This window comes from Rutilus rutilus, assembly GCF_951802725.1.
Source record: "Rutilus rutilus genome assembly, chromosome: 7".
NCBI classification, from domain to species: domain Eukaryota; kingdom Metazoa; phylum Chordata; class Actinopteri; order Cypriniformes; family Leuciscidae; genus Rutilus; species Rutilus rutilus.
Window position 1 is genome coordinate 16,097,425 of NC_140221.1, and position 66,398 is coordinate 16,163,822.

The 66,398-nt window shown below is 39.0% G+C and overlaps 6 protein-coding genes and 2 long non-coding RNA genes across 10 annotated transcripts; 4 read left to right on the top strand and 4 right to left on the bottom strand.

The window, feature by feature from the left end:
- The first annotated feature begins 5,615 nt into the window (after positions 1-5,615).
- mymk (myomaker, myoblast fusion factor) lies at positions 5,616-11,428 on the top strand. Its single transcript, XM_084414004.1, has 6 exons — positions 5,616-5,819; positions 6,919-7,033; positions 7,261-7,409; positions 8,762-8,878; positions 8,996-9,136; positions 10,325-11,428. The coding sequence occupies exons 1-6, from the start codon at positions 5,685-5,687 to the stop codon at positions 10,442-10,444; spliced, it is 777 nt and encodes a 258-aa protein (XP_084270130.1). The 5' UTR covers positions 5,616-5,684; the 3' UTR covers positions 10,445-11,428.
- Positions 11,429-14,566: 3,138 nt separating this feature from the next.
- On the bottom strand, positions 14,567-15,595 carry LOC311294494 (uncharacterized protein). The gene is made up of 3 exons (XM_084415403.1): positions 15,465-15,595; positions 15,187-15,310; positions 14,567-14,828 (listed from the first exon to the last, which is right to left on the bottom strand). Exons 1-3 carry the CDS (start codon positions 15,548-15,550, stop codon positions 14,673-14,675), a joined length of 366 nt encoding a protein of 121 aa, XP_084271529.1. The 5' UTR covers positions 15,551-15,595; the 3' UTR covers positions 14,567-14,672.
- A 3,191-nt stretch (positions 15,596-18,786) lies between these two features.
- Positions 18,787-24,345, bottom strand: LOC311293742 (tetratricopeptide repeat protein 16-like; the record flags this gene model as incomplete). Its single annotated transcript, XM_084414232.1, has 8 exons — positions 24,261-24,345; positions 24,020-24,163; positions 23,641-23,741; positions 21,897-22,026; positions 21,596-21,810; positions 19,406-19,683; positions 19,104-19,245; positions 18,787-19,009 (listed from the first exon to the last, which is right to left on the bottom strand). Exons 1-8 carry the CDS (start codon positions 24,327-24,329, stop codon positions 18,787-18,789), a joined length of 1,302 nt encoding a protein of 433 aa, XP_084270358.1. The 5' UTR covers positions 24,330-24,345.
- Positions 24,346-24,436: 91 nt separating this feature from the next.
- LOC311292965 lies at positions 24,437-25,181 on the bottom strand. Its single transcript, XR_014627861.1, has 3 exons — positions 25,044-25,181; positions 24,846-24,905; positions 24,437-24,497 (listed from the first exon to the last, which is right to left on the bottom strand). It is a non-coding gene; the product is annotated as an uncharacterized lncRNA (long non-coding RNA).
- Positions 25,182-25,501: 320 nt separating this feature from the next.
- On the top strand, positions 25,502-38,113 carry slc2a8 (solute carrier family 2 member 8). 2 transcript variants are annotated; one of them, XM_084414641.1, is made up of 11 exons: positions 25,502-25,578; positions 25,651-25,738; positions 26,105-26,267; positions 26,533-26,739; positions 27,071-27,170; positions 27,682-27,893; positions 29,515-29,664; positions 29,738-29,846; positions 29,936-30,112; positions 32,046-32,191; positions 32,268-33,319. In XM_084414641.1, the coding sequence occupies exons 2-11, from the start codon at positions 25,659-25,661 to the stop codon at positions 32,412-32,414; spliced, it is 1,491 nt and encodes a 496-aa protein (XP_084270767.1). In that variant the 5' UTR covers positions 25,502-25,578; positions 25,651-25,658; the 3' UTR covers positions 32,415-33,319. The 2 variants fall into 2 exon arrangements, 1 of the variants encoding a protein (XP_084270767.1); XR_014628005.1 differs by lacking the exon at positions 32,268-33,319 and adding exons at positions 35,395-35,475; positions 37,435-38,113 and having other exon boundaries at positions 25,507-25,738.
- Positions 33,559-35,349, top strand: LOC311294025. The gene is made up of 2 exons (XR_014628006.1): positions 33,559-33,701; positions 35,309-35,349. It is a non-coding gene; the product is annotated as an uncharacterized lncRNA (long non-coding RNA).
- Positions 38,114-39,286: 1,173 nt separating the features above from the next.
- lcn15 (lipocalin 15) lies at positions 39,287-43,297 on the top strand. Of its 2 annotated transcripts, none has more exons than XM_084414642.1 (7): positions 39,287-39,457; positions 40,427-40,566; positions 40,699-40,775; positions 41,399-41,509; positions 41,591-41,692; positions 41,972-41,996; positions 42,842-43,297. In XM_084414642.1, exons 1-7 carry the CDS (start codon positions 39,356-39,358, stop codon positions 42,984-42,986), a joined length of 702 nt encoding a protein of 233 aa, XP_084270768.1. In that variant the 5' UTR covers positions 39,287-39,355; the 3' UTR covers positions 42,987-43,297. The 2 variants fall into 2 exon arrangements, with proteins under 2 accessions (XP_084270768.1, XP_084270769.1); XM_084414643.1 differs by having other exon boundaries at positions 42,681-43,278.
- Positions 43,298-61,641: 18,344 nt separating this feature from the next.
- nrarpb (NOTCH regulated ankyrin repeat protein b) lies at positions 61,642-62,422 on the bottom strand. Its single transcript, XM_084414028.1, has one exon. The coding sequence runs from the start codon at positions 62,277-62,279 to the stop codon at positions 61,944-61,946; it is 336 nt and encodes a 111-aa protein (XP_084270154.1). The 5' UTR covers positions 62,280-62,422; the 3' UTR covers positions 61,642-61,943.
- Positions 62,423-66,398: the final 3,976 nt, after the last annotated feature.

The following is a 66,398-nucleotide window of genomic DNA, read 5'->3' on the forward strand; positions in this document are numbered from 1 at the left end:
CATCCTCCCCACACACAATTTGTCTATTCCAGATCATCCTCTCATGTCTCCTGCTGTACCGTAAGTTTTACTTACAAGCCCACCACTGCCGAGACACCCATCACTTCCACAGGCCATAGTGTAAAAACACTTAATGGTAATCCTGATAATTATCCTAATGACAACAATGAGTAAAATGACAAAAATGGAGACTAGTGGCTCTGAAAAGATAATGAAATGGGAAATGGTGACTGAGCAGATCTAATGAAAAAAGAGAGCTCAATAAATAAAAAAACTGTATTTTTGTCTATTTCTTTTTTTGGAAAATAAACATTTCATTGTTGTTGGTCATTGTAATACCATGTTCTGTCATGGCATTACATCTGTCAACTCTAGATGATGTAGGCTGGGTCCTTAATGCAACCTGCTGACAATTAAATTGTTAACTACACGGCACAAGCTGATTGGTTCCTGTTGCATCTGCAGCCAATAAGCTTGCTGCTCAACATTTAAATTGTTGGTCAGTGTTTGCTGTAGCAGTTTACAGTGCTTTTAAAGTTCCCCTGAAACCCTCCACCTTCCCCAGCTCCACCTGTATAGATCTACTATGGGTAATGTCATATATGCTATTTGTGTTGGGTTTATGGGGACTTTCGATAGATAAAATCATTTTTATACTGTAAAAAATGTATATTATACCCCCTAACCCTAAACCCACCCCTAAACACAACCCTCACTGAAATCTAGAAATAAAAAAATCTGGTATTGTACTATGTGTAAGGAATACCTGAACCATGTAAATACAATGACTATAATTAAACAAACAAAAAAAATTGCTTTTAAGGAGCCACATTTTATGTGGTTTATACTTAATATGAAACAAAACAAAAAATTGATAAAGTAATGAAATTGTACTTTTTATTAAATAAATGTATCTTTCTTTATGGATGATTATCTTAGTGGAGAACAAGACAAAAATACTGGTTAACAAAGTGATTTTTTTGCAGTGTAATAAAAGACTGAAAGGAAGAGAGAGAGATGGATGGAGAAAAAGACTTGGGCAGCACAAGCAGATAGTTGAGACCACCATGCCTGTGTGTGACGTGTACATTTATAGACCACATGTTCTCTTAGTTGCCTGTCTGTCTGCTCTGTACATTAGGGACGGTTCGCTTCACTTTTAGCTCAATCAAACACTCCTCTCAACCACAGATTTGTATGGTGATAGACATACTTCAGGAGATTTGCACAGTCTGGAAGTCTGGAGGAATGGTTGCTTTTTAAAAGCCTAAAATTACAAGGCAGAAAACACAGGGAAAGTTTGTGTGTGTGACACAGAGAAGGAGAGAGATCCTTCAATATTTCTAAGGAGAATGGCTGTGTAGGAAAAATGCTCTTGATGCATTTCAGTTGATAGAAACACACAAGAAAATAGAAGTTTTCCTTCACTCTAAAATGCCGATGGAAACCCCAGGTGTATTTTGTGGAAATAAAAAAAGAAGTTGGGAATGAATAGACAACAACAATGCTCTCTAACTAGCGGTCTAATGTACCACACATGAATGCATTCGCTACATTCATAGTCCAAACAAATGTTCTTCTCACACGACAGGCATGTTATTAGAGCCTAATTCGGCAGGGTCTGTTTTGGAACAATGAATCAGCTCTGCTATGCTAACTGATTGAAAGCTAAGCAGATATGGGGAAATAAGCAGACTTGCATTTTAAAGTGCAAGTGATCACTATTTTCTAACAGTTTGTTGATGCCAAAAAGAAAACATATTTTGGTACAGTCAACATGAATATCCTAATACGTGCTCCAATCCGTTTTTCATTCATTAATGGTTATTCCAAAGGGGATAAAAGTTTGTCTAAATAATCAAAATAAAAAAAAAAACTTGAAAATATGCTCTTCCTCTGAAACCGCGCTGTCGTCACTTAGGCCACACAGAATATTTGGTTAATGTTAACCAAAAGCCAAATACACTCAACTGTTTAGGCATTGTTTTCGGTCTGGCTAGATTCTGGTATGTAATTTTAAAGGGGTGGTTGATTATGATTTCGCTTTTCTAACTTTAGTTAGTGTGTAATGTTGCTGTTTGAGCATAAACAACATCTGCAAAGTTACAATGCTCAAAGTTCAAAGCAAAGGAAGATATTTGCTTTTAAAGAAATCGTTTTTAAGGAATACAACAAACAGCTGGTAGGGACTACACGACATTCCTCCCGGGTTAGTGACATAACTAACCCTAAAATTTACATAAACCCCGCCCCCGGGAACACGCAGTCCATGTAGAGAAGAGGAAGAGTTATTGTAGTACAGCACATTTGTGAGTCTGCTCAAGCTGTCGCATCCATTTGGTTTTTGCACATTTATAGCAATACAGTGCGTTACACAAATGCAATAGCATGTCACTCTGTAGGCATCTTACAACAGTTCCCACACGAGCAATTTATAGATTATCATGACAGAATATGCTAATTGAAGATAGTTAACTCCACATCAGCAACATGTCACTTCTTCTTGAGTCTCTCCATCATTGTCCGACTCCAGATTAAACATAAAAGGCAGAACAGTTTCTGATATTTTAGTGCTTGTCTGCGTGAGGTAATGGGAGCTGCTAACACACAAGCTCTTGTAGCTCCGGCCTCTGTGCCGGGAGCAGCAGCTCATTTGCATTTAAAGGGACACACATGAAACAACTTTTTACTGACCCTCAAAAAGGGACAATTTTAACATGCTGTAAAAAAATGCTGTGTGGTATTTTGAGCTAAAACTTAACGCACACTCTGGGGACAACAGAGACTTATTTTACATATTGTAAAAAGGGGCATTATACCACCCCTTTAAACATGTTTTAGACAAACCCTGTTACAAACAGAATGTTTTGTTGTTGAAGAGCTAAATTACATTTTCAGACTTTCTGAAAATAATCATAGGCTAATTTAAAAATTGGATTTTGTTTTTTTCCCATTCAAATGAAAAGATGTTAAAATCACCTGAATTAGGGACTTATGTTTTATATGGATAATGTTGCCGAAAACAACTGTTGAGATGCTTCCTTTATTGTATCTTCTGATACTGAGTAATAATCTTTTTTCTCAGGCCCTCATTTCAAAGATAACATACAGACTTTTAAGTCAACAAAGTTTAATCCATCCAAAAATACGCATGCCTTGGACCAGAGGTTCTCAGCTCGGGATTCAGATGACACTGCAGAAGATTTCAAAAACTGTGTCAATGTAACAATCCAGCTTATGGGTTTGTGTCAGAATTTCACTAAACGCACTAAAAGAATTATGGAACCTAAAAAATGCACTCTAAAAATAGTTGAGAATACCTGCCTTTGAAAAACTTTATGAATACCTTTACCAAAAAAGAAGTATACTTCAAGTTAATTTAATTAAGTATACTTAAGTAATGTTCAAGTATATTTTTAAGTATACTTAATGTAGTATACTAATATCAATGTACCAGAAGTATACTTTTAAGTTTAAGTGTAACTGTAAACTTTGAGTGTACAACTAGTTTACAACTGTTTTTCGTTGTACTGCAACAAGTGAACTAACATGGTTTACCAGTTAAGTACTTGTAGCTATTTTTTTTAGTTTATGATAGTACACTTTAAAGTAAAATACTAGTTTAGTATAGTTTTATACTGCAAGTACACTTGTGAGTTTTCTTTAAGTGAACTTAACATCATAATTATTTATTTATTGCACTTTAAAGATATCCTATTTAGGTATTCATTTTTATACTTGTAATATACCTTTAACTCCACTTTAAGTAGATTTGAAGTATATTCCTGTACACTACCAGTGGACTAAACAAAAATTCTCAATCTCAAAATTAGAAACATATCAATATTTACAAAAAATGTACGTTCATTAAGACAGTATGCAAAACTATGTGAAAGAAAAGTATTTAATAAGCTACTCAATCAAAAGAGTAAACAAATGCCATGTATACTTTGAATACTTAATTATATCTAAAGATGCAAGTATAGGCCAAACACTTTTCTGTCAGTATAAGTCAAGTATAGGCCCAGTTAAGTGTAATTTTAAGTATACTTCTGAAAAGGGCATCAAAAGTAGACTAAAAGTATACTTTCTTGTTTTTATTTTAAAAGAACTAAAAGATTTTAGAACTTATTTTTTGTAAGGGTTTTACATTTCAACCCATTTGACTTTGCAAGGCCAAATTCAGCAGCAGTGCTACACAAAAATGTGGCCACAGCGAGATGGACAAGTGAAAGCAATGATGTTGCACTTTTTAGCATGTGACCCCAAATGTGACATCTCATTCCAGGACTGGTCAAGAAAGTGGACTCTTCTGTAAGTATCTGAGGTTTGCAATCTCTCTGGTGTCTTGGAGAATCACGTTACAGAGTAACTTAGAGAATGTCTGGCGTGAGGAGCGCTCAGCACACTGCACCCTTTGTGCTCCTCTCGCAGGTGCAACAGCTGAGAGAAGAACAGCTGTGACTGACCAGCCACAAAGTCCATAGCAAGACTCTCCCTCGTGCTCAAAATAACAAAATAAGGACTTTCCTAACTGTTGTGGACTGTGTGAAGTCTTATTTAGAAAGTCGTTAAAGCCACATCAAAAAAGCCACATGGATTTAGAATGGTTAGGTTAAATCGTCCCGTGGTGTTGCAAGAACACAAGCATTTACAGTTCATCTTGCTGTCATTTAATGTGCTAAATTTCAATAACACTATGTTTAAATTAGAGAAACGTCACTAAGTCACATCTGTTTCCTATTGATTTAGAGTGAACAAGTCTTTTCTGCCATTTACTCTGAATTAAATGGATCCTGATGCAGATCATCTGGTGCTTGGAGGAGATTTTGACTTTTTGAAATGTAAATATGGACATTTTAGATGCTAAAATGTTTCAGCAGCATAAATTAATAGATTTCAAAGATATAAAAGACGTATTTTGACCACATGAAATGTGACCAGTACAAAGTAAGAACTTGTTCTTGGGTTTCCTTTATTCATTTAATAGGCTCTTGGTCTATCAGTACATCTGGTATGGGTCTACACAAGACTCACAGGTCTCTAACACAAACATCTTAAGCCTACACCTTACCAGAACCATTCACATTTTTTTACCCTCAGAACCACATTCACGTCAAACACAGATTTGCAATGACGCATCCAGGTGCTTTCGCGAGGCCAATGTCAATAACCCAAAAGAGACAGCTGTTTCTATAGCCACTGCTGAGGATCGATTCACCCATGAGAAGCTCAATGTCTGAGACTCAACACATTGCCGTCCAGACTGACCAGAGAAAAATACATTTCAAAGAATTCTCTGTACGCCCAATGGCGCACTAGCAATTTTTTTTTATGCGTGGAAACACTTTAACTCAGCATTGACTCTGTGATTCCATAGATTGTGAAGTTCACCACAAATAGCTTCACTTTTGTCCCGCTGCTGTTGTTCCACAATCCCAAACATGTGTGACAGAAGCGTGCCATGTGATTGCAGGCCTCTCCCAGTCCTCACGCAGACAGCTGCCGTTCTGATGACAGTGCGTATACATACCCCTCTGAGCCATTTAAACTTTAAAGATCCTCCAGAGGAGGTTGTGAGCATGTGAGAGTTCCTTCTTCACTCTCTCGGTCGTTTCTCCAAAAGACCTGGTGGTTTAAAACAAACAGACAAGTTGTCGACAAATCCTTTTATTTGGGTCACAATGGGAGCGTTTATCGCCAAGATGTTGCTGCCCACCATCAGCAGTTTGGTGTTCCTGCCTGCCGCCAGTGTGGCCGCCAAGAGGGGCTTCCACATGGAGGCCATGGTCTATTTCTTCACAATGTTCTTCATAGCGGTAAGATAATGGGTGCTTTTATTGATGTGTAATGAAAAACAGCATTTTCTTTATTCATTTGAAAGATGTGTGGAGAAATATTCAGTACTAAGAGATTTCAGTATCTTCAGCTTGTGTATCTGTCATTAGTAATGATGTACTTGTGCTTAAAGGGATAGTTCACCCAAAAGTGAAATTTGCCATAATTTACTCACCCTCAAGTTGTTCCAAACCTGTCTGAATTTCTTTCTTCCGCTGAACACAAAGGAAGATATTTTGAAGAATATGGGTAACCAAAAAGTTTATGGGCCCCATTGAAAAATACTATGGACGTCAATCTGGCCCATATTCCGACATTCTTCAAAATATATTCTTTTGAGTTCAGCAGAAGAAAGAAAGTCATACAGGAACAACTTGAGGGCAAGTAAATTATGACAGAACTTAATTTTTTAGGGTGAACAAACTCTTTAAGGGGCCCTCCACACAGAACACGGTCTTACATTTGAAAATGTCAAAAGCAGCGCAAAATGAATGGTAGAAAATAATGTGTTTTTAAAGTTGACACACTGTCTTAATGTAGTGCTAGTGCGTGACGCGACACAATGGTGAATCTAACTTAAAACAACTTTAAACATGCAAAAAACCTACATAACAGGTATGATATTTTCATTTCAATTAAAGCGAATTTTAGGTATATTATTTATTTTACCTTGACATGTCATCTTAACAAGATGCAGAAAAAGTTGAGAAGTGGTGCAATGGTCAAAGATGGATCTAACTTCAGGTAGAAAAACAATTGAAAAGGATTTATTGGAATGTAATAAAACTTTCTTTGTGACATGGCCTTGAATTCTCAATGCATTACAAAAACAACCAATGAAGTAAAGTTTACAAAACTCAAGCTACTTCAGTTGGCCTAATCTGAATCACAACTGATAATACAACTAGAGGCATCTCTGACTACGGCCATAAAAAAAAGGGCTTGTTCATACATTTTTTCAGACAAGAACACGGAAAGTTTCATCTAATCTATTCTAGAGCCTTTTAAATTTACATTTACAGCAGATACCTCTCTATCAAGGTGACTTAGCAGTCATGTGTTTTCTCCATCTGTTCTCAGATTTACCATGCGTGTGATGGTCCGGGCTTGTCCATTCTCTGTATCATGAAGTACGAGATTCTGGAGTACTTCAGCGTGTATGGCACAGCTATCTCCATGTGGGTCACACTACTAGGTGAGCAAATAATAATAGCATCTCCATATCCTAATGGTGAGCAAATCTCAATAATGTTCTGTAAAGGTATAAATCTTTTTATAATAAAGTACACGTGCACTCCCACGGGTCAAACAGTCAAACAAAGTGATTTAAAATACTATTTTTCGTGAGAAGTGTGACAAGTGTTTATATCTTGCATTCCGGTGTGTCATGTAAAGAATATGTGTCCATTTGCTCTCATCCAGCACTGGGAGATTTCGATGAACCCAAGCGCTCTTCGCTCACCATGTTTGGTGTGTTGACCTCGGCTGTGAGGATCTACCAGGACCGCTGGGGCTACGGCATCTACTCCGGCCCCATTGGAACAGCTGTCTTCATGATAACAGTCAAATGGGTGAGTTTGAGACACATCAGATGCAGTGCTTTTAAGGCTACGTTTACATTAATCCACATGCATTTTCAAGCGTTTTTCAAACATTTCTCGTTCACACTGAAACTTCGCTTAAATCTTCTTTCTAAAACGTAATAAAAGCCCTCTGAGACGATACAGAGAGGCCAGACATTATACAGTTCTCATACTGTCTTCTGGCTCGATTATTTTTTATCAGCAAAATATCCCACCAATTACTGGCGTGTCCAGGTCACACTTTCCATTCAATGTATGGTTTAAACACTTCAACGTTTTGCCACAAGACAGCAATTGCGAGTATATTTTCTGTCATCATTGCAGGAATGTAATATGAAGATTGTACAAAGAACAAACATTTATCTTTAGCAGCACTGTGCAAGTGAATAGAACATACTGTAGCTGGTACATGCCGGTATAAACATAGATATCTATAGACCTAATGTAGCCCCGCCCCTTTTCAGCGCTGCGCTCGTTGTGTTCTGTCTTCCGGTTTGTATTTCCACAGCATGAAGGTAAAATCTTACGGATTTATGAATGAAGCGCTCATTTTAAAAATCTTCCCGGTCTACTGACATATGTTATGACATCCGCTTCAAACATTACACTCATAACTTTCGTTAACTCTACAATAAGTAAATACAATTACTCTTCGACAGCGATGCGAAAATATAAAGAGCTACCACAAAAACGATAAAGATGGCTGCACGGTTGTTTCTCTGGTGCATAAGGTCTATAGGTGCAATATGCGTCACATGACTAAACCAACACTATCTCATGACCAATTCGTAAACAATGTAAACAAGCGAGTAAAAGGTGACTAATTTGTCTAAACCCCAGTGAAGGTTTAGGGGCGGGGTCAGGGGTAGGTCATTCGTACGAATTCATACAAATTGGGCAACTCGTAAAATAATGACCGATTTAGCAAAAATCACACGAATTCATTCAGGTGAGGTCGTATGAATTCGTACAAATTAGCCACCTCGTAAAATTTGTACGAATTGCCATGAGATCGGGTTGGACTAAACATGCATCATCGGTTTTGAATTCTTCTGATTTCACAGTCCACACTACAATGCAAAAACAGTGTTTTCACATGTATTTACTTTGGAGTGTGTCTTCAAAAAGAGGGAAAAAACGCCATCTCAGTGTGGACGGAACATTGAGAAACATATTTGTTTTCAAATGCATCAGATTAATGTAGCCATAAGAGCGAAGCTCAAATAAGCTTGATGAGGAATTGTATTTTGCTCATATTGACAACATGGAAACTCAAGATTTTATTATCAACCGCAAATGCTTTCGCAAGGTTTTACAATATTGTTTTTTCATTGTTCCAGTTACAGAAAATGAAGGAAAAGAAAGGCCTTTATCCAGACAAAAGTGTTTACACTCAACAAGTGGGGCCAGGGTTCTGCTTCGGTGCTCTTGCTTTGATGCTTCGCTTCTATTTTGAGGTAAAAATATGATGCAGCTCTTAAACAGCTACTGCAACTGGAGGAACACATTACACAATTTGTTAGAAAAGCATGTTTGCGTAACTGCGGTAATGACTTGCTCATTTACTCCTGCAGGAGTGGGAATATGCTTATGTCCACAGTTTCTACCACGTGTCATTGGCTGTGTCCTTCATTCTGCTGCTGCCCAAGAAGAACCGCTACGCCGGGACGGGACGCAATGCAGCCAAACTTAAATGCTACACCCTCTGCTGCTGTGTATGATGCATCTTTTTATCAGAGCAAAGCTGTAGAGGTGCTTTCCTTACACTGAAAGCCTCTTTAAGATGACAAACAGTCATCATAGTGAGCATTTAAAGGGACTGTTCACTCAAAACTAAGAATTATGTCATCATTAATTCTCTCTCACATTGTTCCAAAAACTTTCTTTCTTCTGTGGAACACAAAAGGTGAAATGTATAGTGTTGTTCATAACGCTTTGATTAGAGCGAATGTGAACTCGATCCTTCGAGAAACAGACCATGCAAGTCGTCATTCACCAAAAGTCAAAAAGAGTTCACGAGAGCTCATTAGAGAAATAACCATGTCCGATTTAAGAGAAACATTCTTTTGAGTCAGATCTTTTCAATGACTCAGTTGATTCAGTGCACAAAACTTGTCTGTGTTCTCAGTGATTCATTTTGGGAGGGGGACATTATCAGTGTATAATGACTTAATGGTAACACTTTATTTTAATGTGACGTAGTTACTACATGTACTTACTATAGTAAGGAACTAACCCTAATGAATTATGAAACCCTACAGTCATTTTTAATTGTACTGAAGGGGTACAATAAGGGTTAGGTTTAGGGTAGGTTTTGTTGCTATAACTACCATACAATAGGTATGTTTTTGATTTTATAATTTATTGGTATGGTTTTTTAATAGCTTTTATTTAATACTGCATAAAATTCAAAAGCAATGTAATTTAGCCTTACAAACAATTCCTAAAGCATAAAATAAATGTAATTGAAAAGATAATTTCAGTCAATGGCATTCACACTTTTTTCTTTGCGGGAGGCTCTTCTTTGAAGAGACGTTGTTTGTAGTGCTGCGGAACGTAGACAGACTCTTCTCTAAATTTCTGTCTGTTCGTCACAAAAAAAGGTTTTCGTATCACTTCAGACGACTTGGAATATAGTGTTTGTTGAATGGACCACTTTTATGATATACTTCTACGGTCCTTTTGAGTCCTATTTATGCTTAAAAGCCTGAGTCTTCGTTCATTGCAATTTGAGCTACTGTACCATGTAAATTCTTTCTTCACAGAAGAAAGTAAGTCATACAGGTTTGGAACAACATGAGGGAAATTAAATGATGACAGAATTGTCATTTTTGGGTGAATTATACCTTGAATTTCCCAGAGATTGTCCCTCATGTTAATCACACTCCTTTTTTCAATGGCAGACATCACAACCTCAGATGAAGGAAAAAGCAAGGACTATCTGGACTACTCCTCAAAAACCCTGGATGCGGACATGTGGTCCTGGCCTGCCATTAGACAAATCCCGGCCACGCACCATGTAATGCAATAAACTGTGTCTGTTAACAGCACCCTGAAAGTGAGGAAAGTTATACGACCTCCCAGCAGGCCAAGTATGCCTTGGACAACTTATTCGTAGGGATAGCATGATGCCCTGGTAGTCAAAATCACTGAAAAGGTACTGAAATGTATGTTTAAAGACTCATTGCAAGATAAAGACTGTGACAGTGAAGACTTTCCTCATGACAAGGAGAGTTCATCTGAAAAGAAAAGACCAAGACCAAAACTGGATTTGACTCCTCAAATACAGCTGGAAAGTTTATGAGTCACAAAAAAACAGCAGACACATTATCTATCCAAAATGAATAAACTGTCTTTCAAAGGTTCCTCAGTAGGGACCACTTGTCTATGTCCATTTAAGAGACTGTAAAAGAGGCCATTAAATTCTTTATATTCATCTATTTGTGCCAGACAGGTCAGACATCATCTGGGTACAACTAAACTCTAAACTAAACCTATAAAGAAGCAAACAAACGGTTTGATATATATAGCGGTGGATGGAGGGAGATACATTCTTTAAGTAAATCAGGAGGTCTGTAGAAATTGTTTCTATGTAAATATATTTATTCATTAAATTCATGTCATTTTATGTATCTTTTTTTTTTTTTTTTTACTTTTTGAATAAAATCGTTTTTTTATGATTTATTGCAGTATTTATTTTGAATAAGTCTGTTTGTGTACATTCAAGGAAAATTAACTGTTATATTACAACGTTGAGGAAAGAAAAATCTTGTGGCTTTCTTAAAACTTCATTGGATTTCAGACTTCAGTCCATTTAAGTCAGTCCATCTGCACGCTCCTAACACTCTCCAAAAATTACAAACATACGCGGCATGTTTTAGACAAAACAGTCTCCCAGCAAACGTGAATGAAATTTTGGTCTGCAAAGACTTCTTTGACTGGAGGCCAGGCCACCAGCTCCTTTGCCCAGAGAAAGGTGTTTTTGTCTGGGGGGGAAGCTGGCAACTCGTGACTCTCCTGGCTGTCTGTCCTAATCTGCCAAAAAGAGTAACCTTACACTTTTATTACACCAGTGTGAAGCACTTATGGGCTTCATTATGACCACTGTCTGTTTAAAACCACTTTGTTCGTGGTCTCTGCCCCCCCTCCACACACACACTGTCTGAGGAAACTCCACCAAGCCCCAACACCGCAAGGTTCATTCGAAAGCAAACGTATCTAGATTGCTGGTTGGCAGCATGGAATTCACAGTCTGCCACAGCCCTCTTCCACTTCTCAGCCCCTTTTTTTGTTTCTGAGGTAATGCATTTAAACCAAGAAGATCAACTATCTATTCCTTCTATCGCAGACATATTTTTTTGATGTTTACTGTCAAGCTTAATGTGCTTCTTAAAAACGTATAAACTTACTGTACTTACCAGTATGGAAGTATAGTAGAAGAACCTAATGAAAAGCTTAAGCTAATGCAGTTAATTCCTGAATGAGGAATGCTAATACAGCGTTTTTAATCATTTTCGCGGATCAGTGTGAATGGGGATCATTTTGACCATGGTGTCATCTCTATGCGGAAAACTCAAACTAAAAGCTTCTCCGTTTTAAGCATATATTTGTCATGTAAACATACCTTAAACCCTCTGTTCAGTTCAGCTTTGTCTGGTGTCTTCAGGGCTGGACTGGGACAGAAAATCGGCCCTGGCATTTTGGCCCAGACTGGCCCACTACATATGATCATAAACACCACCCATCTTTGCACGCCTTTGAATATGTTTTTGTTCAACTCCTATTCATTAAAACCACTAATGCCATGTAATGAGTTGAGAGTTAACAGATGAAATAAGTACAAAATTGTAATTTATTAATACAGTCAAACTATACTCCACAGTGGTGAGTCCAAAAAACAAGCTATAAGCTGCATTGGCATAGCAATACCAGTGTTTTTCATAGGAATTTTGGTAAAACTGTGGTGGGTGGACCTCTAGGGGGGTTTGGGGGCATGGTCCCCCTAAGACATTTTTTTGCATTTTAATGTTAAATTCATTAATCTGGTGCAGTTTGAGGGTTCAAAATTAAAAGCTCCAACCCATATTCAGTGTGCAAGTATAACAAAGAAAAAAATCAAACCTCTTTTAGTAACAGTGTCTGTCTATATTACACTACTACATAATAATAGTTATAATATTAATCTCATGATAGTAGCCTAATATCCATATATTGTAAAAAAGAATGCACCGAAAAATAAAGAAAACTCATAATTAGTTTTGTACTAATTTCTATACTTGAAAGAGATAAGCACATGATCTTTTATTTTGACGGAAACTGCATCGAGCTTTTATTTTGGCGGAAAACATGGATAAAAACGCGTCTCATTAAACTTCTAGTAAATTGCTGTAATCGTCAACTATGCAGATGTGGAAATAATCTGTAACTGGGTTATGGGTTCCTACCACTGATCAATATAATGTCATTCTATATAGATCAGTGGTTCCTACACTCATAGCCAAAGTGTTTTGAAAGTAGTTCTGCTTACCGCGGACTCTACGTTACACTTTCTCATCTCTCTCCTGATCCTCCTCACTATCCTCCTCATCAGCCACTGGAGCTGATGAAGGTCCTGCTGCTGCAGAAAACATATATATCTTGACACATTTTACAGCGTCTGCTTGAAGGGCCTGTATCTATTTTTCACGCTATTTCTCTGCACATTCCTTGCGTTTCTTCTCCATCTCTCAGACTATTTTGACAGATACACACTTGACACTGCACGCTCACTCAAAGCCCAGAGGGGGAGGTGTTTAAAGATGTGATTGGGCCAGCCCAGTGTCAATCAAGAAAACAACCAATGGGCCGCTGATCTACGTGTTTCATGGGCCGATCTGTCAGTGGAAAAAAAAACTAACGCTTACTTTTTTTTTGACCATTGCATTACACCGGCACTAACCCAGCGCCGTCAATTAAACAAAACAAAACGAATGGTATGCCAGATTACCAGTCCAGCCCTGGGTGTCTTCAGTGTTAAAAGTTGGTTTATGTTACTTCTGTGTAGTTCTTGTGTGCCGTAGTGTTTTGTTTTATTTAGCTTAATTAAATAAGACTGCTGCAAATATATCCTCGACTTGCTTCTATGTGGATCCGACCCGTGACACACTTGTTCCACACATACAGTAGAAATGTGCATAGTCTACACAGTATCCAGTACTGCATAGTAGTATGCTATTCCAAACACACCCATAGTGATGTAGCTGCTACTGTAATCCTATTTACAAATATCCTCACACTGCCATGAAGGATACATCTAAAACTTCTATAATTTTTACAATTTTAAAACTGCAGTAAGGGTTGAACCATAGAAATTTGTATTAAAAATAATGACAATAATGTGATAAGTGAGTGTTACTTCATCTTATCTACAAAGATAAACTGCAAGTCTAGTAAAGATTACAAATCACCACACAGCTGAGATGATGCCATGTGTTTTCACAGCATACATGCAGTAACCGGAGACTGGACTGAAAGGTCCATTACAGAAATGAAAGTCTTTGTTTCATGTAGGCTATGTTTTCTTTTTGCTCAAGGACAATAAATTTCAGAAAATGATGTCTGATTGTTCCATTATCACCATGCCAAAATATCTCAGGCTGTCTTCTCTAGGGGCTGAAAACATGTGTTTCACTATTAGCAAGGGAGTGTAAGTGTCTGTGATAAAAGTCTGGGATCAGCTGCCAGTGGTGTTTTTAGACTCTCTCTCTCTCTCTCTCTCTCTCTCTTCTCTCACTCACTTTCTCAGCTGTTTCTCCAGCTGCTGAGTACCTCTGAGCAGCAACAGCTGCTCCGAACAAAACAACTCCCACTGAATTATAGCAAAGAATTGACTAAATCAAATGTAATTCCAAAATAATCTCTAATCTAAAAGGAAATATCATAAATGATTCATATCGTTCCAACCTGTATGTGCTTCTTTCTTTGTGGAACACAAAAGAAGACATTTTGAGAAAAAAAATGTTTTGTCCATATAGTGAAAGTCAATGGGGTCCAATGAAGTTTGGACTCGAATGTTCTCCAAAACATCTTTGTTTGTTTCTTCACAGAAGAAATAAAGTCCAACAAGTTAGGAGTGACATGATGATGAGAAAATGAGAATCATGGGATTGTGTTTGAGTGAAGCATCCCTTTAAGTTTTCACTTCAGTAAACCCAAATTATTATGGGAGTAACAGATTACCCAGTCACCAGAATGATCCATTCCAATAAGTCTTCAACAATTGAGCCCAAAGCCCCCAAATTTCCTCCACACATAAGCCTTTTGCTGAGTGCTAGACTCCTCACGTACAGGGTGGATAGGGGCCAGACGGGGCCCGTCATAGTCCAGGGGCTGCCTCTGCTGCAGGGCTCTTTTCACAGCTTGATTCAACTGACACCATAAACAGAAGAGATTAATGTCACAAGTTAACAGATTTAGCCTTTCTGAGAAAACAAACACATTTAACTGAGACTGATATAATAAAAATGAAAGAAATAGTTTTAAGAATCACAATCATTTCTAATTGTGCTAAGATTATAAAAGAGTTTTCTGTGATACTAAATTAGCACATTGGCCTCCACAGGTATAGAGAATTTTTTTTTTTTTACTGATTCCAAACATTTCAATGGTAATGTCTGTATAGTGTTGGTGATGATGTGCAATTGTATCACTGTATTGGTCAGCATTTACAACGCTACCAACAAGTAAATGTAATCACATTTTATGAGCAGATCTGCCACAGGTGTACCTGTTTTCTCTTGACTAGTTTGCAGTGCACCTCTGGAGTGACACATGGACCATCCTCAGCCTGTAGCTTCTGTGAGGATGTTTGTGATTGGCTGTCGTCTTTGGCGAGGGCCATCCTGCCAATTCTAGCAGAAGAAATGGTGCTCTTAAAACTAAAAGTTGATTCCTAGCATTAATCCTACATTCACACAAATGACCATAAAATCTGAGGGTATAAGAACCCAGACATCTCTATAATCAAACTAAACCTCAGCAAGTTCAGTATGCATGCCTACAAACCTTGACACCTTGGATGCTGCTATTTTGAATGCTTGAATCTTTTCCACCAGCAGGGTTTTGACTGACTGTGCAGTAGCGCAGGACATAATATCAGTCAAGGAGCATCCTGGGAGCAGACTCAACAGCAAAGGCTCCATCTAAATAATAATAAACTCAATTTAAAGATTTTCTTTTTAAATCTAAGGTTTTTTGCACACTTGCTATTTTTCAAGTTATTATTTTCAAGCCTAGTTAGAAAACTTTGAGATAAAATATATCACACAAAATATTTCATCAGTAACAAAAAACAGCCTATAACTGTATTTTTAAAGTCACCATGAGATCAAAATGGACAATTCTTGTTTTTTAATGGAATATTGCAGTATTTATAATAATTTATTTGTGCTCATCATAATTAAAAAAAAAAAAAAATCATGTGCTGTTTTATCTTTAATCAAAACAAATTCCCCTCCACAGCAATAGCAAACCACAATGATGCAATGATCCAATCAATTCCTGATGGACAAAATCAAGTATGTCCAACATTTTTCTCTTATTCGACAAGCTGTTTCTCTCAGATATCACAATAGACTATCGCAACTTTCATGCAACTCATCATTCCGTTTCATGGCAAATAAAAAAAAAATAGCCATTTATAATTTATTTATAAGCGTTCACCTATTATATTTATTATTAATATTCTGTAGAGGATAATTAATTATTTTTAGGCTTTAATACAATGACAAATAAAGCCAAAATAATTAATTTTGGAAACAACATGTTTTATAATACAGTGAGGAAAATAAGTATTTGAACACCCTGCTATTTTGCAAGTTCTCCCACTTGGAAATCATGGAGGGGTCTGAAATTGTCATCGTAGGTGCATGTCCACTGTGAGAGACATAATCAAAAAAAAAAAATCCAGAAATCACAATATATGATTTTTGAACTATTTATTTGTATGATACAGCTTCAAATAAGTATTTGAACACCTGTCTATCAGCTAGAATTCTGACCCTCAAAGACCTGTTAGTCTGCCTTTAAAATGTCCACCTCCACTCCATTTATTATCCTAAATTAGATGCACCTGTTTGAGGTCGTTCGCTGCATAAAGACACCTGTCCACCCCATACAATCAGTAAGAATCCAACTACTAACATGGCCAAGACCAAAGAGCTGTCCAAAGACACTAGAGACAAAATTGTACACCTCCACAAGGCTGGAAAGGGCTACGGGGAAATGAGTGAAAAAAGGTCCACTGTTGGAGCAATCATTAGAAAATGGAAGAAGCTAAACATGACTGTCAATCTCCCTCGGACTGGGGCTCCATGCAAGATCTCACCTCGTGGGGTCTCAATGATCCTAAGAAAGGTGAGAAATCAGCCCAGAACTACACGGGAGGAGCTGGTCAATGACCTGAAAAGAGCTGGGACCACCGTTTCCAAGGTTACTGTTGGTAATACACTAAGACGTCATGGTTTGAAATCATGCATGGCACGGAAGGTTCCCCTGCTTAAACCAGCACATGTCAAGGCCCGTCTTAAGTTTGCCAATGACCATTTGGATGATCCAGAGGAGTCATGGGAGAAAGTCATGTGGTCAGATGAGACCAAAATAGAACTTTTTGGTCATAATTCCACTAAACGTGTTTGGAGGAAGAAGAATGATGAGTACCATCCCAAGAACACAATCCCTACTGTGAAACATGGGGGTGGTAGCATCATGCTTTGGGGGTGTTTTTCTGCACATGGGACAGGGCGACTGCACTGTATTAAGGAGAGGATGACCAGGGCCATGTATTGCGAGATTTTGGGGAACAACCTCCTTCCCTCAGTTAGAGCATTGAAGATGGGTCGAGGCTGGGTCTTCCAACATGACAATGACCCGAAGCACACAGCCAGGATAACCAAGGAGTGGCTCTGTAAGAAGCATATCAAGGTTCTGGCGTGGCCTAGCCAGTCTCCAGACCTAAACCGAATAGAGAATCTTTGGAGGGAGCTCAAACTCCGTGTTTCTCAGCGACACCCCGGGAACCTGACTGATCTAGAGAAGATCTGTGTGGAGGAGTGGGCCAAAATTTCTCCTGCAGTGTGTGCAAACCTGGTGAAAAACTACAGGAAATGTTTGACCTCTGTAATTGCAAACAAAGGCTACTGTACCAAATATTAACATTGATTTTCTCAGGTGTTCAAATACTTATTTGAAGCTGTATCATACAAATAAATAGTTAAAAAATCATACATTGTGATTTCTGGATTTTTTTTTTTTTAGATTATGTCTCTCACAGTGGACATGCACCTACGATGACAATTTCAGACCCCTCCATCATTTCTAAGTGGGAGAACTTGCAAAATAGCAGGGTGTTCAAATACTTATTTTCCTCACTGTACACTGCTTTTTGGTATAAACGAACATGGTATAAATAGGCCTGTATACATGAAACATTATACTGTAGCCACTTTTATATTTTAGGAAGGGAGTCCTTCAGGAAGGGCATTATAGGTCCTTGACATCGTCAAAATTTTCGAAAAACTTTTTGCCCATATTTGATTGCCCTGCTGAAAAATCCAGCATTGCTGGTCACCAGCATAAAGTATGTTTTGCATGCATGGGGTGCTGGTTACTGGTATGCTGGTTACCAGTGCTGGTGGACCAGCTACAGCAGCTCAGTTTTGCTTGAGAACAGCCTGACTATTCTACCCAGGAAATCCAGAGTTCTCACGAGAGCACAATTTTAATTTGCTCAGCAAGTTGCTCTGGCATTGAGTAATGATGCTCATTAACTATGCCCTTGTAGCCGAGCTGCACCAATCACATTGGTGTATCTGATATAGGTGGGCCAGAGGCGAGTTAAACAGATGAGGACAGCGCTGCGACGTCGAAGTCATTATTAAACATTGCAAGATGGCTATGGATGAACACCAGTTGTTTGAAACGGCTTTGGCCGCTACAATGAACGAGTTAGACTTGGCTTTTTATCTAAAAGAGGAACAGAAGTCGGCGCTCGAATCATTCCTTTGCAAGAAGGACGTTTTTGCCGTTTTGCCGACCGGATACGGCAAGAGTCTAATCTACCAGTTAGCTCCGCTGGTAGCTAAGCTAAGGATACGTCACCCCGTGCATTGTTGTGATTGGTCGTAGTGTTATCCAATTGCGTGCAGTGAGATTTTCAAATGCATGCTTGGTGCTGCCCCTCGAGCTAGGCGATTTTCATTACTCAATGCCTGACCCTTAATCTTTCAAATTTGGGTCTGGATTTCCAGGCTACGAGGCTTCTGGCTTCTGTTCCACCAGCTAAACCACCACTATACCAGCTGAATTGATGCTCGTTTATGCTGTATTCTTAAGCAGGGAACATCCACCATAGTTTGGGAATGTGACAAAGAGATGAGAGACTTGCCTCTTCATTGGTGGGCTCTAAGATAAGAACACTGATGGCATCCTTCTTGGCCTCTTCCATTTTGGCCACTTTGTTATAAGCTTTGGCTCGATTCTCATAGTAATGAACTTCACCAGGGTTGTACCGTATTGCAACAGAAAACTTGTCTGCTGCTTCCTGGTACTTCCTGGAACAGATCACATTTCTAAAATGATCTCAGAAGGCATAAAATAAAGAAATAGGTTTTCAATTTCACATTTAACACTTTGTTTTAAACCTACTTGTCGTTATAGCTGTGCAGACCCATTGTGTTGTGAAAAACAGCAAGTCGTAGCCAGATAACCGTGTTGTCAGGGTCCATCTCCTCTGCTTGCTGATAGTCAGCCAGTGCAAAGCTCCACTCACAAAGCTTAAAAAAACAATCTGGGGGAAAAAGGAGACAGATTTTCTCTGGATAATACAAATTATATTCTATTACTTTAAGCAAAGTGAAACAAGCAAGCCTCTCTGAATACTTTTCTAAGATTTTTCTATGTCACTCTCAGCCCAACACCCGTTACCCTCTTTAACCGTGGGTCCACACCTCCTCTGTTGATGAACAGCTCACTTGTGTTTCTCTGTTTCTCTATGGCCTTGTTCAGCAGCTTAATGGCTTCGCTTTGCAGACCCCGGGAGAAGCACTGAATTGCAAAATCATTGTATGTGAGCGCCAGTTGTGTCTGAGCGTCTTCCTCTAAATCCTCTGAGTCGTCTCGCATGTGTTCCTGAGGAGGTTCTCCTTCAACTCCATAGAATTCAGCAGCAATAACTAAATCCTCAATGGCAGCAGTGAAGTTTCTCAGGCGCCGATAAAGAATCCCCCTTTGAGCAGGCAGAAAATGTGCATTTATATTATTATTATTACATTATACTACTTTACTATTTTACTATTTACTATTTAATTTTTTTAATTTTTTTATTTTATTAAAAGCATTTACAAAGCCTCTACTAACAAGATGGTTCTAATGCTTATCACAGCTGAAAAGACTGGTTATTTTTAGGACATTTTAGGAAATTTTAAGAAGCTATAGCTTAAATAGCTCAAATATTCATAATAAATTTGCGTCATTTGATTACTTTTACAATTCTTGAATCGTAATAGCAAATGATCAGTGTCTCAAAAATTTTGACTGTTAATGTATGTATTTTGCATAGAAACGCAAAATAAAATAAATAAAAATAATGGTAAAAGACAATGTATTTAAAATATGAGTTTAGTACATATGTATACACTCACCTAAAGGATTATTAGGAACACCTGTTCAATTTCTCATTAATGCAATTATCTAATCAACCAATCACATGGCAGTTGCTTCAATGCATTTAGGGGTGTGGTCCTGGTCAAGACAATCTCCTGAACTCCAAGCTGAATGTCAGAATGGGAAAGAAAGGTGATTTAAGCAAATTTGAGCGTGGCATGGTTGTTGGTGCCAGACGGGCCGGTCTGAGTATTTCACAATCTGCTCAGTTACTGGGATTTTCACGCACAACCATTTCTAGGGTTTACAAAAAATGGTGTGAAAAGGGAAAAACATCCAGTATGCGGCAGTCCTGTGGGCGAAAATGCCTTGTTGATGCTAGAGGTCAGAGTAGAATGGGCCGACTGATTCAAGCTGATAGAAGAGCAACTTTGACTGAAATAACCACTCGTTACAACCGAGGTATGCAGCAAAGCATTTGTGAAGCCACAACACGCACAACCTTGAGGCGGATGGGCTACAACAGCAGAAGACCCTACCGGGTACCACTCATCTCCACTACAAATAGGAAAAAGAGGCTACAATTTGCACGAGCTCACCAAAATTGGACAGTTGAAGACTGGAAAAATGTTGCCTGGTCTGATGAGTCTCGATTTCTGTTGAGACATTCAGATGGTAGAGTCAGAATTTGGCGTAAACAGAATGAGAACATGGATCCATCATGCCTTGTTACCACTGTGCAGGCTGGTGGTGGTGGTGTAATGGTGTGGGGGAAGTTTTCTTGGCACACTTTAGGCCCCTTAGTGCCAATTGGGCATCGTTTAAATGCCACGGCCTACCTGAGCATTGTTTCTGACCATGTCCATCCCTTTATGACCACCATGTACCCATCCTCTGATGGCTACTTCCAGCAGGATAATGCACCATGTCACAAAGCTCGAATCATTTCAAATTGGTTTCTTGAACATAACAATGAGTTCACTGTACTAAAATGGCCCCCAAAATCTCAACCCAATAGAGCATCTTTGGGATGTGGTGGAACGGGAGCTTCGTGCCCTGGATGTGCATCCCACAAATCTCCATCAACTGCAAGATGCTATCCTATCAATATGGGCCAACATTTCTAAAGAATGCTTTCAGCACCTTGTTGAATCAATGCCACGTAGAATTAAGGCAGTTCTGAAGGCGAAAGGGGGTCAAACACAGTATTAGTATGGTGTTCCTAATAATCCTTTAGGTGAGTGTATATAGTTAATGACTGCAGAAGGTACTATAACTTTTATGTAAGATTTTTGTTTGCATAAGGAAAATACAGAGTATCTTCCGATTCGATCTGTTAAGTTTATCTATACACTGTATATTTAGTTTAGTGTGCATTTACAAACACTAATTTAAATAGAATAATCCCATTAAAGTCCATAACCACTGGTTTAAACATCAGCTATTTGGCATAAATATAATTTGTATTTTATGCCATTATCGCAAATAGCCAATTCTTTAGCAGGCTGTAAAAATGCAGCTCTTCTAAGCCTTACCTAAAGAGGTAGTACTGTGCCTTACTGGGGTTATACTTCAGAGCGCTGTTTATTTTCCTCAGTGCATCTGAAAGCTCTCCCTTCAATGCCTTATCAACAGCTGCCTGATGGGCATTCTCCGCTGCTTCCTTTAGCCTCTTCAACAGTGCATGTGCAACCGGACAGCAAGGTTTCAGCCTGAGTGCTGACCTCAAGTCATGATAGCACAAAGTCATCTGAGGAGACATACAGCCCTCTTACCTGTTTATTACAGTCACTTGAAGGGAAATGTTTTTCTGTAGGCTGTGAATGATGGTCTGACCTGATTGAGCTGGTGGTGAAGGCGAGCTCTCAGAATGAGGAGGTCAGCTGACTGGCTGTCCGTCTCTAGCCAGTTGCTGACCGACCGAAGACAGTCAGAGTAACGGCCCAGAGCAGTCAGACAAGCCAAGCTATGAATATATATACAAAAAGGCAAACATAACGGAAAATGATGATCTCATGGTATCCACGGTGGCCCAAAACAGCGTTCGGACACTTTTGAAGACTTGCGTCACACTTAAAAATGTCTGAATTGCATTGCATTAGATCCAAAATATCAAATTAAATGTCATCAACGTGTGGCGTTTAACCCTTTCGTACTGTTGAGGGTAATTTTGACACTGTCCTGACTTTTCAGCCTTTTTCAGCTTTAGAAAATGACATGCTAAATAAAATTGTTAAATGTTACAGATGGAAATTAGTAATAGGTTGGTCAATTGTTTGGTGTCCAAATACCTTCTGTCTTCATTTAGGCCTAATATAAAAATAAATTAAAAGAAAATCTCTGTTTTCATGAAACGTCTATTTGAAGTCTCCTGAGCTATATTCTAAACTATATTTCTTTACAATAAACGCTACTTTGATATTTAGTTAGATAATGCAAAGACATTTACATATTTTTAAATGTGACTTCAATTTACAAATACATTTTGTTTAATCTTTTAATCAATAATATATCAGTAATGTTTAATCATCTTACCCTATAATTATGCATGTGCCTTATGCGCATACACATGATGGAAATTTAAAGAAGTACTCAATGTGAATAGCTGAATCTTAGGTGATTGTAAGGTGAAGAAAGAGCTTGTAGCGCCACCTGGTGGTATTTTATGCTATTGCTTGCTAGAATGGGGTTATTTTAGCTAGTTCAGATGCATGCACACTTCTGCCCTGTCCAAATACCCACATTGGCGGTCTTTGCACTTGACCACTATTTCCTATATTTGGTCCAAGTGTTCAAGTAGGCGTGAAGACTGCAAGTGTGTATAGAACTTTTGATTACCCGATGGGACACACTTATAGTCTTGCAAAAATGCAAGTGTTTACAGAGCTTTTTTCTATTTTCAATACTTTGCATGTTAAAATAAACTTCTAAATGTCTGTTCAGTAGTCACTATGTAACTAACAGAAGACACAATTTTAAAATTGTTCTAATTAAGTGATAAAAAGCATATAAAGCAATAAAATGTGCAACACTTTGTTTTACTACCAAATTATATGTAATATCAGTAACACTTTACAATGAGGTTCATTAGTTAACATTAGTTAATGTATTAACTAACACAAACTAACAACGAGCAATACATTTGTTTCTATATTTGTTCATCTTTGTTAATGTTAGTTAATAAAAATACAGCTGTTTATTGTTTGTTCATGTTACTGTAGTTCACAGTGCATTAACTAATACAACCTTTGATTTTAATAAAGTATTAGTAAATGTTGAAATTAATATTAACTAAGATTAATAAATGCTGAAGAAGTATTGTTCATTCTTAGTGTTATCTAAGTTCGGTAACTAATGTTAACTAATTAACCTTATTGTAAAGTGAATTCATTTTTATTTAACTTACAGTGGAATGTTTTTCTCAACATCTCATGATTTCGGGGCACGTGAGATAGTGTGGGTTTAGTGTGCATTAAGGGCACTGAGCTTTGGCATTTTTAAGACATGGGACATTCAAATGTGGGTATTTGGACAGGGCATTCAAGTCTCTTTGAAGGGCACTTAAAAAATCTACACTGACCTTCTCATGTGATAAGGCCGGAAGCAGGGTTTAAGTTCTGCAGCTTTCGTGAAAGAATCCAGTGCCTCCAGAAACTTCCCCAAATCAAAAAGACACTGGCCCTGCAAGGACAGTTAAAACATACACACATAAGTGGGCATTAACAATGTTTGTGGCAAAGGACTGTTGTGATGGTGGCTTTAAATTTCTGCACATTTTTTGCATTGAAAATGCATTTCAACTATGCATGCAAATACTGATAACATTGAAAAATTCAATGAAGTAACCAAAAATGAATGGATACATTTCAAAACACAAACAGAAAAAGTGATCCATAGATTGTAATATTCATAGCTCCTAATCTGATTTCTATTATATGTGAATAAATGAATTCTTGTACCTGTATGTAGTATATGAAGGCGAGTCGTTGAGGGTAGGCCTCAGTTTGTGGTTGGAGACTGCAGGCGTGTTTGTAATCTAGTGCTGCAGACTGGAAGTCACACAGCTGAAGATATGCTTCTGCTCGCTGGACATAAAACTCAGTCTGCAGATAGGAAGAATATAAAATGTGATTAATGTTCAGGGCCAAATAATTATGACATACTGTATACAAGCCATACTACAGTCTGCCTGGCCTCTACCTGCTGTGACTGGAGCAGGATGGCCTTTGTGAAACAGGACACAGCCTTGTCAAACTGAGACTGTGACATGGCGCCAACACCTGCTTCATAACTAGAAATGTATTGCAGGCATATGTAAGTATGATTCTCATTAAGATTATATGGTTTTGTTTATAAACATATGTTCACTTACTGTTTATCAGCCTTTTCTTGTATTATGAGCTCCCCAAATATATGTTTCTTTTTCATTTCAGGGGTCTGAAAAATAAAGTTTTTATAACTATTTATAAACTATAACTAGTTTCTATAAATATATAATATTGCACAATATTACTGTTTTTACTATCAAATAAATGCAGCCTTGATGAGCATAAGAGACATTACCCAGACAGCAATATAACTTAGTGTCGGCCCAGATCCGGCCCGGGAAATCCATGTGTACCGGATCTGGGCCAACACTATATTGCTGTCTGGGTAAAAACCTTAATTATTCCAAACTTTTGACCCCCAATGTGTATAGGTGTGTGTGTGTGTGTGTGTGTGTGTGTGTGTGTGTGTGTGTGTGTGTGTGTGTGTGTGTGTGTGTGTGTGTGTTCATTTGCATACTACAGATTCCCTGGTGTTTTTCTTGGATGAATCAGACATGATCAGGAATGATTCTTCCTTCTGAAAAGTAAACACATAAACATGTTCAAGTCATGCAGCATGAGTATGTAACTTACAATACTATTTAATCTCGCTATCTATGATTCTTTCTCTCAGACACAGCAAAAGAATGTTGCGCACACATTTAAAAATACAAACCTCAGCACAGTCAAGCAGGTGGATATATTGACAACACGTAAACGACTTAAAAGTTGTTTATAAAATCATTTAAAGAAAATAAAAATCCTCCAGAGGCCTCACGTTTGTTTCCCACAACCAAAGAAAATCGACAGTGCCTCAAACTAAAATCACTTCTGAAAACATTAAGTAACTATGGGAACACTTGAATGGCAAAAGAAGAGAAACGGCCGCATGTATAATTTTTTTTCTAAGCAATATCTTTAAAAATGCCAGTTAGTGCAAAGTGACATTTGTTATGTGCAAAAATATACAACAAAAGTACAAAAATTATGACGTATGGTCAACATGTACTTTGTGTAGATTAAGGACCTTTTTACAGTCTGTGGAAAGGACAAGGCAAGGCTAAAGAAAAGTTAGGACTCTTATTTTGAAATCAATGGACGTATTTATTATTGTCACATGCATCATCTGACAACTTGCTGAATATGCAGTGAGTGAAACTGGGATGCCAAACGTCACTGGCTGGACTTGTTCGTGTTTTGTCAGTTGTTATGTATGTATACAACACAATTTGTCCGTGGCGATCATCTATGAACTGCTTGATTACTTGATTATCATTTAAAAGGAGGCACGATGAATCATGAGACCAGACCACTGTTGGTCAATGATGAGCAAACAGAACAGGACAGATCCGAGCAGCACTCCTACCTGGAGTAAGTGTCACGTTATTGTCTTTAGGGGTTTTCTTCTTACCAAAAAAAAAAAAAAAAAAAGGTTCTGGAAAGATCTCATGTACAACAATGGTTGTCAAGGTGGTTCAAAGAACACCATGGTTTATATCCTCAAATAACTTCTACTGTTTTTTTAGTGGTTTGATTACAGATAATTGGCACTTAAAAATGTTATTCACTCAGTAATCTGTTAAAATTAATGAGGAAATATTCAAATATTGTCATACCAGAAAGAGTCTGCAATGACTTTTCATAAAGGGTTCCCAACTGGAACATGTTCAACTAGAATTATGAAACTTACCTACATTTTTATTGTTTCTTATCTAATTTTAACTTTTCGCTCAACAGTAAAGTTAAGAATGGGAAGTTGTACATGGCCACATTCGCAGCAGTTCTGGGACCCCTGAGTTTTGGGTTTGTGCTAGGTTATAGCTCTCCTGCCATACCTGAACTCTGCAGAATTCAAGACCCGAGACTGCAGCTCAGCAAAGATGAGGCTTCGTGGTTTGGGGTATGTGAATGCTTTTGGTCCGGTTTTACTTCTAAATGTGAATTTTTTTATTTATTTTTATCAACTACAATTTGGCCGTACAATAAAGGAAATGCTTGTCATTTTCAGTTCCCAGAACTTGCATTGTAGTGTCAGAGCTGGAGGGTGTTTAAAAGAGAACCAAAATCAAAATCTAATGTAGTGCATTAATATTTGATTGTTAAAAATACTGACAAGGGTTCAGATGTTTCAGCATTAGCCTTCTGTATATTTTTCTGTCTTGTAGGCTGTGGTGACCATTGGTGCGGCTCTTGGGGGTCTTCTGGGAGGATGGATTGTGGAGAAGATTGGACGAAAATTGAGCCTTATGTTCTGTGCAGTTCCATTCATCTTTGGGTTTACCATTATTATTGCTGCTCAGAACCACTGGATGTTATATGTTGGCAGAGTTCTCACTGGTCTGGCCAGTGGAGTGACTTCTCTTGTTGTACCTGTAAGAATTCCCTTTTTATTGCAATATTATGCAGAGTATAATAATAATAATCATAATAAAGCTATTGACTAAATTATTATTATTATAGACCGTAACAGAAGTAAAAATCCCATTCATTTTCTCCATAGGAGAATTTCTTTTTAGCGATAACTGACTGTGTTGAATCCATCAATCAATTCTTTCTTTAAATAATAATTTAACTGTGTGTGCGTGTGTGTGTGTGTGTGTGTTGTGTACACTATAATATATAGTATTTTATCAAACTCATGGATATTTAGTTCAATAGCTTTGATCAATCCACTTGACTTTTTTTTTTTCTCCATTTCTCCAGCTTTACATCTCGGAAATGGCTCATGAGCGTGTTAGGGGAACTTTGGGATCCTGCGTGCAACTTATGGTTGTTATAGGCATTATGGGAGCCTATATAACAGGTATTGGCTCTCATTTTAATCTTGTGACTGCATTATGACACTTGAGTGCCTTTGATGGTAATAGGGCTGTTCTACTCCAGTTAGCTGTGTGAGATGATTGTTAATGTTTAATCAGAAGACACATTTGAACATATGTCAATGACATCAGCGAGATTTTGCACATATAATGTCTCTTTTTCCAATGTAGCCTGCACTCCAATACTTTATTTGTTCTTTGAAATCAGCTCAGATGTGTGTGAATTCCATCCTAATTTTTGCTCTCGAGAATCCTTGTGGAATGACTCTAGTGACTTTCAGTATTGCATTAGTGGGATAGGTCAGGAGTTAGCACAGGAATGTCCCTCTTCGAAATGCACAGAGCCTGCATTGTACATGGCTCTGTCTGAGCTGTGTTTACATGAATAGTATGAGAACTTGACCCATACTGTGTGATCAGTTGTAGTTGAGTAAATGATGAATTGTAATTTTTGGCTGAAGTACTCTTTAAGTAATGCAAAATTAATTTTATCAGGTTTGTTCTTGGACTGGCGATGGTTAGCAATCACATCCTCTATCCCTCCCACAATAATGCTGGTGTTTATGTGCTTCATGCCGGAGACGCCACGGTTCCTGCTCTCCCAAGGAAAAAGAAGAGAGGCAGAGGAGGCCCTGCGCTTCCTCAGGGGTCCTGATGCCCCTGTAGAGTGGGAGTGTGCTAGGATAGAAGAGGCCTACAAAAATGAAGTTAGACATAACAAATCTCTCATTTCACATCTCAAACTTTGTTTGGTCTCGATTTAAATGTTGAGCTGCTTTTCAAAATTAAAAATCAACATGAATTGGCATTTTACTTTTATAGTTATTTATGACACCTGGGACCCTATCTTGCACCCAGCGCAATTGACTTTGTACACCATGTATCATTCCTATTTTGCACCCGCGCACAGCGGACTTTTCCCTCCACAGACGCACGTCGGTAAATTAGGAAATTAACTTGCTCTCCCGGGGGCGGTTCAGCGCAAAGACACTCGTGTTCGTGTTCCGGCGCAAACGTTCCCTGGTGCTATTTTGCAGGTTTAGAAAACAATTCCGCCAATGACCAGGAAAACCAAGTCTAAAGTCAGTGGCGCGTTGCGCATGTTATTCATATGCTATTTTAAGGGCGCATGCTTGGCCATAATCAATGTAGCATGTGCACAACGCACATACACTTTGCTTATCTCATCTAGACACAGACGCAGCAGTTCTCATTTTTAGAAAACCATACATTATTACAAGGAAAAATATTAACACACGAGGGAAATCATTGTTGTGTCCATGAAGATGTGAAAAAATAGGCATAAATCTAGCTTATACATTTACCCAAATTATTATACGCCTGTTTAACCGAAGCTAATTTGGGTGGGTTTCTCCCATCCCCAATGTCACTTCTCTGTCTTTTACGGCCCTGACGAGAACGTTGGTCTCCTCCGCTTTGAACCGCTCCTGGCGCGCGCCTGGCAAATCTGCCGTTATAATAGCAACCTGCCATGGAACAAGCATGCCTGCTCTTAAAGGGAATGTGAGATGTCGCTCTGACTGGTTTATTTCACGTTACACCCAAACCACACCTATGAATAATGAAGCTACTTCAGACCAACCCATTTTAGATTTGCGTCGGGTGCAAGAGTCATTTATCCTGCCGGTATAATAGCAACAGCACCCAAGACCCGCCCACAAAGTTACTTGTGTTTCAGATCGTTAAAATAGGGCCCCTGGTCTTTTCACGATCAGATTGCTGGACCAAGTGTAAACAGGCCCAAAGGGTTAGTTCACAAATTCTGTCATAATTTACTCAACCTCCTGTTTTAATTTAAATTAAGACATGAGGATGTCCAAATTTAATTTAGGCTTTAATTCAAATATATAAACGTATCATTATGCATTGATCTGAGACACCTACATAGAGCACATCAAATATGGTAAACATAAGCTCAACTGTGATTACTTGATGTACAATCTCATTGTTCCTGTGGAAGGTCAATAATTATGTGATGATGTGGAAAAAAAAGGCTAAATTAAATCTGTTCATCATTAAAAGCAAGCATGTCTCTTCAGAAGTCTTAGATTTAATCTGCTCAATTAATATGGATTTCTTTTATGATGTCTTTAGCATAATTGACAGATTTTTGGGGGGTGAACTATACCTTTAATTTTATCCAACAGAAATTGATTCATTAAATATGGGTGTAACCAAGTTTAATTTTATGTTTGATGTCTTTAAGTTTATCCCACTTTACCATAGCTTTTTATTTTATTTAATAAATAAAAAATTCTTTGCACAGCTGTATATAAGTCACTAAGATTGACATTTAATTGATTACAGGACCAAAGCTTCAGTCTGGCGGATCTGAAGGACCCTGGCATCTATAAGCCTTTAGGCGTAGGCATTATGATGATGCTGTTCCAGCAATTTACTGGCATTAATGCAATCATGTTTTATGCAGAGACGATATTCGAGCAGGCCCATTTCAAAGTGAGTGTTTGATGAAAAGAGTCTTCATGCTACTGTAAATGCACACTGTAATGTTCTTTATTGTCTGCCACAGAGCAGCGATGTGGCCACTGTTATTGTTGCGGCCACACAGGTGTTCTTCACTGCAGTTGCTGCTGTTATCATGGACAAGGCTGGGCGGAAAATTCTTCTCATCTTGTCTGGTAGAAGCATCTTTTGTGGAATAATACATTTGCACCACTGTTTTTGAAAGGAGAAAATGAATGATCTTCTATTTTGGTTCCCCCACAAGGTGTCACCATGTGTGTTAGTGAAGCAGTGTTTGGAGTGTATTTCAAGCTGACTGTGATGAAGCACAATAACTCCTCACTGACGAGTTTACTAACAGACGCCCAGGGTCCTCTGGCAGAGCAGACCCCGACAGACCTGACCTGGCTGGCTGTGGGAAGCATGGGCCTTTTCATTACAGGTTAGTAGAAATGTATTTCACTGAAACTTACCATAGAGCAAGAATTATTCAGCAGCTGTATTAAGATTTGCTAAAACACTGCAAGATGAAATGTTCAGATTATTCTAGCCTAAAACTACATACATAGAGAGGAAGTCAACTGCAGTTTGTTGGTTTGTATGTGTGCTAGGGGAGTAACAATTCACTTGTTTTCTCAAAGCATCGATTACAATTATGGATTTTTGAATCATGAATCACTTGTTTCTGTCAAGAAATTAATTAAAATGCAAAAAAAAAAAAGTCAAATTAATCGTAATATAGACACCAGATAAATGGTACTTCAAATACCTGGACAATGCACCTACTTAACCGAAAACAATTCATGGACTTCATGTTGGACATTTCATGGACTCAACTGTCACAGCTTTTCTTAAGTAGCCAATGTGGAGTGACCATCAGACTCTGTTGCTGGATGACAAAATAACCTTATATAATTCATACACTAGATCAGGGGTTCTCAAATCTGGCCCCTGAGAGCCCCTTTCCTGCCACTTTTAGCTCAAACCTTGATTAAACTCACTGCCTATAACTTTCTAGTAATCCTGAGGACCTTGATTAGCTTGTTTGGGTGTGTTTGATTAGGGTTGGAGCAAAAGTATATGGTATAGTTCAGTGGTTCCTAACCCTGGTACTGGAGTAAAAAACAGAGAGCATCAATGCTCACTATGCTCCCTTAGCAGAAATAATGTTACATTTCTGAAGCGCATAAAACATTTTTTTTATTACTATTATATGTCAGCATAAACACACATCACTAGACAGGTAGTGAACACATCTAGTTAATAGTCGGCTGAAATGTTTTATGAGGATATGAAACAGAACAATGTGTTTAAATGGCATAAAAAATAATCTCAAAAAAGATTTAGGTTTTGCCTGTTGTTGATTAATACCAGCGGTGACCTTCTACAACATGTAATGTCACCGTAAATTGAGTAATCACTGTCTAGTGAGCCAGGGTCCTTACCAGTGCCCGGATTCTTGTACAAGATATACTGATTCACAAGCTTGGGAGCTGATTGAGACGCACCCCAGGACCTAGTGCATCATTGGGACATAACTAGAGTGGCATTGTTCGTGCCCTCACAGATACATGCTGCACTCTTTATCACCTTTCATTGGATCATGCTCACTCTCCATTCTGTCCATTGACACTTTTTCTGAGCAGCTTTTTGAGAACCTCATGTTTGAGTCTCCTCAGGAGTTTAGTTTAAACTAAACTATCACTGACTATCACATGAGCAGATGATAGCTCAATAGTCTCGAGTCAAACTATTGATAAAGCTGCCAACTCATTTCATGGCCACTTTTACTTGAATCAAACATTTTTATTGTGTGAAAAGCTCACGTTTTATAAGATAAAACTGCCATTTTACTGGTATGTTTACTTATTTTGATGAGCAAAAGTCACTTGATATTAGGACATTGAGACAAGACCTTGAGGAAACCTTCCCCTGGTTTCACAGACAAGGTGAATATAATATGGTCATGCAGAAAAAGGCATTAATATGTGCTTTATAAGTACTAATAAACAGCCCAAATCCTAATAATATGCATGCTAATAAGCAACTAGTTAATAGTGAGAACTGGACCCTAAACTAAAGTGTTACCCATTTAATTGTTAAAAAGTTGCTTGGTGCAATAAACAATCTTAAGTAGCTTTTCTAAGACATAATTACATAACCTTATGAATGCACTTAAAAAACTGAATCAAATGCATGCAGTGATATCTAGTTTTCTTGCTACTACATGCCTCAAAGAAAAAATATTTCTCTCAAATTATGTAGCTATACTTGCGTTTTTGTCCAGTTCATATTTTTGGTGAAATAAGACAATGCGTAAGATAAGTGAACTGACTGCAGTTAGTCTGACTATCATTAACACATGTGTTTACCAGGTTTTGCTCTTGGTTGGGGTCCTACTCCTTGGCTGGTGATGTCCGAGATCTTTCCCACACGAGTGAGGGGAATGGGCAGTGCTCTGTGTGTGCTTACCAACTGGACCTGTGCCTTCATTGTCACCAAGACCTTCCAGAACCTCATGGTGAGCTGACGGTTATGTATTTTCCCCTGAAACGTTCTAGGTTTAATGAACAGGTCTAATACATGATCTCTTTCAGGATGCCATAACTAGTGCAGGGACATTCTGGATGTTCTCAGGACTGTGCGCTCTCAATGTCATATTCACTGCCATCTTTGTCCCTGAGACCAAAGGCAAAACTTTGGAGGAGATTCAAGCCCGGTTTAAAGGGACTCATCGGCGCTAGACATATTTTCTCCTCAGTGCCAACTCCAAAATATTGAAGAAACAAACTAGTTGCATTGGCATGTTTGAAGCTCATTATGTTTTCAAATAATGTAAATGTTTACAGATCAAAAATGTGTTGTCTTAATGTGATTTGTCATTGAATTAGTGTGTTGAATAAGTGGCTGATGTGATATGTTTCAGACAATGTTCAAAAAATTTTAACATGACTTATTTTTATACTGTTACTGTTGGCACACCCTTAAACATCATGATTTTACACTGTGTCTAATTTTGAACTTATTTGCAGGTCACATGACGAATTAACCTCAATAGAATTTTGCATGAACAACTATTCAATTGACACACAGTTTATATAAGCTTTATTTCCATTAGTTTTCATTGCAATTCCTCTGCATCAAAATAGTAGCTTGGGTTACATTTTGAAATTAGTATGTGCATGGCAGACGTTCTAATTTAAAATGTTACCCAAGTTACTATCTGATCTGATTCGATCGATCTCAAAAATATTTCTGAAATGTTGTTTAACTTGAAACTCATTTTTATATTCTGTAGATATATTTTCCGATAGATATATTATAAAAGTAAGATTTAAATAATAAAGATAAGTATTTCATTACCTGGTTGCACTGGTGACTACATACATTTTTTCTGACATCACTTGCTTTTTTTTTTTTGGTGCATAGCAAAGAAATTGAACCAAGTGCGATTAAACTAACTAATAATACATTCGATATACATGGTTACTGAACAACTCTGTCGTTTGCTTCGTTCATGAGGTGAGCAAAATTAAACAGAACTCTCAAAAGTGAAGTTGTATTGCTTTAGATTGTGGTACTGAGTGTGCACAGTATGACTCGCTATTCTGTAATAATGACAAGGATGAAAAATTAAAATGCCAAATGATATGATGTGCCAAGAATGATTTTTTTTTTGAAAAATGAAATTTGTAAAATTGTATTTTTAATATGCTGATAAATGCAGATAAAATTAACAACCTCAGCATTCTAAACATTTGTCAATTGCCTTTTTTTCCCCTAATGAATTACTTTTATTAAAATGAATGCCGTCTGGTACTAGATAGTGGTTTCATTTTCAATTATCCTTATGGAAATAGATGCATCTTGTTTGAAGATGCTAAATAATGGCATATGTCATGAGAGATGTAATCTGAAAATGGTCAAATTAAGAGGAAAATGTTTGTCTGATGTGCTACTGTAAGGATATTACGGGCCTCAGATAACTGGACTGTGATAAATGAATATGCATAACAAGAAGAGTATATACAGTGAGGAAAATAAGTATTTGAACACCCTGCTATTTTGCAAGTTCTCCCACTTGGAAATCATGGAGGGGTCTGAAATTGTCATCGTAGGTGCATGTCCACTGTGAGAGACATAATCAAAAAAAAAAATCCAGAAATCACAATATATGATTTTTTAACTATTTATTTGTATGATACAGCTGCAAATAAGTATTTGAACACCTGTCTATTAGCTAGAATTCTGACCCTCAAAGACCTGTTAGTCTGCCTTTAAAATGTCCACCTCCACTCCATTTATTATCCTAAATTAGATGCACCTGTTTGAGGTCGTTAGCTGCATAAAGACACCTGTCCACCCCATACAATCAGTAAGAATCCAACTACTAACATGGCCAAGACCAAAGAGCTGTCCAAAGACACTAGAGACAAAATTGTACACCTCCACAAGGCTGGAAAGGGCTACGGGGAAATTGCCAAGCAGCTTGGTGAAAAAAGGTCCACTGTTGGAGCAATCATTAGAAAATGGAAGAAGCTAAACATGACTGTCAATCTCCCTCGGACTGGGGCTCCATGCAAGATCTCACCTCGTGGGGTCTCAATGATCCTAAGAAAGGTGAGAAATCAGCCCAGAACTACACTGGAGGAGCTGGTCAATGACCTGAAAAGAGCTGGGACCACCGTTTCCAAGGTTACTGTTGGTAATACACTAAGACGTCATGGTTTGAAATCATGCATGGCACGGAAGGTTCCCCTGCTTAAACCAGCACATGTCAAGGCCCGTCTTAAGTTTGCCAATGACCATTTGGATGATCCAGAGGAGTCATGGGAGAAAGTCATGTGGTCAGATGAGACCAAAATAGAACTTTTTGGTCATAATTCCACTAAACGTGTTTGGAGGAAGAAGAATGATGAGTACCATCCCAAGAACACCATCCCTACTGTGAAGCATGGGGGTGGTAGCATCATGCTTTGGGGGTGTTTTTCTGCACATGGGACAGGGCGACTGCACTGTATTAAGGAGAGGATGACCGGGGCCATGTATTGCGAGATTTTGGGGAACAACCTCCTTCCCTCAGTTAGAGCATTGAAGATGGGTCGAGGCTGGGTCTTCCAACATGACAATGACCCGAAGCACACAGCCAGGATAACCAAGGAGTGGCTCTGTAAGAAGCATATCAAGGTTCTGGCGTGGCCTAGCCAGTCTCCAGACCTAAACCCAATAGAGAATCTTTGGAGGGAGCTCAAACTCCGTGTTTCTCAGCGACAGCCCAGAAACCTGACTGATCTAGAGAAGATCTGTGTGGAGGAGTGGGCCAAAATCCCTCCTGCAGTGTGTGCAAACCTGGTGAAAAACTACAGGAAACGTTTGACCTCTGTAAATGCAAACAAAGGCTACTGTACCAAATATTAACATGGATTTTCTCAGGTGTTCAAATACTTATTTGCAGCTGTATCATACAAATAAATAGTTAAAAAATCATACATTGTGATTTCTGGATTTTTTTTTTTAGATTATGTCTCTCACAGTGGACATGCACCTACGATGACAATTTCAGACCCCTCCATGATTTCTAAGTGGGAGAACTTGCAAAATAGCAGGGTGTTCAAATACTTATTTTCCTCACTGTAAGTGTATCTAACCAATAAACTTTGAAGAACAATGAGATGTGAAGCACCAATTTCTGTGTGTCTCATTCTTCTCATGTGGGCCCGCAAGAAAAGGATCTGAAGCAGTACACAGGCCCTTAAGAGAGCAGCCAGAAAAATGGAGCGCAACTGGAAGAAAAAAAAACTAGAGGTATTTCGCATTTCATGGAAAGATAGCTCGATTGCATACAGAGAGGCCTTAAAAGCTGCTAGATCTGCTTATTTTTCAACCCTATTAGAAGAAAATAAACAAAACCAAAATTAAAATTTATTTGAAACAGTGGCTAAACTAACGAAAAATAAAGCTTCAAGCCCAGAAGTTTCCAAAGCAGCACAGCAGGTTAATGACTTTATGAACTTCTTCACTTATAAGATTGATAATATCAGGGAGAAAATTATAACTATGCAACCATCTACTACAGTATCGCATCAGGGAGTGCATTGTAGTCTCCCTAAGGAAATATTTGATTCATTCATTGCTATAGGAGAGGAAGAATTTTCTAAACTCGTTAAATCATCTAAATCGACAACATGTATGTTAGACCCTATACTGACTAAGCTACTAAAAGAGATGCTTCTTAATATCATTAATTCATCTTTGTCATTGGGATACGTACCAAAAACTTTTGAGCTGGCTATGATTAAAATGCAAGTTGATCCTACAGAATTAGTCAATTACAGGCCGATCTCGAATCTACCTTTTCTGTCAAAGATACTAGAAAAGGCCGTATCTTCACAACTATGTTCCTTATTAGAAAGAAATTATATCTACGAGGATTTTCAATCAGGATTTAGTACTGAGTACTGAGACAGCTCTCATTAGAGTCACAAATGATTTGCTCTTATCATCCGATCGTGGTTGTATCTCTCTATTAGTGTTACTCGATCTTAGTGCTGCATTTGACACTATCGACCACAACATTCTTTTAAATAGACTCGAAAATTATGTTGGCATTAGTGGAATTGCATTAGCATGGTTTAAATCATACTTATCTGACTTACATCTATGAGATGTCTTATCGATCAAAAGTTCACTATGGTGTACCACAAGGCTCAGTACTAGGACCGTTGCTGTTCACTCTACATGCTACCCTTTAGAGATATAATTAGGAAGCATGGCATTAGTTTTCACTGTTATGCTGATGATACGCAGCTCTATATTTCTTCACACCCTGACAAAACTTACCAATTCACAAAATGACCGGAATGCATAGCTGATATAAAAAACTGGATGACTAGCAATTTCCTACTACTTAATTCTGAAAAAAACAGAGATTCTAATTACTGGACAAAAAACTTCCTCACGTAATAACCTAAAATACTGTCTAACACTTGATGGCTGCTCTGTCAAGTCCTCGTCATCGGTTAGGAACCTGGGTGTGCTCTTTGATACCAATCTTTCATTTGAAAGTCACGTGTCTAGTATCTGTAAAACCGCATTTTTTCATCTTAAAAATATATCTAAATTACGTCATATGCTCTCAATGAAAAATGCAGAACAATTAGTTAATGAGTTCATGAAATCAAGGCTAGATTATTGTAATGCTATTATGGGTGGTTGCCCTGCACGCTTAAACAAACTACAGCTGGTACAAAATGCAGCAGCTAGAGTTCTTACCAGAACCAGGAAGTATGACCATATTAGCCCTGTTCTGTCAACACTGCATTGGCTCCCTATAAACATCGTATCAATTTTAAAATATTGCTGATCACTTACAAAGCACTAAATGGTTTAGCTCCCCAGTACTTGAGCGAGCTCTTAATGCATTATAGTCCTCCACATCTATTGCGATCTCAAAATTCCGGCCAGTTGATAATACCTAGAATATCAAAATCGACTGCTGGCGGTAGATCCTTTTCCTATTTAGCACCTAAACTTTGGAACAATCTTCCTAACGTCCGGGAAGCAGACACACTCTGTCAGTTCAAATCTAGACTAAAAACACATCTCTTTGGCCTAGCATACACACACATTATAGACTTCTATAATTCAATGTTCGGCTGCATAGGTCAGCTGGAACCGGGAACACTCCCCATAAATCCGGATGTACTTGTTACATCATAAGAAGGATGGTGTCGACGCTAATATTAGTCTCTCTGTTTATCCAAGGCTTACCGCAGTCCCTCGGATCCAGGCTGTATCCAGATCTGATGAATGACCTGCGCCTGGACACGACAACAACGCAGTCCTGAAGTGTCAACCAGTCCCTCCCCTGTGAAGGCCTCCTTCCCTTCCCTTTACCTCAGTACAGATAAAATGTTGTTGGGATAATTCCGGTTCGCGTGGCTACGCAGACACGACAAAAATATCTGTATTATAAATGTTTAAGGCCAGACAAGTAGTTTATTGAGGGTTAATTTGTAAAGAAGGACCACACGCCTGCGCACATATATATTCAAACGCGCATACCTTTGGACTGATCACATAATGCGCATGTGGATTTCATAAGGATTTTCCTGTTAGAACGGTGTTGTGTTAGCGGCCCCTAAGTTAATAACTATGATCTTCGCAACGGAAGTGAATCAGTCAATCAAAACTAACTTTAGCTGGACAATAACTTTATCCTAGAGCTGTTGTAAAGCCTAAACAATCTTTTACGGTGATTTCCTATTATCTCTGTAAAGCTGCTTTGAAACAATCCATATTGTTAAAAGCGCTATATAAATGAAGGTGACTTGACTTGACCTGAGTTTGTGGGAAATTAACTATTGAATTCATTTTTCTTACTGCTACATAACATGGTGCAATGATTAATAGAACTACAACTTGAAATAGACAGTAATGCCATAAACATAAACATAAAAAAATAAGAAGAAAAAAAAATAAGAAACAATATTTGCCCCCTCAAACAGATATGTAAAGAACTAGTAATAGCACAAAAGTAGCTGTAATTAACAAGACAACCCATAATAACTTTATACTAGACAGAATAATTTCTTAAATTCAAAGTTAGATAGGGCCTATTAGTTTTTATGGACCACCCCTTACTTCAACCAGACCTCCCTGACCTCCCTCCCAGTCAGAAAGTGGTATAATATATATATATATATTTTTTTTTTTTGTATTTTTTTTTTTCAGTTCCAGTTATTTGTGGTTCCTATTTGACATTTCATGTATTGTGATGTTGTTCATTAATGATCCATCATAGCTTGTGCGGTCTCATGATGTTTTATCAACAAACTTCGGGAGGAGCACGTTCAGATACCCAATCAGCACGAGAGGAGGCCTACATATAAAACCGACTTACCTCTGTCCCACGACAGTTTTCCAGCATCCCTCCACCACCCCAACTCCTCACTCTCGACTGTTCCTATCCCAACCAGGGATGGGGGAGTACTCTGAGTTCAGGCCAAATTACGAGCTCTGAGCCCTCCCCATCGGACAGCACGCCAAATACGCAATCTCTTTACTCTATCTGGCCATGTAAGTGTGAACTCGTGAAATTACTAGAGTCTTCCAGCTGTTGTTTGAAGTATCCAGTGCTTGTATTTTTTAAAGTATGTGCATAAAGTTGTTATGCACTGTCTGAGAAGTAGAGGTATTCAGGAGTATTCAGAGATCTCTGTTTAGTTGTGCATCAGTGTACACTGTAATGAAGAGATTGGTGTTGTAACGTTTGTGTTGGGCCAGTGTAAGTCAAAGTCCAGGGTCATCTTACACCCACAGTCTGTCCCCTTGTAGAACAACATTTAAAGCAGAGTTGTCCAAAGATTGTTTTTAAAAAAGCATTATGTGTTTATGTCTATAATTATGCACCAGAGGAATGTCTGACAAATATGTTTTGTAATCCTCTGTATAGGATTCTGTTCTGTCATTTTTCAGTGATTTCATGTCAGATTCTCTAACATACAAAAATTGTTGCTGTTTTAAAAGTCTGAACATGTACACATGCACTGTGTGTATAGGGGTTGGGCTCCTGTCCTTCACAAACATTGCCTTGCGGTTGGCAAATATAAACCCAGGAGTTTCCCCACCGCTTCTGTGATATGTCATTAGTTTTGCATTTCCATACGGTGTTTGAACTTTCATCATGAATCTGGAATTAGCACTTTTGCTTTGTATGTTTTTAGGGACCCATGGTTTCAACAAACAGTATCCTGTTGAGCCTCAGCCCAACTTTGATGTGGAGAAAGTGAGTATGATTTTTCAATTTTTGGGAGTGTTTGAGCATTGAATGCATGTTTTTCATTAAATAGTGACATATGAATAAGAGACATTTTAAATGTGCACAGCATTATATCTGTTTCAAACAGTGAAGAGGTAGAACTGCAGTGGGATATAAGTTTACTTAAAGCACGGATCATGGTTCATCAGCTTACACTGTAAGAATATTTTTTTACCTTTAGGGTTACAACAGCTTGTCACTGGGGCAGTACCCATAAAAGGGCAACTTTGTACCTTATTTACCACTAAAAGGTGCATTTTAGTATAGAGTAGCAATATCTACCCTTAAGGTACAAAGTTGTCCTTCTAATGGTACTGCAGTGACAAAATGTTGTGTCCCTAAAGGTTTTTGCTATTTTTTTATTGAGAGTGTACATTTATTTCTATACAAGAATGAAAATGAGTGGTTTTGATGTATATTGAACAGATGCAGTGATGTAAAAAATATTCATAACTCCTGTATTAATTGTGAAATGAGTTTACAGAAAGAAACTTAAACTTAACATTGACTACTCCTGCATTGTGTCACCTTCTCTTTGTGCCACATTACATTTTGTTTGAAAATTCCTAGACATTTAGTTAGTTCTAGAAATAGGATATAATATGACAGAGCAAATTCGGTAACAAGGTCTCATTACCCAAACCATCACATATTTCAAGAAGCAGCTGACAACTCACCTCCCCACACCCTTAACTCAATGCACTTATTTTAATAATCTATTAGTAAATCTTGAAATTAACATTATGTTATTAATAATACATTATGTAATTAATAATGTTAACAAATGGAACCATACGTAACGCTAATTCTTTTTCAGGCACTGTATTTTCTGTAATAACAGTAATTATACAGGCTGTATAACCATCAGCTGGTACTACAGAACCCTTGGAAAACTTAGTGAACTGCAAACCATTTTTTACTTTCTTTTACTGTCAGTTTGCAGGTGAATGGTACCGTATTGGAATTGCAGATGAATCTGCGCTGTTTGCAATGTTCAAAAACCATCTGAAGGTTTCTAAAGGTCTTCTGGTACCAAATGACAATGGAAATGTGAACCTAACCATGTGGACCATGAGGTGCATAATTTTGGACAAGATATTGTTTCATATTTACATTATCACACCATCTCAAATAACAAAGGGAAAACATATTGTAAAACGTAATATTTGAGCTCTGCGCTAACAATCTGTATATATTTGAACTAACAGGCCATATGGATGTTCCGTCAATGTTTATTCATACAAGAAGACAGACGTTCCTGGAGAGTTCACTTACTTTAGCAAAAGTAAGCTCTCATTTCCTTTCTCTAACATCTTCGTGCTAACATCACATGTTTCTTATCACATGGCGTCATTGTTCACAGAACTGACTTCCAGAACTGACTCTCAAAAACTTTCAAATATATATTTAAACCAATTGCACACCTTCATCAGATCTACCAGAAAAATAACAAGATATTTCTTAATAATTATTATATACAGCATTTTGAGAATTTAGTGCAACATTTTATAAAATTAAACCAAATTGTAAAAAGTGGTAACCTGCGATTGTTACTTTAAAAAAATATTTCTACCTTATTTAACCCATAAGATTCAGTGATATTAAATAATATTTGAATTACAATTTTTAGGATACCATTTTTTTTTCATGTCTTTATAAACTTTATATACAGTAGTCAACATTTGAAGTGGATCAAAACCTTTCATCAAAGTTATACATGAATTTTTAAAAATACCTTAGTATAAAAATACCTTCTTGTCTTAGGACAAGTTTGATGAACTTTCTTCATCCACTTCAACTGTACTTCAATTTTAGTATACACTTCTTTATAACATTTACACAAACATAAACAGATCCAATCAATCCCTTAATTTAAAATGTACATGATGTGTCTGACCTTTTGTTAAGGGCACAGGATAACAAAAGACATCACGATAGTGGAGACCAATTACACTGATTATAGTTTGGTCCTTAAATACAAGAACATGGACAAAGAGTACACTCAAGTAGCTCTTTATGGTAAGTCTGAACTGATGATGTAAAAGATATGTCATGTATGCTGTCTTGGACATGCTAATCTGTCAGAAACATTGCTCCTAGGACGGTCATCCATACTAAGACCAGATCTAATTGAGAGATTCAGATCTTTTGCTTTATCTCTGGGCTTTTCTGAGGAGGCCATTGTCGCCCCAACAGATATTGGTAAGTTTGCATGTGATATAACGAACATAAACTGTTTATGTCAGACTGCCACACTGCAGAAAAAAAAAGAAAAAAGAAAAAAACAGGAATAAGCTACTGGGGCTAATGTTTAATGTTTATGTGACCTTAAATAGGGCCTCTAAAGTTTGCTGAATCAATAAAACACCATGCACACACAAAACTACCACGTCACTCTTAACAGGAATCATGTTGATCTACACTTTTACATTGTTTTACATTAATTTGTTGATTTGTAATGCATTTTTAATGTTTTTTTAGATCCCTGCCCTATCCTAGAACCAAGGTATGGATTTACTTCCTCATATATATGAGAGGTCGGGGCTAGTTGTCTGTATAGAGATGTGACTTCAAAAAGCAAAACATTCCACCGTTATTGCTCAAGAAATAACATATAGTTAATTTACAGTTGGGTATGTTGTCACAGTAGACTGGTAAACCTGTTTATCACTTAGTGACGCTTAGTTTGCATCCTTACGCCAGTAGGTGGCGACAAGTGACCGTCTTTATCAAATTATTCGTTCAAAAATACTGATTCATTCAGGAACGAAACACCACTTTGAGTTGTGAACGAAACTGGATGTGTTTGGCAGTTGGAAGTATTCTCTTTGTTTGAGCAATAACAGACAAGGTAGCTAACTGGTAATATTGTGTATAAAATATATGTGTTTGAAAAGTGGCTACATCACGGCTCTCTATGGTTAAATCTAAGTAATACTGTTATTCGCAACATCATGTTTTGAAATTGATGTTTTAAAAACAACATACAACACTGCTATAAAAACAAGTTTGTGTAACTGATGTTTCAAAACATTATTGCTACTATTATAGCCCTTGTGACAACTAGCCCCAGTCTCCCAGTGGCTGAAATACATGAGTTCTATGTGACGTTGATGATAATGATGTAAACCCCATGAAAAGCCTTGTTTTATCCAATCTAAAATATACACCACTGTTCACTCACCTGCAGGAATACAGCAGAATTCAGAGAGGACAAATCTGCACAAACTGTTAATCAGTCAGTCTTTGCCACTGAGAATCTTTCCAAAGTGTGATTGGACAGGATGTTTTTATCGGTAGGCTAACCCACTCGAACTTCATAACTAATTGTATACTTTCACCATCTTTCAGCCAGCCTTGGAGTCAGACCATGGGTTACATATATTCAATTTTGTTACACATTTGGGGAACAGTGTTTGTTTTAACGCAAACAATCATTGGAGAAATGCAACACTGTGACATCTTCAATGTAACGCAGTTTGTGCTACAACTGTAAACCAGCAGGTGGAGCTGTTGTATCCAGCCAGCATCACTGTTAAAATTCTGATCCACCTGACACTGATGTTTACTAACAGGCAGTGCTACTGATAATGGACATGCATTTGTGTGGTTGTTTGCTTAATGTTTACAGAAAATTGGTGTCAAATCATTTAACAATTCCACTGTATTTTCAAAATGAATAATAAAAAGGTTTTTTTTTTTTTTTTTTTTTTTTTTTTTTTGCAATTAAACTAAACATATAGGCCTATTCCATGTTACAAAACAAATAAATAAGCATATTACACATTTGTGTGTGTAATACCATTCAAAAGTTTTCAAGAGTTTTTTTAAAACAAGTATTATGCTCAACAAGGCTGCATTTATTTTAATAAAAATACAACAATAATATTGTAAAATAGCTATAATTTAAATTAAAATAACTATTTTATATTTTAATGTAATTTATTCCTGAATATTCAGCAGCCATTACAGTTCACTGTCACATAATCCTTCAGAAATAATTCTAATATGCTGATTTTGTGTTAACATTTCGTATTATCAATGTTGTGTATTCTTTTCAGAATTCTTTGATGATGTGTATATATATATATATCATTAATAATCTATGGATACACACACACACACACACACCATCATATATATATGTATATGTGCCATCTGAAATTTTCTTCTAGAATGATTTTTATCAAGCTCGTATATTTAAGTTCAATAATTTCACTTAAATGGCAATGCAAATGACCTATTAATTGTCATTTAAGTGAAATTACTTAACTTAAATATACAAGCTTTATAAAAATGATCATTCTAGAAGAAAATTTCAGATGGCACTTAGAGGCTTTTGCATCTGAACTCTTCATATATATATGTAATGGTTATGTTGGTAATGACGATGATTATGTAAACATTGTGTCAAATCATATTGTAAAATGCAGCCAATTAATCAGTCATTCAATTAGTAAATCAATCAATTAACTAGTTCCTGAAAAGCATTCCTCTACTATCATCACTTGTCAGCAACAAATGATGCGTGGCTTAGTTTGGTCCTTTGTCTGTCACCATATACCCCTCTTTGGGGTCCTCCGTCCCTTTCTACTCCTTCCACCCCTTTACATGTCCTTCCCCCACTCTCCACTCTCACCCAATTACCCCCCTCCCTCCCTATCAGACTGCTCCCTCACCCCTTTTTACGGAGTGCCATTATGCTGCGGTGGGTGAAGGGAAGAGGGGGATAACAATGAAGATAAAGAAAGCATGCGGTTAGAGGCTTGTGAATGGCTCCATTCAGCAAAGCCAGCCAAACAGAAAAGCAGCTCTGCTCTTCCAAACCCAGAAGTTTCTCTTAGTACAACTGGGTCTTTATCCTCTGTAATTATGTGCTAGCATATACATACATACATACATACATACATGCGCAAGCAGACACACTTTACTGTAGCACACAAATACAGTAAGCCACACAGTATATCAGTAAATAGTTAATGTCACAGGGTGATGAACGTTAATTTAACATCATTATAACACTGTCATTTAACATCTGACACCACTGGAGCAGAACACAAATTTAGACCTCCACTGTAAACGTTCATAACACTTAAATTGATAGTTATAGGCTTTTCTAAATGAAAATTGTGTCGTAATTTTCTCACTATCATGTCATTCCAAACCTGTATGGACACAAAAGAAGATATTTTGATAGATGTGTCAGTGTTTTATTTTGGTTTCTGTGTCCGTATTTTAAATTTTTTTACATACAATGAAACTTAGTTGTTTTCGACCCCACTGACTTTGTATGGACAAAAACTGTTGACATTTTCTAAAAAATATATATATTTTATGTTGGGCAGAAGAAATAAAATCATACAGGTTTGGAACGACATGAGGACAGACATGAGGACATGAGTAATGATGACAGAACTTTCCATTATTTTATTTTCTTTTGGGGGGTGGGGGGATAAACGCCTCATTTGTTAAGGTTCCACTGATGAACTTGGATCTGATTTCTCACAAACAATCATGTCTCGAAGTTCAAAATCTAGATGTCACTTAATAAGAAGGGCTTCATTTGTGTATACATTTTTTTCATATTATTTTGAGGATGCACAACCTCTGTGACATCTCAAATCTACATTTCTTGTTTGAAATGCATTAGTACCAAATCATCATCTTTGACATTCAATAATAAATATGATTTTAAGCATGCTTTTGCAAATGTTTTATTCACCTAAACACTTGGGGGAATAAACTCCAAGCACATACATTTCTGTGGTTTTAAGTTACTTAAATGAAACATTTTTGTCGGCGTTGCCATTCATGAAATGTATCGCTTCGCTCATGGCCCCTCCGCCTGTTACCTCACAGATGTGTAACCTCATCTGAGTGTGTCTGTGCTTATTAATCAAAATGAGACACACACACACACACACACACACACACACACACACACACACTCTGGACCAAACTGTGTGTCAGTATTTGGAGAAAGGAGGCTCCATATGGGCACTCCTGCATCTCTTTTCTGTGTTGGCAGCCAGGCAGATGTCACATGGTCTAACAGGTCACCGTGCACAGACATAAGACGAATAGCTGTGCAGTACAGACTGCATGGGGCCCCTCAGCCGTCTGCCAGCAGAGTCCCCCAGTTTACCCCACTCCCCACTACACACACACACACTATACACATAGATATTTCATGCTAGTTTTGTTATATTACGACTCCCTATTTATCAATATTACTGCAATCATTTTTTTGTTTTTATTAGATAATCTTGTTTTTGCTCGTTCTTATTTTATTTTGTTTTGTTTGCATGTCCTACATATAAAAATTGTTGAATTGCGTATTATTATATATTAGAATTACAATATGCATAGTGGCCAAAAGTGATGTGTAGATGGGGATATTTGTTTTTAAAAACCCTACAAAGTTCGATTAAACCATCAAAATATGAGTAAAATATTTTATATTTTTAAAAATGTTTTAAATATGAAGAAAGAAGAAAACACTAAACTTCATACAGGTTTTATTTTACTAAAAACAAAAAGTTCACAAAAGCTGGAAAAAGCATACATTGACTACACCATGATCAGTTATTAATATTTGGTTGGTTCTCTCTTGTTTTTGTTCATAATACATTTTTATTACAGCCTGGGCAAAAAGTATGTCCACACATTTTGCCATGTTTCATTGAGTTATCACAAATTAAACAATTGACCCCAAGCACAACTACATAATATTTATTTACATAATATGGCCACTATTGTATATAATGCAGGGTGGTCATTTCATCTACGCTGAAAATGTAGAATGTCAGAAATAAGAAAATATCAAACAAAGTAGCATTTATTTATATTTATATTGGTGATAGTATAAAAACACTTTTCAAACAGCATTTTACAAAAATAAATGGTATGCTTTAAACTATAAAATATAAAACAAAAGATAATTTTGTAGATATTTATGGCAGTTAACATAATGCTTTTGGAAAGATGGTCTTTGGCATGCTATACTCTACCTAAATGATTTCATTTTTGCTGATAATAAGCATGTATTGTCATGGCGCGAATGAAAAGTCAAGGATTCAATAGCAAGTGAATACTGGTGTTTATTAACACAATAGAAGATGAAGTGCAGGTAGAGATATAAGGCAACGTAGAAACTCAGGCTCGGCAACGCAGGACTCAGTGGGCAGACAGCAACGGACGAACCGCAGACAATCCTCAGAACAGGTAGACGAATCTCGGAACAGGAATACAGGAACTAGATCCTCGGAACAGGCAGACGAATCTCAGAACAGAAACTGGAGCAAGGAAGAGAAGACTGTGAGCTGAGCCTGAGAACCTCCACAACCATCTGACAAAGACAAGACGAGGTGACAAACAATATATAGGACATTCTCATTCAAAACAGCTGGCGCTGATCAGCTCATCAGCGATAACGAGCCATGCTGATGAGCCGCGCCCATTCATATACAACACGCACACACATAGCAAGGCGAGTCAATGAATCCGTGAACCGTGACAGTACCCCCCCTCCTAGGAACGCCGCCTGGCGTTCCCAGACACCCTTACCTGTCGATTGTAATCATCGATAAGGGAGTGATCCAGGATGTCCCTAGCCGGAACCCAACTTCTCTCCTCCGGACCGTAACCTTCCCAGTCCACCAAGTACTGGAATCCGCGTCCCCTCCGCCTTGAGTCCAGTATACGATTGACCGAATAAGTAGGTTCCCCATCTACGAGACGCGGCGGGGGAGGAACCGGAACTGGCGGGTTAATCGCTGATCGAAACACAGGCTTAATCTTGGATACATGGAAAACGGGATGAATTCTCCTGTACGCTGGAGGAAGGTTGAGGCGGACTGCCACCGGACTAATGATCTTGGTGACAGTGAACGGGCCAATGAATTTGGGAGCAAGCTTATTAGAAACGGAGCGTAGAGGAATGTTCCTGGTTGAAAGCCACACTTTTTGACCAACGACGTATACGGGAGGCTTGGACCGGTGGCGATCGGCTTTAGCCTTGGTGCGCGCCCCCACCTGGAGTAGAGTCTCACGGGCTCTAGTCCATGTGCGGTGACACCTCTGGACGAAGGCGTGAGCGGAGGGGACCGCGACCTCGGATTCCAGACTGGGAAAAATTGGTGGCTGGTAACCTACACTACATTCAAACGGAGATAGGCCCGTGGACGACACTGGTAACGTATTGTGCGCGTACTCCACCATTGAAAGTTGCTGACTCCAGGAGGAAGGATTCTTGGAGACCAAACATCGTAACACCCTTTCCAAATCTTGGTTGGCTCTCTCGGTTTGACCATTGCTCTGGGGGTGAAACCCTGAGGACAGACTGACAGTCGCTCCCAGTAACTTACAAAACTCTCGCCAAAATTTGGACACAAACTGGGGTCCTCTGTCAGAAACCACGTCTATCGGGAGGCCATGTAAGCGAAAGACGTGATCTACAACGGTCAACGCTGTCTCCTTGGCTGAGGGTAATTTGGGCAAGGGAATAAAATGAGCCGCCTTCGAGAACCGGTCCACCACAGTCAAAACGACCGTATTGCCCTGAGAGGGTGGGAGGGCGGTGATAAAATCTAGCGCAATGTGGGACCAGGGTCTCGAAGGGACAGGCAGCGGTTGAAGTAACCCATCTGGGGGTCGATTGGAAGTCTTACCAGTGGCACAAACCGAGCAAGCCAAAACAAAACTGTGGATGTCACGAGCCATCAGTGGCCACCAGAACCGTTGCTTGACTAAAAAACTAGTGCGATTAACTCCTGGGTGGCAAGCTACATTGGAACAATGACCCCACTGAATGACGTCGGACCGTAATCCCTCCGGCACAAACAAACGATTCGGTGGGCAACCGGGCGGAGGCGTTACCCCTTCTAAGGCCAATTTGACCTTCGACTCGACCTCCCATGTGAGTGTGGAGACAAATAGGGTCTCAGGTAAAATGCACTCGGGAGTAGACGGGCGATCGGAATGGTCAAAAATACGCGATAAAGAATCGGGTTTGATGTTTTTGGAACCCGGGCGGTACGAGAGAGAAAAATCAAAACGACCGAAAAAAAGTGCCCACCGAGCCTGCCTGGAGTTCAATCTTTTGGCGGTTCTGATATATTCCAGGTTCTTATGATCGGTCCAGACGATAAAAGGTACCCCCGATCCCTCTAACCAGTGACGCCATTCTTCCAATGCTAACTTAACTGCCAACAACTCTCTGTTACCAATGTCGTAGTTACGTTCGGCAGGCGATAAACGACGGGACAAAAACGCGCAGGGATGCATCTTGTCGTCTGTGGAAGAACGCTGGGATAGCACTGCTCCTACCCCCACCTCTGATGCATCGACCTCCACCACAAACTGACGTGACGGATCAGGGGCTATAAGGATGGGGGCTGAAACGAAGCGGCCTTTCAGTTTAGCAAACACAGCCTCAGCTGTGTCTGACCACCTGAACGCCGTTCTGGGGGAGGTCAAGGCAGTCAGAGGCGCGGCTAGTTGGCTGAAATTGCGAATAAAACGCCGGTAGAAATTGGCAAACCCCAGAAACCTCTGTAGGGCCTTACGGGAATCTGGACTTGGCCACTCTACCACAGCCTTAACCTTCTCAGGATCCATTCGCATTCCCTCAGACGAAATGATGTACCCTAGGAAAGGAACAGACTGTGCATGAAAAGCGCATTTCTCCGCCTTGACAAAAAGCCCATTCTCTAGCAACCTCTGAAGCACTCGTCTGACGTGTTGAACGTGTTCCTGGAGAGACGAAGAAACAATCAATATGTCATCCAGGTAAACATATATGAACTGGTCTACCATGTCTCTCAACACGTCGTTGATGAGTGCTTGGAAGACCGCTGGGGAGTTGGAAAGCCCGAACGGCATAACCAAATATTCAAAGTGCCCCCTGGGGGTGTTGAACGCGGTCTTCCATTCATCCCCCTTCCTGATGCGAACCAAATGATATGCATTACGTAAATCCAATTTTGTGAAGATAGATGCTCCCTGCAACCTCTCGAAGGCTGAAGACATCAACGGCAAAGGATAAGTATTCTTTACCGTGATGTTATTCAACCCCCGGTAATCAATACAAGGTCGCAGTGAACCATCCTTCTTCCCCACAAAAAAGAATCCCGCCCCCGCTGGAGAAGAGGAAGGGCGGATGAATCCAGTTGCTAGAGAATCAGAAATATATTTCTCCATAGCCTCCCTTTCTGGAACAGAAAGCGAATATAACTTGCCCTTAGGCGGAGACGTACCTGGCAGTAGATCTATAGCACAGTCATAGGGACGATGCGGAGGAAGAGAAGCAGCCCGAGACTTACTGAACACCTCCTTCAGGTCGAGATACTCTGGTGGCACGTTAGACAGATTCACTGGCTCCTCCTGCAACACAGAACAAGAAACAGACGGAACAGCAGACGAAAGACATGAGGCATAACACTGATTACTCCAAGTGGACACGGAGTTCTGACCCCACTCTATCCTGGGTCCGTGTTTCACCAACCACGGATGACCCAGGACAATGGGAGCGTGAGGTGACTGAGTGAGGTATAGTGAGGTCTCAGTGTGGTTACCCGAGGTGATAAGTGTGATGGGTCCAGTGGTGTGAGTGATGCCCGGAAGTTCCTGTCCATTTAATGCGTGAATGGTGATACTGTGCTCCAGCGGTGTGATGGGGATGTGAAGTTTCTGTGCCAAGGAAAAGTCCATAAGATTCTCCTCCGCTCCTGAATCCACCAGCGCCTGGCCGTTGAAGGTGTGGTCTGCCCACTGGAGTCTCACCGGGAGGAGGGTGGCGTTCGAGGGTCTGGTCAAGGATATCCCGCCCGACAGTAGCCTCCGTCCTACCGCCGGGCTTGGCCTTTTAAAGGACAGTTGGAGATGAAATGGCCGGCCTCCCCACAGTAGAGACACAGACCTCTCGAGCGGCGATGTTCTCTCTCCTCCCGGGAGAGCCGAGCTCGACCTACCTGCATGGGTTCAGGATCGTTCGAGGGGCTGACCGTGTTCACTCCCCTGAAACTGGGAAACTCAGCGAAATCCTCCACTGGAGTCCGTAAAGACCGATTAGCTCTCTGTTGTAATCGTGCATCGACTCGTAATGCCAGTTCAATCAGTTCATCAAGAGTCTTGGGTAAATCCAACGTGTAGATCTCCTTTTGAACACGATCAGCCAACCCATGCAGGAACAAGTCCCACTGCGCCTCCTCGTTCCATTTGCACTCGGCGGCCAACGTCCGGAACTGGATGGAATAGTCGGAAACCGAGTTGTTGTTCTGTCGGAGATCGGCAAGTTGGCGAGCCGCCTCGCGTCCGGCGACCGCGCGATCGAACACGCGGCTCATCTCTTGCTCGAGTGCTTGGAACGAGGAGCAGCACGGGTGTTGATTCTTCCACACCGCTGTTCCCCACAGAGCCGCGCGTCCAGACAGCAGTGTCATCACTAGTGCCACTTTACTCTCCTCAGAGGAAAACGTCACAGGCTGAAGAGAGAAGTAAATCGAACATTTGGTTAGAAAGGTTCGGCACATATTCGATTCTCCAGAATACCTCTCGGGGGTGGGGATGCGCGGCTCTGGTCGGTTGATGTTGAGAGGTTCCGGGGGAACAGGCGGGGGCGGTGCTGGCGCAGCGGGACCTCTCAGACGTTGTAATTGAGAGGTGAGCTCGGACACCTGCGTTACCAGAGCCTGTATCGCCCGACCCGAGGCACCGATCTGTTCATCCTGACGGTCCATGCGGGCGTGATTACCGGCGTACATCTGCTGCAATGTGGCTGCACTCGCTGAATCCATGATCTGGTCAGATGGTTCTGTCATGGCGCGAATGAAAAGTCAAGGATTCAATAGCAAGTGAATACTGGTGTTTATTAACACAATAGAAGATGAAGTGCAGGTAGAGATATAAGGCAACGTAGAAACTCAGGCTCGGCAACGCAGGACTCAGTGGGCAGACAGCAACGGACGAACCGCAGACAATCCTCAGAACAGGTAGACGAATCTCGGAACAGGAATACAGGAACTAGATCCTCGGAACAGGCAGACGAATCTCAGAACAGAAACTGGAGCAAGGAAGAGAAGACTGTGAGCTGAGCCTGAGAACCTCCACAACCATCTGACAAAGACAAGACGAGGTGACAAACAATATATAGGACATTCTCATTCAAAACAGCTGGCGCTGATCAGCTCATCAGCGATAACGAGCCATGCTGATGAGCCGCGCCCATTCATACAACACGCACACACATAGCAAGGCGAGTCAATGAATCCGTGAACCGTGACATGTATAACAATTAGTAATTATGCATGCACTTTTTATGGCCTACATGCAATATTTGCACTTTTATTCACAAGAATAAATTAAAATAAACTAATAAACTAAAAACTAATAAAAAACAGTCAAATAAACTTGATAAAGAGCTGGTCCCTCCAGCCGACATGAAATCAGGGTTTTACAGCCCATACTTCATCGTGCCCAAGAAAGGCGGTAGGTTACAACTGATCTTGGATTGATAGAATATCAGATAGGTTTGCAGCAATCGACCTGAAGGAAGTGTATTTTCATGGCTCAATCCTACCTCGACATAGACCGTTTCTGCGTTCGAGGGACGGGCATACCAGTAAAAGGTCCTCCCCTTCGGTCTGTCCTTGTTACCCCGCGTCTTTACGAAGATAGCGGAGGCTGGCCTCACTCCATTGAAGGAGGCGGGCATTCGCATCCTCAAATATCTAGATGACTGGTAACTGACTGGTCAACAATTGGGGTGGTGTGGCGCAATGGATAAGACACATGCCTTTGGTGTGAGAGACCCGGGTTCGAATCCACTGTGAGACACCAATGTGTCCCTGAGCAAGACACTTAACCCCTAGTTGCTCCAGAGGCGTGCGACCTCTGACATATATAGCAATTGTAAGTCGCTTTGGATAAAAGCGTCAGCTAAATGAATAAATGTAAATGTAAATGTCAACAAGGAAAAGAGCAAACTCTCCCCCGTGTATTTGTTCAAGAGGTTCCTGGGGCAAATGGCATCCATAGCCGCATTCACGCCGCTCGGATTGCTTCATTTGAGACCGCTTCAGCACTGGCTTCACGACCGGGTCCCGAGATGGGCATGGCACTGCGACACACACCGGGTGGAAATCACTCCGGTTTGTTGCCAGACTTTCACCCCGTAGTCAGACCTTGCTTTTCTACGGAGAGGTGTTCCCCTAGTACAAGTGTCCAGGCATGTTGTTGTCTCAACAGATACCTCCAGTGCAGGTTGGGCTGCTGTATGCGACGGGCAAGCAGTCTCTGGCTCCTGGACAGTGGGGTCCTGCTTCGAGTTGCTAGCAGTACACATTGCCCTGCGCTGGTTTCTGTCATCACTGCGGGGCAAGCATGTGCTGGTCTGGACGGAAAACACTTAGACCGTTTCGTACATCAACCGCCAAGGTGGTCTCCCCTGCGTATGTCGCAACCCGCCATCTCCTCCTGTGGAGTCAGAAGCAACTCAGGTTGCTTTGTGCCATGTACATCCCGGGTGAGCTCAGTCGTGCGGGCGATGAGCTCTCACGACAGCATTCGTCCAGGGGGTAATGGAGACTCCACCCCCAGACAATCCAGCTGATTTGGGAATGCTTCGGGTCGCTCAGGTAGATCTGTTCACAACCTCGGAGACAACCCACTGCCAGTGGTTCACTGGCACACAGCTGGCCCCGGGACCTACGCAAGTACGTGTTTCCCCCAGTGAGCCTGCTCCACAGACACTGTGCAAGGTCAGGGAGGATGAGGAGCAGGTCTCGATGGTTGCGCCGTACAGGCCCACCCGGACCTGGTTCCCAGAACTCATGCTCCTTTCGACACGCCCTCCCTGGCGGATTCCCCTGAGGAAGGACCTGCTTTCTCATGGACAGGGCACAATCTGGCACCCAGACTTAAATGGCCTACCTTCAGGGGTAGTTGACACTATCGCTTCAGCTAGAGCCCCCTCTACGAGGCACTTACGCCTTACGCTTTGAAGTGGAACCTCTTCATTGATTGGTGTTCTTCCTGCAGGGAATATCCCCGAGGATGCATTGTTAATGTCATGCTTTCCTTCCTGCAAGATGAGTTGGAGCGAATGCTGTCTCCCTTCACCCTGAAAGTGTATGTAGCCGCTATTGCTGCACACCACAATGCAGTAGACGGTAAGTGCCTCTGGAAACACACCTGATTATCAGGTTCCTGAGAGGTGTGTCGTGGAAATTCCCAATACGAATACAACCTACTTAATCTGACTTCTTCACCACGGACTATTTAAACAACTTGCAGTTGTTAAAAATAATAACTACAGTATATCGAGGTAATTCCCTGAATTCCCTGAATACTTACAATACAATACAATACTTCCTTTAAGTAAGGTGACGGCGTCCCGTCAAGAAGCTACTATCACTACCTCAATCACACATGAGCACACAGGTCTTTAGCATCTATACACTCTTACCGTCCTTCTCAGGTGTACGCTGGTCCGACACAGGATCATTAATACTAACTCAGAGTATTACAGCCTCACCCCGAGACTCTATAGTCTTCCAACACTATCACTGTCTCTACGGTGGTCTTTTGAGCGTAGAATCTTTAGTACTTCTATTACTACCTCAATCACACATAGATGTTCTTTTGTTTTCTTTTGAGCATAGTTTCTCAGCTGCGCAGCATATACCTGACACGACTCCCAAGCTGCTCTTTGTAGAAATTAAGTTTTATTCACGGCCGGGAGATCACTGGCCACAACAACCAAGTGAGTCTCCTGAATAGAATGATACATGTACATTTATATCATACAGTTGAGTAAAAATCAATGTCACTCAAGTCTTCTTCACTGTGATTTGTTCTGGTGATTGGTTTGTAATGATCTGAGCTAGTCATATGACTGTTAGTTCTACTGTGTTAAGCACTTTTTGGTTAAGTATATATGGCCTTTGACCTGAGCATCCTTAGTCTGCGTTTCTCTGTACATTTAACGTTGAAAATACCCATTACATAAAATATTTCTATCACAGGTGCCAGGACGTTAAATCCTCCTCGACCACGCCTCATCCCCTCTTGGGACCCTTCCTTGGTCCTGATGGCCTTACAGAGAGCACCCTTTGAGCCCTTGCAGTCAGTAGAGATTAAAATCCTGTCTCTTAAGACAGCGCTCCTGACTGCGCTCACATCCATTAAGAGGGTGGGGGACCTGCAGGCATTTTCGGTCGACAAACCCTGCCTGGAATTCAGGCCAGCTAACTCTCATGTCATCCTGAGACCCCGGCCCGGATACGTGCCCAAACTTCACACCACTCCTTTCAGGGACCAGGTTGCGTTGCTGTGTCCTGTTCGTGCCTTGCGTTTGTACGTAGATCGCACATAGAACCTCCCAACAGCTCTTTGTCTGCTATGGAGGACAGCAGAAGGGAAAGGCTGTCTCCAAAAACAGGTTGGCCCATTGGATAGTGGATGCCATCGTCTTAGCATACCATTCCCAAGACGAGCCGTGCCCCCTGGGAGTGAGAACTTACTCAACATGGAGTGTTGCTTCTTCCTGGGCGTTGATGCACGGGGCTGGGCGACACCTAACACATTCACAAGATTTTACAATCTCCGAGTGGAGCCGGTGTCTTCCTGTGTATTGCCTACAAAAAGGTGATATGTAGGAGGGATTGCTTGGTGTCTGGCTTGCTGTGCCATTCCCCTCTGAGGACGGGATACGAGCACTTATTTTGCTCCTCAGTTGAGTTCCCCGGCTGGTGAACCCTGGTGTAGTTCCTCCAGCATCCTCGGCAGTTAGATGCGGCGGAGGCATCTGACGCCAGGTCTACAGCTGGCTTGCTCAGGGCACTGGAAGGGGCAGCAGTTTTGGTGCCTTCCATAGGGATCCCAAATCGTAAGTCACTGACGTTAACGTCGAACGTGACTGACTGATAGGGAACATCTAGGTTACTAATGTAACCCTCATTCCCTGAAGGAGGGAACAGAGACGTTAACGCCCATCACCACAACTACTGTACCTCCGCAGGCGGCCAGGACCCCATCTAGGCTCCTCAGCAAAAAACTTATTTTATGTATATGTGCATTGGCTTGTTCTGTTACCACTTGAAGGTGATTGGGCTCTCAGTTGAGATACATTATTAACCTAGACGTTTCTTGGGCAGCAAATCAGCATATTAGAATGATTTGTGAAGGATCAAGTGACACTGAAGACTGGAGTAATGATGCTGAAAATTCAGCTTTGCTTCACAGGAATTGCATTTTAAAATATATTCAAATAGAAAACAGTTATTTTAAATTGTGAAAATATTTCCCAATATTTCTGTTTTTACTGTATTTTGGATCAAATGCTTTGATGAGCAGAAGAGACTTCTTTTAAAAACATTTAAAAAATCTTACTGATCCCAAACTTTTGAACGGCAGTTTACCTCTCTCTTATTTTTACTCCAAGGGACCGTTTAAACGACACCATTCCAACTAAAAACAGATAACTTTTTATGTGTTTTGGGCATTAATTTACACAAAAACATGGTTTTTAAAATGGGTTTCAAAGTGCATGTTTTTGAAAACGATACAGTTATTGTCTCCGTAAACTACAAAAACTCGAATTTGCACAAATGGTGACGTCATGTAAAGTAACTTTAAAAGTAAAAGTAACTTTACAACTACAAGTCAACTTGTTTTACTATCCTGAACCCTAACACCTAACCCTAACATAACAGTCTACTACAGCCTACTATACTCTGTCGAAAGTTAGTTGGCATGTAGTTGCACAGTTACTCATAGTTAGTCAAATGTCTAAAGTAGACCATCAAAATAAAGTGTAACCAACCAGCTACACCTGCGGTTGCTCTGCTAGGACACCTGTTTGACTTCATATATCAGTATGCTACATCTATATGCCATTTGCTTTGATATTTTGACCCATTATCGAATGCAATAAAAACCTCTGTTTGAGTATGAAACAAGCATACAGTCTAAAAATGCACACAATTGCACATTGAGCTTGAGGCCAACATGCATGCAAGTGCATACATATAAACAGTGCAGCTTTCTCAGGCCTGAAGGGTTGGTTCAGGGTTACTTTACACACCTTTGAACATCCCTTTTCAGGGCATAGTGTGAAATGGATTTGAATGAGAAAGAGGAGGTCAGGAGAGGAGGTGTGGAGGCTAGGGGAGGGGAAGGACGAAGGGAACAGGGTGGGAAACCGACAGGAGGGAAGAAGAAAAGGAGGTAGACGGATTTTCCATTTGTAAAAAAAACAGGGCCACTGGTTATTGAGTTGCATGAGAAGGATCTCCCTTTCTCTTTCTGTTCTCTCCAGCCTTCTCCCTTGCTTGTCCCCTCTCTCATTACCATAGCAGCTGCAGAGCTGTGCGTGTGTGTGTGAGTGTGTGTGAAGGGAGGGGGTCCGGGTCGGGCAGTGTGACTTAGGCAGGGGCTCCCGTCAATGGTGGGCCGTCTGGGGAATGAATAGAGGCGCACAGAGTTGAACTGGACAAACAAAAGAGAAGAGGAGAGAAGAATGGGCGAGTGAATGGGGCGGCTTGTCACTGCGAGCTAGAGCACACAAAATGGAGTGAAATAGTGAAAGAAAGTTAAAAGGAGCAGAGGGCATGCAAGGATTGGCCTGGCCACCTGTCTCTCTCGCTATCTGTCTTTTGCCCCTTCTGTCAAAGGAGGGACTAAAAGTTGGAGGCATGAGAGCGTGATTTGGGCAGAAAAATGCAATGTAAGCAGTATTTTTAAGAGTGAACCACAAGTGAACTACTTTTTTTTACTTATTTCATAAACAACTGATGCAATACTAGAACATGTGTGATGCAATTTTAGTGTGCTTAATAAAGTTATTCTCTTGTGTGATTTAATCAGAACTCACAAAATTGTCACTCAGCTCACAAATAAAAAATGTGATTGGTTGCATTATTACCCTTAAGTATCGTCAGACAACACTGGCAAGATATTCTGAAATGATATATCAAATGTAAACATGTTTTTTTTTTGTACTCAGTGTAGTGAAGGAAACACATGGCAATTCTAACATCCTTACCCATAATCCCCTAACCAGTAATTAGGTTACATTGACACAAATATATCAGCTTTAACAGTATTTAGTAACAATCCCTTGCTCTTTAGGTTGCTAGCATGATTGGGCTTGCTTGGCTACATGTTGCATGTAGCATTAGCTGTATACATGGTGGTAATTCATTCAGCTGATATCACACGGTGGCCTATTAGCCATCTATGGAAATGCAACCGGGACACAGACATGTAGCTTACAAATGTGTAACTTATTTGCTGAATTGACATTTTCAGAGTTCAAGTTCGAGATAAAGCTGAAACTGTGTTTCAAATGTGGGAGATAAGTATTCTACCAAAGAAACTGCATGTAATTCCTTTAACTATACAAAACTGGTGTTACCTTGTGAAAAACAACGTTATCCTGTTTTTTAAAAGAGTACTTATTACAGAAGTATATACTTTAAAATAATATATACTTAATATATACTTAAGTGCCAAATGAATGTAATGTTTTCGGACACTTAATTGCTTGATATGTACAATTAAATTAAATGTATTTTAATTTAAATTTAAATTAAATGCAAGTAGCTGAACTTTAGAATGCTTTTTGGCCAACTTAAGTAGGTATCTTTAAATTACTTCTATTGTCTTTGAAATATGGTTAAAGTGTAGGGGTGAGCGGGGCACAACCGCGGCATCACAGTAGTTGTAACACACGTGGTTTAATTTCCACACATGCCAGCATGACGAAACTTAGTGTATTTATAGTTGCCATATCATAGTACACTATATTATAGAGAGAAAAAATGCGCCAAAATTTTAAAATCTTTGGATTAAATCACTGAACATTTATTTCAGCATAGCAAAAGTAAATTTCTTTACATTTTTCATATGTTATTTGTTTTATGTGTGTGTTTATTTAAAATTAGACAAATCTGATATTATTTTAATCTTTTATCTGTTGTTTAACAGTTGAGATAGTTCTTTAATGCTGATCTAACCAGCAGAAGACACTAGCCGGGTTTAAATCCCAGTTGCGCAGGTGGGGCATGTTGTAACACTGCGGTATGTGCCCCTATTAGAACTATGCTATTCTATTATATACTTTTATGAATTCTATTGAGAAACCATGAGAAAACGGTGAATAAAGATTGAGAGTCAATGTTCAGAAATTATTCAATATTATTATGTTTTGAACTATGCTGTATAGCTCTGTTTTGTGGTGTGTTTTCAAACTCAAAAATTACTTTATTTTTAATTATTTAAAAATGCCATTATTTTATATGAAAAAGTTAATAATTGTGTTTTATTGACAAAATATTTTGTTTTGTCTTGTTTTTTGTTTTTTTTATTAGATCAGATGACATTTTAATCTGTCATATGGTTATGTTACAATGTGCTCCTCAACATGCCGCATGGGGTGTTGTCACATTTCACTTCCATTCTTTCGGGGTAAATCAAGAAAAATATACGCTGTATTAATGAAACAAAACCACATAATTGTACTAGACATGTGGGAGATTAATGTGGGGGGGGGAATAAATACTCTAAACCCCAGGTGAATTTACACAAACAGAGAAAGTCAAAAAGTGTTAGGTTGTGCCCCGCTCTGTTGAATGTATTGACAGGCATTCATGGTAAACTAAAATATACTTTAATGTCATTCTATTTAAACTTGTATAGCATGTGTTAAATTATATCTGTAATTACACATTTGTAATGATGAAGTTGCAATTTAGTACATTTAAAATATATTAACTAAATATAACATCAAATAACATATTACAGGTAAGTACTTTGTGCTTTAGTTTGTTACCACATCAAAATAAGTGTAGCCTAGTCCTTTAAAGCATGAAAAAATCAAAACATAATGATTTAAAATGTACTTTAAAGTAATGTTTATTACTTCAAAGTGCACTTTTTAAAAGTTTACTTAAGTGTGTTAAGAAACATGAAGGTGTACTCTCTTTATAAAGTATATGTGGTCTTTAGTTTCATTAATGTCACATTATCTGCAAGATCAGTTTAAAAAAAATATATAATGATAAGATTTGAAGTACTCTGCAAGTGCACAGTAAGCACATGTCTTTTTCACATGGTTGGTATTAAAGGTTAATGTAGACTTGTTTTAACTAGTTCATTTCTTTGCAGCCAAACTGGTGTTTACTGAGGAGCTAAATGCTAATACATGCTACGGCTAGCATTTGCTCAAGGCTATATGCATATGGAACATGTTTCTCTGTAAAATATGTAAGGCATACATCTATAAAGAAACTTTTTTAGACTAACTGCATCCCTATATGTGCTTCACAGTTCATTTGTCACAACACTTGTGTTTCTTGGAAATACTGAGCAACCCTATGGCTCTGCAACTACCTGAGGAACAGGAAGAGGCAGAGGCTGAATCAAGGAACAATAATATTCAGGAGAGTCATGCGCAAGTCTATGCATTACACCAGTAATTTTCTTAAAACCACAGAATTTAATATCTAAAATGCCTTTGTACATAACGTACAAAATACAGCAAGTAATATATTTAAAATATGACCACTTACATCGTTCAAAACATAAACAAACAGCTAAACATATATAAAAACACAACAAAATAACAATTCACAAAAGACAAATCATTATGAGAGGCTTTTTCCAAACTTCTCTTTGATGAAAATATCTCAAAAGTTGGTCCAAAATATCACAGTCATTTGACTTTTATCTCAATCAAAGAAGTTACTTTTACTTTTATGTCATAAATGTTATGGCATTATCAAGTAAAGACTTGTGCATTGTGCAACTTCTTGTTACACTGGTTTTACCATAGCATCCCCCTAAAAAGAGGAGGATGGGACTTCGGATATAAGAAGTGCTCCAAGAGTTTTTTTTTTTTCTTTTTTTCTGAACACTTTACTTATATGTTCTTCCATTATGTCAAAGTTGTTATAGTCTAGAATATGTTTGACATTACTTATGGAGGGACATTTAAGCAGAGTGTGTTACATAATTATACATATAAAGTAATTCAATTCATTGGCATATAAATGCCTTTGATAAGAATGAAGAGTGAAAACCACCCTGGAGCTTCCATACAATAAGAATTGTTTTTCCATTTAGAAAAATAGAATCTTTAAAAGTTGGCTTGACACCAACAACTCATAAAACAGCCATCAGTGCAATATTTAAAACATTCTCAAGTATAAGCGATGCATATTTTCATACTGGCATTGAAGCGTTCCAGAAGTCACAACACATTTAAACCTTACCACATCTTGCCTGAGTTGGCAAGGGGTATAAGAAGACGAGTCCAATGTGCTTTAGGACACAGTGCAGTCTATACACTGATCTATGGATTTGCTCAACCTCTGAATTACAAAACAGTAAAGTAATGTTTACTGGCTTGAAATGTGTGGATCAAAAAACAGGCTTGAAATGTGTGGATTAGCACCAAAAAAAAAGGTTAGTGTCAGAAACTCAGTTCACATGGGAACTCCATAAGAATTACGACACAACAGTGCCAAAATGCAATCATATTTGGTAATGTCCGGGCTAAGTGTTAGCATTAATATATCAGGTCAAGAGGTGAGAGATCCTGAATGGTGAATAGATAGGCTAGTAGTATGATACTAAACTTGATGACCAACATTGCAATGTCACCATTATAATGCATTACAGTTGAGGTATCAGACATCAGTCCCTGTTTTAGACAATATGAGAGAATGTGTACATAATGTAATTCTATACAGGAATATTTATGTCAGTCTAGTCAGTGTGCGAATTATTCATTGACTCATAGGTCGACTCTCTGAAGGAATGCCTGTCAATAATTTTCTGTTGGTCTGGCATGTATTTAGTAGCTAAGTGTCAAATTAATTAAAGATGTGTTTAAAACAAAACAAACATTTTGTGAAATATCAGAGGTGAACGTCTATAATAAAGGGATACATAATGACAGTAGTTCTGTTTTGTAAATTCTGTACTGTTCGATAATGAACTGATAGGCTACTGATATTGTTTGAAATATATGTAAAAAGACCAATATAATTCAAGCCTTAATTAAGGATTTAGACCCCCAGAACCCTCCATAATTCGCACCCTGAGTCTAGTCATCCTGTAGTCCACCAACCAAGTATCAGCTTTCTTACTTTGATCCGACTGTTCAATTTGTTATCTTCCAAAAAAAAAAAAAAAAGGAGAAATCTATAAATAACACAGTGATCATTCATTTTCATCATGCATCAAAAGTTGGCAAACCACATCCATGACATTGTACCAACCCAACATTATTAAAAAAAAATAGCCTTTTGGATTTGAATCATGTGCCTACCGATATTAAATCAATTTCCTAAACACATTACATCACAAACAAGCTGTCTTTTACTTTGGCACAAAGGGGTCAAATATATGATAGGCTTAAAGGTACAGCGTCAGATTTTCTTTGATTGCCTCAGAGCGCGCTTGATGAGTACTTCGCCCGTGTAATGAGGTAAAGAACGATGTCTTGATGTCCACCAAATGCTGCTATGTGCAGAGCGCTCCATCCATCTCTGTTGGCCAGACGGATGTCTGCACCAAACTTCACCAGTAGCTTTACTAACTCCAAGTTGCCATCGATCACGGACTGATGCAGCGCCGTCTGTCCCTCGGGTCCGAAAGAGTTCACGTTAAATTCACAGTTTGTCATGTTTTGCAAGAGAGAATGAAGTTCCTTAGTATTGCCCTTCCTGAGCGCTTCCTGAAACACTCTTTGACGCGCAGAGCAAGTCATGTCCGCCTGACTCATGGTTTCAACAGGTAGACCCCTTCGCTTCTGTTTCTGTGAGAAGATAATGAGCCAGGTCTTCCTCCAAACTCCGAAATAACTCAGCGAACGTTAAACGGGGCAGTAATGGCACTTAATAATTCATAGACCAAGCTCCAAGGTATTCGCAAATCCCCCAGTTTATGTTTTCCGACGATATTATTATGAAAAAATATCATACAGTCCTTAAAGCAGAGGAGCTGGGAATTTCAGTAGTCCATATGGCATGTGGTGCTCCGATACTCTGTGCCTAATAGAAAATGTATTTACTGTTATTTAATGTTTGCACATGCAAAATTTTGGCGGAAAACAGTATTGCAGTCTGTTTATTAAGTGCTTTACCTTGGTGGTTCCCACGAGCGGGTGTTGAATTGCCTCCAGCTCCGCGCGCTGTGTTCTGACTGTATACTCCTCCGTTATAGACTATTCCTCCTCTTGCGGCTCATTTGAATAACAATAGCCCGTCATGAAGTTCGTCTTTTAGGGGCGGAGACTGTGTTCGTTTCTATCTGCTTTTTAGCAGACTGCATTGTTAATGTTACTTACCCATATAGGCCTACACAAAGGGGAAATGCAGAGAAAAATGCTGCAAATAAATGAACAATAAAAATGGCAAAAGACTTCTTTGTGATTTGCTCGTTTTCAAGAATATCATTATGTAAAATATCAAGTCGTATGAAATGTAAAATCAAAGTCGTATAGTCAACTTCACATAACCTTAAATTCTGTCTAAAATCAGTAAGTAAAATCATTTTATTGCATTTCTTGAGATCTATCTATCTATCTATCTATCTATCTATCTAGGCCTATCTATCTATCTATCTATCTATCTATCTATCTCTTATTCTATCTATCTGTCATTCTATCTATCTATCTATCTATCTATCCACTTTGGGTGGAGGTGGTCCATAATCCCACCCAGTGTTGGAGATCTTCACACTGCTAAGCATTTGTCTATCAACAATCCATTTGTTAAAGATACATCAACAAATGGGTGAACAACCCTGCCCAGCACTTCTTCTGGCAGCAGTGAGGCTCTCGTTCTCAGTGGTGAAACACTGTCTTTAGGCACCATGGGAACTAGGCTACTGCATGCTGTTTTTGTATCGCCCAGTAGCCTCAATTTGGCACAGAAACTTAAGCCCAAACTAGGCTATTTTCTAACTTCTAGATGCATGACAAGCAATTGCTTCATTAGTGATATAGCCTATCCTGGTGACAAATTAAGTTGAAGATATAACTTAACATATGAGCATGTAAAATTTTAATTGATAATTAGGTAATAGGTGTTTTTGTTTTCACATTTATGAAGAGCAGTTCATTTTAAGTTAATCTTGTGAGTGCACAAAAGATGATTGTTTACAATTGGTCGGGCACCACCTGAACACATTTTGCATGCTCTGCAATGAGAAACAAGGCTGGAACTTGTCTTTATATTCAACATGTGAAAACATCATTTCAAGCATCTCTTAACTCTCAAACCTGACTTAACTTGTCTGTGTACTGTGGTTTTGTTGAATATTTCTTGTACTGTTCTTTGCCAGTTCAATAGACTCTCATTCAAATGCCTTAAAATCTTTGGCAGTGTAACAGGATCTCAATGGCTAAACTGCAGTGACGTTTCAATAGGGAGGGTGGGTCATTCAGGATCCAATTTTAAACCACGTGCTCTAGGACCGTGGGAAAGAGTTGAGCCTTTCTTCCCAGCATAGGCGTATACACAGATAGAAAGTCAGAGAGAGAGAGAGAGAGAGAGAGAGAGAGAGAAGGTAGATATTTCAAAACAGTTGTGTGTGGAAAGTTGGCATGGCGTATACAGTCTAAAAACGGAACTGTGTGAATAATTCAGTTGGTTATATAGGGTAATGTGTTACCCAACAAAACTGCACATATTTATGAAAAGGTTAGAGAAACTTAACTGAACTTTTAAGGTTGAAAAAAATCTAACAATTTTTTTGTCACAGTGTCCTTGTTACATAGCAATAACTATAAATGATGCTATTCCATGCAACTAACCCTGAACCAAACCCTATTCCTAATCCTAAACCTATAGTATTTATCAGTATTTAATTACATTGTAACAAGGACACCTTAAAATAAAGTTTGAGGTGTCCAAGTTACAGTGTAATTATGCATTTAAGTACTGAGTATTAATAATTAACTATGTACTTACTATAGGGTTAGGATTAGGGTTAGTTGCATGTATGCATCATTTATAGTTATGACTACATACTACATGTAACGTGTAACAAGGACACTGTCAAATAAAGTGTTACCAAATAAAGTGTAACTAAAATATTTATACAATACATTTCTAAAAACTACTTTGTGAGGGTTTTGAAATTAAAATGCAAATTATGTGTGCTTTTAAATGTGAATCCTTGTTAAACAGGTCCTTGTTATGCGGGGTCATTTGTAGTGCCCTTGATTGGGCACTTAACCCCATGTTGCCTCATGACACTGCACATGCAATTAGTGTAGTGTAAGTGTTATGCTGACCTATTTATTTTGTATGGGAAATTTAGTGATGGGTGTCTCTTCCCACCATTTAAGTCTTAAGTATGACTTAAAGATCATAGCCCATACACTGTGGGGTCGGAAAGATTTTTTTATGTTTTTGAAAGAACTTATGCTCACCAAGGCTGCATTTATTGAATCAAAAATACAGTAAAAACAATAATATTGTGAAATATGATTACAATTTAAAATAACTATCTATTTGAATATATATATAAAAATGTATATGGCAAAGCAGCCATTACTCAGTCTTCAGTGACACAAAAATGTGCAAAAACTTTGCCTTGGTAGTAGTAATATGTGCCTTAGAGTAGCAATATGTACCCTGAAAGGAATAGTTCTCTTAAATATGATTTAGAAATCATTTACTCACCCTCCAGTTGTTTCAAATGTGTGAATGTCTTTCTTCTGCTGAACACAAAAGAAGATATTTTGAAGAATGTCAATAACCAGACAGTTGATGGACCCCATTGATTTACATAGGAAAAAAAAATACTATGGAAGTCAATTGGGTCCATCAATTGTTGGTTACCGACACTCTTCAAAAATATCTTCTTTTGTGTTCAGCAGAAGAAAGAAATTCATACAGGTTTGAAACAAATGGAGGGTGAGTAAATGATGACAGAATTTTCATTTTGAAGTAAACTAATCCTTTAAGGTGTTACTTTGAACTTTTAAGGGGAAATAAGGTTGAACAAATTTGCCCTTTTAAGGGTATTGCTCCAGTGAAACAAAATGTTGTTACCCGAAAGGTAAAAAAGAAATTTGGTTCAGAAATCATTATAATATGCTGATCTTGTGCTCAAAAAACATTTCTTATTATTATCAATGTTGAAAATAGTTGTGCTGCTTAATATTTTTGTGAAAACCTTGATGCATTTTCAGTCATTTCTTTCAGGATCTTTGGAAATATAGAAAGTTCAAAAGCACAGCAGAAAAAGTTTTTTGTAACAATGTCAAATTATTTACTATCACTTTTGATCAATTTAATTAAATATTTATTTATAAAAAAAAAAAGAAGCTTACTGACCTTGCTGACTTTGAGAACAAAAAGTCCACAAAGTCATACAAGAGATATCTACTGTAGCACAATTGCCATAGACACCAGTCAAATATACAGTTTAGCGGTCGTTATACTAAAACATTTGACTGCTGAATTTCAGGGAGCAGACATGTAATAAACATACGTAATGAGACAAATGTGTGGACACTCTGTGATCCATAAGGGGAGACATTTGCGAGCTAAAGCATTTGTTTAAGTGGAAACAGGGCCTGTAAATCTGTTGGTTTGTCGCGTCAGACAGTAGGAATGTCCTGTTTGTCTTGGTGTGTATTTGTTCACTGTACTTTGTGTTATGCTTGCAAGCCTGGCATTTGTGCGGTTGTCTGTGTGTGTGTGTGTGTGTGTGTGTGTGTGTGTGTGTGTGTGTGTGTGTGTGTGTGTGTGTGTGTGTGTGTGTGTGTGTGTGTGTGTGTGTGTAAGTGAGTCTGTACTGGTCTGTGTGTTTGATGTGTACCTTTGTGTGGGAACCAAGCTGCTTCCTGCCCTTGAACCACAACAGCTGTAGGGCAGGAGCTCGACTT

Excerpts from the sequence above, each read along its gene's own strand:
- mymk (XM_084414004.1), top strand. The coding sequence starts at position 5,685 with ATGGGAGCGTTTATCGCCAAGATGTTGCTGCCCACCATCAGCAGTTTG. Across the intron at positions 7,034-7,260 it reads CATGTGGGTCACACTACTAG|CACTGGGAGATTTCGATGAA; the intron begins GTGAGCAAATAA and ends GCTCTCATCCAG. Across the intron at positions 7,410-8,761 it reads TCATGATAACAGTCAAATGG|TTACAGAAAATGAAGGAAAA; the intron begins GTGAGTTTGAGA and ends TCATTGTTCCAG.
- LOC311294494 (XM_084415403.1), bottom strand. The coding sequence starts at position 15,550 with ATGTCCTGCGCTACTGCACAGTCAGTCAAAACCCTGCTGGTGGAAAAG. Across the intron at positions 15,311-15,464 it reads GCAGCATCCAAGGTGTCAAG|AATTGGCAGGATGGCCCTCG; the intron begins GTTTGTAGGCAT and ends TTCTTCTGCTAG. Across the intron at positions 14,829-15,186 it reads AACTAGTCAAGAGAAAACAG|TTGAATCAAGCTGTGAAAAG; the intron begins GTACACCTGTGG and ends TTATGGTGTCAG.
- slc2a8 (XM_084414641.1), top strand. The coding sequence starts at position 25,659 with ATGAATCATGAGACCAGACCACTGTTGGTCAATGATGAGCAAACAGAA. Across the intron at positions 27,171-27,681 it reads TATGGGAGCCTATATAACAG|GTTTGTTCTTGGACTGGCGA; the intron begins GTATTGGCTCTC and ends TAATTTTATCAG. Across the intron at positions 32,192-32,267 it reads AGACCTTCCAGAACCTCATG|GATGCCATAACTAGTGCAGG; the intron begins GTGAGCTGACGG and ends GATCTCTTTCAG.
- lcn15 (XM_084414642.1), top strand. The coding sequence starts at position 39,356 with ATGAATCTGGAATTAGCACTTTTGCTTTGTATGTTTTTAGGGACCCAT. Across the intron at positions 41,510-41,590 it reads CACTCAAGTAGCTCTTTATG|GACGGTCATCCATACTAAGA; the intron begins GTAAGTCTGAAC and ends CATTGCTCCTAG. Across the intron at positions 41,693-41,971 it reads TGTCGCCCCAACAGATATTG|ATCCCTGCCCTATCCTAGAA; the intron begins GTAAGTTTGCAT and ends ATGTTTTTTTAG.
- nrarpb (XM_084414028.1), bottom strand. The coding sequence starts at position 62,279 with ATGAGTCAGGCGGACATGACTTGCTCTGCGCGTCAAAGAGTGTTTCAG.